Source organism: Macaca mulatta, chromosome 18 (genome assembly GCF_049350105.2).
Source record: "Macaca mulatta isolate MMU2019108-1 chromosome 18, T2T-MMU8v2.0, whole genome shotgun sequence".
NCBI classification, from domain to species: domain Eukaryota; kingdom Metazoa; phylum Chordata; class Mammalia; order Primates; family Cercopithecidae; genus Macaca; species Macaca mulatta.
In genome coordinates, this window is record NC_133423.1 from 6162287 (window position 1) to 6228930 (window position 66644).

General features: G+C 45.6%; 2 protein-coding genes across 4 annotated transcripts in view; one reads left to right on the top strand and one right to left on the bottom strand.

Annotated features, from left to right (window-relative positions):
• The window catches only part of LOC700283 (uncharacterized), a 12177-nt gene extending 10662 nt beyond the window's left edge, over positions 1–1515 (top strand). The window contains exon 4 of the mRNA XM_077975092.1: positions 1–1515. This exon is cut by the window's left edge and continues 4391 nt beyond it. The gene's annotated coding sequence lies outside the window, so the exon portion shown is untranslated.
• Positions 1516–9066: 7551 nt separating this feature from the next.
• On the bottom strand, positions 9067–57207 carry CNDP1 (carnosine dipeptidase 1). Of its 3 annotated transcripts, none has more exons than XM_001085457.5 (12): positions 57118–57207; positions 36284–36409; positions 33894–34043; positions 32335–32497; positions 31057–31145; positions 27694–27894; positions 23865–23949; positions 17676–17836; positions 16382–16546; positions 14505–14646; positions 11084–11231; positions 9067–10283 (listed from the first exon to the last, which is right to left on the bottom strand). In XM_001085457.5, the coding sequence occupies exons 1-12, from the start codon at positions 57139–57141 to the stop codon at positions 10217–10219; spliced, it is 1521 nt and encodes a 506-aa protein (XP_001085457.3). In that variant the 5' UTR covers positions 57142–57207; the 3' UTR covers positions 9067–10216. The 3 variants fall into 3 exon arrangements, with proteins under 3 accessions (XP_001085457.3, XP_077830909.1, XP_014977689.2); XM_077974783.1 differs by lacking the exon at positions 57118–57207 and adding an exon at positions 50680–50882; XM_015122203.3 differs by lacking the exon at positions 57118–57207 and adding an exon at positions 41570–41705.
• Between the last annotated feature and the right edge of the window lie 9437 nt (positions 57208–66644).

Below are 66644 nucleotides of genomic sequence, written 5' to 3' on the forward strand. Positions count from 1 at the left end.
AAATCTTAGTAGTTTATAATAACAAATGTGTATTGTTAATTCCCACTACAAATTTATCAAGACATTGCTGGGTGCTACACTCCATGTCTCTTTGTGGGACCCAGGCTCATGGGACTTCCATTATCTGTATTAGAGAGAAAGAGAAGTCAACAAAACTTGCACTGGTTCTTGAAGCTTTGGCCCAGAAGTAAAATATATCTTCTCTGTTCACATTGCATTGGGCCAAGGAAATTATCGTGGCCGCAAGTGACTTAAAAACGATGGGGAAGTGCAATCTTGGCATTGTCAGAAGAAATGAAAACATTTAGTGAAGAGCATTAATGACTGTCTTCACAGGAAAAAAACAGAATCAAATAGACATGATTTCTTGTTTCAGTTTCATCATTTCCTACTGTGTTACCTAAACTTTCTGAGCCTCAGTTTCTTATTACTAAAATAGAATCATGATAAAGATGATATTCACTTCAAGGACTTTGTGTTAACTATGGTAAAAAAAAAAAAAATTGAAAACTGTAGCAAGTTATGCAAATTAGAAATGTATAATATTACTGCTTTGAAAGTGATGGTGAAATGTAGAATAATTGAGAGGATAACGCAAAGCACTTATACCAGGAAGCTTTTAGCTGCAGATAATAGAAATGAACTTCCACTACTTTAATCAGTAAAAAAGTGTGTTGGCTCACAAATTTGTCATCCAGACATAAAGGAGGCTTCAGAATTTTTTGACTCAGGAGTTGAATGTTAGTATCGAGGACCTAGATTTTTCTCATCTGCACTTCAATTCTCAATGCCCGATTCAACATCAGGCTGTAGTAAGATGGCTAGAGTGATTCCAGGGATAACATCTAGAGAGAAAAAAGAGAACTCCTTTTCTTACGATTTTTCTCTTAAGAGAAAAGGAACTTCCCAAAAGCCCCCAGCAAGCATGCCTTCACATCCCATGGCCAGAAGTGGCTCACATACAGTACCCTGAGCTAAGCACTGCAAACAGGAATGGGATTGCCCGTAGGCCTCAGAGATCACCTGGATCTTGGGAAGGTGTCAGCTCTACCTGTGGCATTTGGCTGAGTGGGAAAGGGATGGAAACATGAATAAAGTAAGAATTAGGAAGGAAAAGGAGAAATGGATCCAGGGTAGGAAGCCAATAGTTGTAGTTATCTCAAATATGATTGATTTCATCTTTATAAATGTGATGACCTAATTTAATACATTCAATCAATGAAGTAAAAGAAAGTGCAAGGACAATATGACATCTGTCATTCTCTGTTGAGATTTGAGAGATAATACCAAGAACGTGTGGTGACCTGGGTCCTCACTGCTACTGTCTTTCTGTACCTGGACACTTCCTAGCAAGAGACTTCAACTTCAGAACAAAGAGGATCCCAACTTGTAACTGCATTATACACACCCCAGCCGCACACATAAGTTGCTTTCTAATTATTCCTCTTTAAGAAATTGTTTGTAGAATATCTATGTATAAATGGAAAAATAGAAAATTAAAATAACAAAAATAAGTAACACCATGTATTGAGTGTCTACTGCATGCTAGGTGCTGTGCTAAGTGTTCTACATATATTGCCATTGTGCTGCCAACGACTCTGCAATCAAGATGTTCCCATTCCTACTTTACAGCTAAGGAAACCAAGGCTCAGAGAAATAACATATTTTGCACAAGATTATCCAACTGGTAAAATCTGGAGTCCGAATTTGAACCAGAGTCCACTCAACACACTTTCACCTCTACACCAGTGCTTTCTGAGTTTGCTGCACATTAGAATCACCTCAGGAACTTAAAAAAAAAAATCCCAGGTGATACCCCATAGCAAGAAAAGTAGAAAGTCGGGCAGGGGAAGAGGAACCCAGGCATCAGTACTTCTTAAAGTCCCCAGGTAATTCCAATATGGAGGAAAGTTTGGGAACCATTGTGCTATATTATGTTGCCTCTTCAGCCAGGAATTTAAACCAGAATCTTTTCTTCCAAGGCCAAGAGCAGTGAATGATAGCTTAGGGGCTTATGGTGTATACTCTCATTCCCAAGTGATCCTCTTTCTCAGGAGTTCTGCTTTAGAGTAACTAATTTCAAGTTTCCCTTTCACTGCATTTCTCACCCATCCAAAGCTAAAAATATTACAGGAGACTTTTGTCAACAGGAAGAATGGACACCTGAACCATCTCAGAAGAACTTTTGAATTCATGATCAATGGCATGTTTTACCTAATTAGGATCAATGATCAATGGTGTGTTTTCCCTAATTAGGATAAAAAAGCCAGAAAAAATATTAAGTTTAATTTTCTTCTTACAAAGTAATCACTTAGACTCACCTGGAATTTAGAGAGCATTTAATTTCTGGCCTCATTTTTTTTTTTTTTTTGCTTTGTAATTTTTATTTTAATATAATTTTGGACTTACTATAAAACTTATTAAAAGGACAAAGAACTTCCATATACCCCTCACCCCGATTCTATAATTATTCACATTTTACCATATTTTATGGTTTATGCATATTTTTTGTGAACCACCACAATGCAATTATCAAAATCAAGTTATAATACTTCTCCCTAATAATCAGACCTTACTCATGTTTTTGCACACATTTTTTTGTCTTGTTCCCCTATATTTTTTACGTATAACCTCCAAAAAGGTTTATAGCTGAAAGTTATAGATAAAGCATAAAGTGAATAGTAAAATGAGAAGCCTTAATTCAACTGTTATTAATGATATTAAATGTTAGTGACCAAGCATTCCATTTAAAAGGAAGAGATTACCAGAATGGATTAAGAGGCAAATCTTAGCCATCTGACATCTATAAGATGTTTGTTAAATTAAAAGATATATTTAAATGTCTTCTGGCCTCTATTTGCTTCTGATAAGCAATTAGAGGCCATTCAGATCTTTGTTTGCCTTTATGTTTCCTTATATGTCATTTGTCATTTTTGCTGTCTGCCTTAAAGAATTTCTCTTTATTTTTGGTTTTCCATAATTTGTGATATGACTAGACACGATTTTCATCTGATTTTTCCTGCTCAGCACTTTCTGACCTTTAGAAATCTGTAAGTATATGTCTTTCACAAAATTTGGGAAGTTTGGGACCATTATTTCTCCAAATAATTTTATTTTACTCTGTTTCTCTTGGTTTCCAATTAAATATGTCACACCTTTTGATATTATATGCAGCTAACCAAACCTCTGTCCTCCTTTTCCATTATTTTTTCTCTGACCTTCAGGTTGATAAGTTCTGTTGATCTATCTCCCATGTTCCCTGATTCCTTCTTCTGTCACATCCACCCTTCTGTTAAAATCATCTCATGATTTATTTCAGATATTATATTTTTAAGTTCTCAAATTTTATTTTTTTCCTTATAATTTCTGTTTCTGATGAGATTTCCTATTTGCTTATTTATTACAGATGCATTTTCCTTTATGTCTTTAAGCACAGTTATAATAGCTACTTTGAAATTTTGTCTGCTGATTTGAATATCTGGAGTATCTTGATGTTAATTCTCATTAATTTTCCCATTTATTTTTATTATGACTCATGTTTTCTTATTTCTTAAATGTCTAGCAATCTTGTGGTTGTATCCTAGACATTTGAGAAATATAGTGCAGAGATTCCTGATTCTATTATGTTCCTCTGACAAGCATTAGAGGGTTTTTTGTTTCTTTGTTTTGTTTTAACAGGTAGTTCCTTTGGCTGTATTCATACTCCAAACATTTTCTCTCCTTTCATGGGGAGCAACTAAAATCTCATATAGTTCTTTAGCCTTTGCTGAAAGGATTGAATCTGCCTCACACATGCATAGTTCAGAGATCAACCAGTGATTTAGGCAGAGTATGCTGAATTTGTTGCTTTTTCTCTGTTGATCTCTCCTTTTCAGAGCCCTCTCCCCTTACTTTTACCTGCCAAAGTATCCCTGAACTCTGCCTTCTGGGACTGAAAGTGGGATTTTAAATAAACTATAGATGGCTTCCTTTATTTGGTTATTATTATTTAAAATTTGAAGGAAGCGATGGTCATTTTTGGTGACTAGTCATTTTTGATGACTAATTTAAGTGTCACTTAAAGTTTCATTTCCTTTAAATTAACATTTTTTGTCATTCCATTCAAGTGCCTACTCACAATGGCAATAAGAATATGCTATGAACACTTAACCTCCCACACTAGAATTTTAAATCTGAGTTCTTTTCCAATGCTGTTTTGGTGAATTTCAGTGTGGGAGGTGAGATGATTTAAAGCTTTAGATTTTCTGTTATAGTCAAAGGCATAATTTATCTGACATCTTTGTTCATCCTGCATAAGGAATAACACTAGAATAATGTTTTTAAATAACATGTGTCCACATAATGACATTTTTTTCTTTTCAATTCTATCCAAACTAAAATAGCTCCGAAGTGTTTACTTATCATAACTATTAAGAAATTATACTTGCCAGGCGTGGTGGCTTATGCCTGCAATTCCAGCACTTCGGGAGGTCGAGATGGGTGACCTCCACTTGAGGTCAGGAGTTTGTGACCAGCCTGGCCAGCATGGTAAAACCCCATCTTTACTAAAAATACAAAAAAGTAGCTGGGTGTGGTGGTGGGCGCCTGTAATCCCAGCTACTCGGGAGGCTGAGCCAGGAGAATCACTTGAACCTGGGAGGTGGAGGTTGAAGTGAACCAAGATCACACCATTGCTCTCCAACCTGGGCAACAAGAATGAAACTCAAGAAAGAAAGAGAGAAAGAGAGAGACAGAGAGGAAGGAAGGAAAAGGAAAGGAAGAGGAGGAGGAAGGGGAAGAAGAAGAAAAGAAGAGAAGATAAATTATACTTATTACACCTGCTATCACTTCTCTTCTACATCATGCTGGGAATTAAAAAGAATGCATCATTTTGTTGCTTCAGAAAATCTCCTGCATTCTTGTCTTTGTGTTTTATCAATTTATTAGGACTTTGGACAGCTGAGCAAAGTATAGAACATATCCAACCCAACCTCTGCCTTACAAGAACATACTTCTTAAAGAAGAAAGTTTTCTCAACATGGTAAAGAGGAAGATGAGCTTTCTTACTTGTTAAGTGCTCTGCAATATAGAATGTAGATGTTATATAGTTGGTCAGTGGAAGAGCAGAAGGAATATGTGCTACTGTTAGGACTTGGTTTAAGTTTTTCTGCGTTATGAAAGGCAATAGTATTACAGATCATTATCATAGTTATGCTAGATCTAACCATTGTACATTAAGATAGAAACAAGTATTTTATTTTGTCTTGTATAATCAAGACCTCAAATCATGATTTTTTAGCCATTACATATACAATTAATATTCAAACTTGATGTGAAAAATAATATTAAAAATGACAGATAACACTGAATTCATTTTAAAGTAGACATTTAAAATAGTATAGTACACTTTTTCTTTTTTTAAGAGACAGGATCTCCCTATGTTGCCCAGGCTGGTCTCAAAACTGGGATCCTCCTGCCTCTGCTTCCCAAAGTGCTAAGATTACAGGCATGATCCACCATGCCCTGTCATTAAAATAGTATAGTATACTGTCTACTAAACTAGATTGTGTTTAAAAGTCATTTGGCCCTCTCATGAAATTTGTTTGGGAATTTGTTTTTAAGTGAAGACAGATATCTGTAGAAGTGAGAAGCCAGATAAAATAGCATTTGTTTTCTTTGGTGAGCTTTCTCCTTACTCTGCTTCTTCTAAGAACTTTGTTGAGCATGCCTTAAGGGTCAGGTGCTAGGCTTCGTAATCTCCTCAGCTTAACTTCTTGTCACCTGCAGGAATGGCAGAGTAGTGTCATCTAACTCCGTCTTCTGATTGCTCAAGAGGAATCGTGTGTGTGTGTGTGTGTGTGTGTGTGTGTGTGTGTGTGTGTGTGTGTGACACATTCCAGTTTGGGAATGTTGGCTTCCCATTCAAAAGTGCTTAGGCCATCGTGAAAGCCACATCAGCGGGGGTGAGGGAGCCAGTGCAGGGCTCCTGGGCTTCTGGTTTGTGGCCTCTCAATGAAGGTGTGGCCCCTGGTAAGATACAAGCACTGCTGGGAAGCCTAACACATTGAACATTATTAGCTATTGATACCTCTGCATGGCTTGTTTTCTGTGCTTCTCCCCAGCACTAGCTGCTCCAAGAAAGTTTCAAACTAGGAACAACGTGAAGTGGAGAGCATAAAGACAAGTGAAGTCCAGGAAAGGTATAGCACACCTGGTAGGGAAGACCCCAAAAATCACAGCTGCAGAGTCAAGAGGAAGATGTTAGCAATCATACTGATCACCTAATGTGTGCAGCACACGCCACTGGATGCCTGAAATGCAGAGATTAGTAGGACATGGTCTCTGATATTATAGAGCTTGAAGTTTAATAGGAGGGAGAGAGATGCACAGAAATCATGAATGTGCATTGCAGCATGAGAATGGATGATATAAATGTTGAAATCATTCATTTCAGTGTTTAAAATGTTTCCTGATGACATGCAGTATGCCTGGAACTTTCAAGACACCATGATAGACAAAACAGACATAATCTCTGCCTGTAAAGATGTTACAGTCTAGCAGGAGAGCTGGCAGTTTTTAAATTGTAGAAATACAATCATACATCACTTAATAGGGATACTGAGAAATGTGTCCCTGGACATCTTCAACCACCCTAGAGTGTACGCACACAAGCCTAGGTGGCATAGCCTACTACACGCCTAGGCGGTATGATGTGGCCTATTGTTCCTAGGCTGTAAACCTGTGCAGTGTGTTCCTGTACTGAATGTTATAGGCAGTTACAACACAGTAGTAAGTATCTATGTGTGTAAACACAGAAAAAGGTACAGTAACAATATGGTATTGTAATCTTATGGGACCACTGTCATATATGTTTGTTGTTGGCCAAATTGTCAGTATGTGGTACATGACTATGTATTTAACGACAATGATAATAAATGCTACAAAGAACTATGGAGACTATGGTAGCGTAATAGGGACACCTCACTTACTCATGAGGAATAAGAAAAACCTCCCCTGAAAAATTACAACTAAACCAAGATTTGAAGAATTATGTGGAGGGAGGGGTATTAGCGAGACCAAGGGGGTTGTAAGGGTGTTGCCGGAGGAGGGAGAGACTGAGAAGGCTCTGAGGCAGGGAAGCTCTTAGATGTTTGCGAAACTGGGAGAATTTGAAGGATGGGGTTGTCAGGGCATAGCTAGTGACAGCAGAGCAAGCCAGAAGAGTAAGCAGACAGCAAGTTGTGCGGGACTTGTAGACCTTCTTGGGATGTCAACAGACCATGTCGCCAGTTGAGAGCTTTAAGCAGGGTGAGAGGGACAAGCCGGCTGCAGCATGGCGCATCCAGTGAGAGGGGCTGTCGCGTAAGCAGAGACTGGTTAGGGCTTCTGCAATAACCCAGCAAAACTTAAGAGCGTTGGCTTATGAGCTATGCGAGGTGACAGTAGAACTAGAAGGAAGTGGTGGCTTTTGAGAAAGGGGCTGGACTGGCCTTGATACTGAATTGGATTGGAAAGAGAGGGAAGTGTGGAAGACGGTGCAGGGCTCTGCTATCAACTAGCCGATGGTCCACTTACCAAGGTAGGGAGCACCAGAGGGGAAACGGGCTCGGGGAAGGGATGGAAGTTTTCGTACTAGGTGAGTAGTTTCAGATGTGAAATGGGCAGGAAGATGGGTGGGCCTGGTTCTTAGAAGAGGGGGCTGGGCTGGGAGTCATGGGCATCTGGCAAGTACAAAGGCCAAGGAGTTCCCAGCATGAGTGTGAACAGTGAGAAGTGGCCGGGAGCAAGCCCTCAGGAGAGCCCTCGCTCACTCCCTTCTCCCAGCAGCAAGTAAGTGCAAAGCACAGTGTCACTGACCAGGGCTCTCGTGCTGTCTGGCGCACAATCACCAAAGTTTCCAGGCCAGTACGTTTTATTTTTATTAATACAACAGAAAGCCAGAAACATTCCCAGCTTCATTGTTTTCCCGAAGAGCACCTACTAAACCCAAATAATATTCCTAACCCCTAAACCTCATCACAATAGTTACCCTTTAATACACTACATCTACTAACAAAGCTGGATACATTGCCCTCCTCCATTACAATAAGGTCCCCCCCGAAGGGCATGTCACAATGTACCCCCAACTATACTGGGTGATCGTTTTTGTCCATGTGCATATATTTCGTCATTAAAATGTTAAAAAACAAATATTTCGATTTCTGTCTGCCTTAACTTTTTTGCCTCCGTATAATTGGTTAATATGTCTGAATAACAACTGAGTAGCTTTCTCTTATCCCTTTGAGTATAAGGAACTTGGAATATACTCCTTTCTGACTCCCACATCAGGGTAGGTTAACCACAGGGCTCAGAATTGAGTGGAAAACCAGGAGGGAAGAGCTGGGGAGACTCATGCTGACCCTGGGTGACAGAAAAACGTGGACTCTGAACTCTGGCAATCCAGGTTTGGAATATCCTAGATTTTACAACCTCCACAACTATTCATTCTCCTCCCCTTCTCTCCTGGCAGCAACGTAATAATTAACTGAGACACTGCTGGTCTCAGAAAGATTCAGCAGGAATGAAGATCAGCAAATACATCTTGTTGTTCGGTGACTTCTTAAATCTGATGGTACATTAGTCAGAAATGCTTACAGTGTATTTTATAATAAACTTTTGTTAATGGACTAACATGACGACTCTAAATCTCTCGCACTGTTAGTCCTTAGCTGCAATGCCAAATACATCAGGTAGGTTCAACAGAATCGAGAAACACCACGAAACCCTGCATAATTAGATGAGCACAAACTACGCTTAATAGCACAAAATACCAAACACCTGCCACCGTTCTGTAACGAGAGCTTGATATTCTATAGAATTGGAGATGTGGTGGCTTGAAGCCTCCTGCTTCCAAAGCAAACACTAACTGGAATCCTTCACAAATACCCACAACTAGGTTGAGCCCTCAGTTGGGTCCACTTCTGTGACTAGAATCAAGGTGAACGGAATCACTGACTGCCTGCTCCAGTCCTTTTAAAGGTGGTACAGCACGTTTTTAAACTGACATCTCAAGAACCAACAGAGTGATGGAAAAAAGTTGGACACAAATGTGTTTTGCTTTGTTTTTATTTGGAGTCATAATAGAAAAATGTTAATAAGCCCCTAAATTATTCTCCATTAATGTGATTTAAATCGTAAACTCATATTGATTTGTTTATATACACTCAACTGTAGAAAAATGACTTTGTTTTTTTTTTTGTTGTTTATACCATCAAATCCAATCAAGCCAAACAAGATGGTTAACTAAAATGATTAATGAATGCAGCATTAGCTGATGGCTTTAAATTTAGCATGTGTTACTGATGTCAGGGTTGATTAGTTCTCTATCTAAAACTGATGCTATTAAAAGCTTTGAGCAATTTAGATGTTGTCATTGAGTAAAATTTCAATGCGGTGAGAGAAATTCTATCAGGATTAATTCTGCTATGGTGCAGCATGTGCACAGATGTTGGATAGAGAGAGAGTGGGCCTTTTCTGATGGGACAGGAAGAAGGAACGGGAGGCAGAGAAGCTGACAAGGTGGCATCAATCTCAGGAAAGGTAAAGAAGCTTGGAATGAAAAAAAAATACTCATCTTTGCACAAGGACTCCCAAATGGCATACGGGTATGAATATTGATCATTTCAGCTTCAGAACTTTTCAAGAAGTGGGAAAAAATAAATGAAGGGAAGGCAAGAGGTTAATATAGTACCATGCTTTAGTAACTCCTCTGAAAATGAATCCACGGGGAAATCATTGTAGTCAGTGGTGGAGACCAACATTTTTATTAATAAGATAAAAGGAAAGAGTGGTAAAGCAAAGGCGATCATTGGATGGAATGATTATGTGTCATGAGCACTTGAGGACCTAGAAAGCAAACCGGAGTGATTATGCCAATCAAATTGCAAGGTCAGAGACATGCTAAAAGATTAGAAGGAATCCAATCCTGGGGCTATTGCACGGAACTTGGGGAAATCAAGTTGCTGCAAGTCGCTGTGACTTGAGGAAGGTGTGCAGTGGGGGACCTTAAACCATTTCCAACATCTGTGCCTTTGAAATATTTTATTATTGATCCAGATATCCCAAGACATTTTAAATGGAAGGGAAAATGTACTATACTAGACCCAAATTCTCTGGATATTTAGATTCCATCCCTGTCTAGGGATGTGGGGGAGGTGAATCTGTCAGTGGATCACATCAGACTAGAAGGTTCTTGTGATTAATGCAGCTGGGCCATCTCTAAGAAAAAGGCAGCAAATAATTTGGTTCCCTCTATGTAGTTCCACCTAAGAAGAGGAAAAACAGAGAAATGTTGTTACAATTTCCATTCAAATGAAGGAGGAAAAATATTCTGTCATTTAGACAGGAAGATTTGATGTTATAAATTCCATCTAAATTATTTAACATACTTCTGAGATCCCAGTATGAAAGGCACTTAGTAAGTTCCATGTGAAAAATGCATTATTATTATTAAGAAGATGAGAATCAGTCCTAGACTCAAATCTAAAAGTCAGTTTTCCTTGATTTCTTATCACCAACATGACATGGATATCAGGGTCGAACAATTTCTTGTTTCTCACTAGTCCGGGAGGCTAAAGAGATCTTGTAGTATCTACCAGTAGTGCATAAAGCAAACATTCCTAAATGGCCTTTTTTGTTATGCACTTCACATTTGTGTTTCCTCGAAGTTCGGTGTTGAAGCCCTAACCCCTCAGTGTGTCTGTATTTGGAGACAGGGCCTGGAGGAGATGATAAAGGTTAAATGAGGTCAAAATGGGGGTCCTAATCCAGTGGGGCTGGTGCCCCTATAAAAAGGGAATGAGACACCAGGGCCACCTAACCCCACCATGTGAGCACAGGGACAGCCAGGAAGACAGCCGGCACCCACCAGGAACCAAATGGGCTGGCACCCGATCTAGGGCATCCAGGCTTCAGAACTGTGAGGAATCAATGTCTGTTGTTTAAGCCCCCAGTCTGTACAATTTTCCATTCTCACATAAATTGAACAGGAGGTCACCCATGTGTAGACCCGTGTGTGTGCAGTAAAGGAAGAAGAGAGAGGCACATTGCACAGGCACCAGCTGACCTGTTGATTTTCTCATTCTGTGAGTGTTCTCCATCATCAACAGCTCCCAGCGGAATTAGCACCACGCTCTTGTGGACAATCTCCTGGAACATTTTGGCAATTGGAATGGTGGATCCATCCCGGATCATATCTGGTTCTGTTCCAAACACTGAAACAGGAAAAGAAGGCATTTGAATAGGGTAAGGACAAGACCACCCCCAGTAAGCTCCTCAAGGGCAGTGCCTCCTTTACCTTCCTCTTTCTTTTTCCTTGTTAATCTTTCTTTGTTTTTACCATTAGATTTGGTGCCTGGGGTAAGGAAACCCCTTGATATCATGCAATTATATTCTAATATAGACACTAGAGTCAAGAAGAAAACTATGGATGTCTTCTTCACAATTACCTACTTCAAAAAAGATTTTAGAGCCAGGTGTGGTGGCTTACGCCTGTAATCCCAGCACTTTGGGAAGCTGAGGTGTGTGGATCACTTGAGGTCAGGAGTTTGAGACCAGCCTGGCCAACATGGTGAAACCCTGTCTCTACTAAAAATACAAAAATTAGTCGGGCATGCTGGCACATGCCTGTAATCCCAGCTACTCGGGAGGCTGAGGCAGGAGAATCGCTTGAACGTGGGACATGGAGGTTGCAATGAGCCGAGATCTTGCAACTGCACTCAGGCCCGGGTGACAGAGTGAGACTCTGTCTCTAAATAAATAAATAAAATTGTAAATAAAAATTTTATTTTGAACTAATTTTAGAAAAGTTTAGCATTTAGAAAAGTTTAGCATTTAGAAAAGTTGCAAAAATAGTACAGAGAGAGCTCCCATCTATCTCTTACTCTGCTTTCCCTAATGTAAACGTCTTATGCAACTATTGCAAAATGATCAAAACAAGGAAACTGACAATGGTTCAATGTTGTTAACTCCACTCCAGACTTTCGATTTCACCAGTCTTTCCCTTTTTCCATTCCAGGATCTGATCCAGAATCCACACTGCTTTTTTATTATTGCTTCTTAGTTTCTTGTATGCTGTGGACGTTTCTCACTATTTCCTTGTCTTTCATGACCTTGACCATCTTGAAGCTTATCAGTTGGTAGTTTTGTAAAATATCACTCATTCTGGGTTTGTCTGATGTTATCTTGTGATTGCAAGAGGTCATGCATGTTTGGCACAACACAAGACAATGTGCCTACCTTTATTGTTTCTTCATGCATTAAATATTATGAAGTGGGACTTCTTTGGATTTTTTGGTGACAGATATGCCAATAGCTGTACTATCACTCAAATATCACAATGTTTCTGGCAATTTTCAAAGTATTGCACAAAATAGTTTTAACTGCTATCCTAGGTTTTAGAAAGAGATTATTTCAAACCTTCTAGCTTAGAGGACATGCTGCCAGTGATGCAGTGGGATGAAAAATGAAACAAAGAAACCAGAGAGAACATGTCACCTCTTCTTTACTCTTCTTTACACAGCAAGATGTGATGGATGTGAATCGAAGTAATGTATCTTGTTAGTAGAACCAGTTTAGCACACAAACAGACCGAAAGGTGTCTTATACATTCCTGAAAGGCTATTTCAGATTTATTTATTGTTGTCAACTGGGGTATTTCAAACGCACACCTCTCTTCAGCTGCCATTACATTTCTTCAATCCTAAAGTTTACTGGCAAAATACCTGCTAAGGTTGGGGGCAGCAGGAATGGTGATGGAAAGAAGCATGGCTCCCTGTCATGGACTTGTTCCCTAGTTTTCCGTGTCTGTGTCCGTTGTACTGATAAGCCCGAGAGAGAGTTAGTGCTTCAAGGAGATCTAGGCTTCCCTTTCCGGCTTTGCCACCATTAGCCAATGTGGCCTCAGGTATCATCTGTAATAGGATGCCATAGGTCTACCAAAATGCATGCCACTGCTTTTCCACCTAGCTTTTGGAGAGACCTAGAACTCCCTGCTTTGGGAAGAGCCCCCATTCTGCTATTGTTGGCAGGGTCCCCCTCCTGGTGCAGAAGCCAAAGAGACTGGGTGTCCCTGCTCCCTGATGCACAACCAGCACCCAAGTACACGCCCTCTGCTCAGCCCAGCACATGGCTCTACCCAGGACCTTGAAATGCATGGAATTAAAACAGGCACCACCAAAGAAGTTCGAAATAGAGCTGTGCTGCCTTCTGGGGAAGCGACGTGGCATTGTGAAGAGACCACCGGCTTTAGGGTCAGACACACTGGAATTGGGTTTCTCGTGTGTTTTGCAATTGTATACAGCGAGCTCATCTCCAGGAGGCTCCTGTGGAATCTCCTTGGCCTGCCTGGGGCTGTGTCCTCCCGGGTAATGCCGTGCTTGCATCAGCAGGCAGTCCAGCCATGGCACTAGTGAGAACCAGACCATGCACTAGCTAAAAATTAAACACCCAAACCCACAGGAGCAAGGGTCCATGGTTAAAAATTCTCAGGGGAGACCTTGTGTCCATCCAACGTCCACGCAAAGGCAGTCAAGCTTACACACGCAGGATAGGTGTGGCTTTCCGGGGATGCCCTGCCTGCGTATAGTGGGTCTCCTTTTCAACTTCCTGCCTCACTCTGGCCCAAGGCCATTAAAGTTCCAGTCTCTTTGTGACCAGGAAGAGCAGATCCCTGCAGGCCAGCCCAGGGTCTGCTTATTCACTCCCCTAGAGTTTAGCTTCTTCATTTTCAATCCTAAAGGATTCCCTCTGATGTCGTACAAGCTAAGCTGTGTTTTTTTGTTTTTCGTTTTTGAGACAGGGTCTCACTCTGTCCCCTAGGCTGGAGTGCAGTGGCATGATCACAGTTTGCTGCAGCCTTAACCTCCTGGGCTCAAGCCATCCTTCTGCCTCAGCCTCCTGAGTAGCTGGCATTACAGGCGCATGCTACCACACCCAGCTAATTTCTATATTTTTTGTAGAGATGGGGGGGGTCTCACCATATTGCCCAGGCTGGTCTCGAACTCCTGAGCTCAAGTGATCCTCCTGCCTCTGCCTCCCAAACTGCTGGGATTATAAGATTGAGCCATCACACCTGGCCTAATCTGTGTTTTCAAAGGATGTTTTTACATGTTGGCCAACATTTCTATGAGTTTTGTATCAGGGGGTTTGAAGGTTTTCTAGTGCATCATTTTCCCCAAAATTCAGGTCTCCAGACTTCAATTTGAGCACAGGTTTTGCCACTTGTGAGCTGGGCACCCTTTGGCAAAATACTTCATGTCTGTAAACCTGCATTTATTCCTCTGTTAGATGGGGAAGGCCACTGGGAGGATGACTTGAGATGGCGTGTATAGCGTGCCCTGCACATGACATGCATTCAACAATGTCCTCTATATTAAAAGGAGAGTTGATTTCTGAGTTTTAAAAGTGTCTGCTTTACCCACGGTCCCACAGGTACCACCCCTGAGTCCCAGTGCAGATTGGCCAGTCAGAAGATCTTAAGGTCCCACCTGTTCTGATGGCTCTTTTTGCTGCGAGATACTGGGTGTCGTTAACATTTGCGATCCATGGGTGTAGTCCTAGAGTCATGGAAACAACCATCTTGTTGGAACTATTTCTTTTGGAGAACACATCTTCAAGATGCCGTGTCACCTAAAAGGTGATGTTTTCAATAATAAGAGAAAGTGTCAGGTTATTCTCTCATACAGTTAATATAGTCTTCCATCAAGAAACTGATTAATACAGTTAATATAGTCTCTTCCATCAGGAAACCGAAGGCCCTAACCTGACACATGCAAGTGTTGTGATTTTTCCTTCACTCTGCCAAGGGGCGAAAGTGAGATCCTTCTTCAGTGCTGAGAGCAGGAAACCCTGGGCTGCACCCAGAGGGAGATTCTCCTCTATCCTCCTCCCCACAATCCTGGCCCCAGCCCACCCCCTTCCAACCACAGCGTCTCACACACGGAGGTGCTGGAGCATTGCCTGTTGAAAGTGATGAAACCTAACACAGCAGGACTTCTCTTTTGAATCGTCCTCTTTTAGGACTCCTCAGTACCCTCTGAGTGATTTGGGAGCATTAAGCATTTGGAAATTTCCAAGACGTGGGAGCAACTCCGGGCTCAACTATGGAGGAGGCTCATTTCAGCCTCATTCTCTCCCCTCCTGCTCTTTTCTCATTGTTACTGTGGAGAGCCTCCCGGGAAGGTGCCATACTCAAACTTCTTCCATTAATTACCTCAACACACATTTACAGAACATGTGTCATGTCCCAGAGACTGTTCTAGGTGCTGCGGATACAGCTGTGAACAAGACAAGGAAGGCCCTGCCCTCATGGAGTTTATATTTCATGAGAAAAAGGGGTAGCACCTCCAAAAAGAAGGAAGGGGAAGGAGGAAGGAGGGAAAGAGAAAAGGAAAGGGAAGGGAGGGAGAGGGGATAGAGAGGGAAGGGGATTGGGGAAAGGAGAAGGAAGGATGGAAGGAGGGCAGGAGGAAGGAACAGGAGGGAAGAAAAAGGAAAGGGGAGGAGAGGGAAGGGAAGGGAAGGGAAAAGGGAGGAAGGAGAGAGGGCAGGAGAGAGGCAGGGAAGGAAGGAAGGAGGGAGGGAGGGAAGGGAGGAGGGGAGGAGGCAGGGAGGGAGAAAGAGAGACTATTTTAGAATGTAATTAGTGCTAACAAGACAATAAAGAGGGATAATGGAATGGAGAAAGATGGTTGGGATGAGGTATTTCTTCAGTTCATTCATTCAAGAGTCTACTTTCTATTAAACAAACTTGAGGCAAATTGATGATTGGTTGGTAATTTGGACACGTAACTCCTTCCAGAAAACATTTTCCTTAAAATGGCTGCATCCAAAGTGTTAATTTCAGACATCATGAAGATCTAATGACTGAAGCCTGAGACCTTCTGCTTCTGTCCAAGCATAGGCAGGTCCCTACTCCATCTATGTGTAAACCAATTTTGCTTTTATATCTACCATCTAACTTTCAAATTTTCCTAGCATTCTAGCTTCAAATGGTTATTTACCTGACTGCTGTAGTTGCATATACTTGAGGAAAAAGATTGGGTTCTTTTTGTTTGTTTTTTTTAAGAGACAGTGTCTCGCTCTGTCACCCAGGCTGGAGTGCAGTGGTGCAATCATAGCTCACTGCAGCCTTGAATTCCTGAGCTCAAGGGATCCTCTAGCCTTGGCCTCTCAAATCCCTTGGCCAGGATTACAGGCACAAGTCACTGAAGTAGGCAATATTGGTTTCTTGACGTTTGTTCCACTCCTCTTGTATTAGAAAAAAATGATACTCCAATGGTAGCAACCTCACTGCTCACTAAGCAGTGATAAGCAGGATTAAGAAACCATGTTACTACGCAGAATGACAATAAGCATTTGTTACCTGTTTTTCCACCACAGACACATTCATGTGAGGGACTAGCCGGATGGAAAATTTTCCTATAACTTGGCCAGGTATGACTGTTTTAGCTCCAGGCTCATCAAACGCGCCCTCGATCCCATGAATAGAAAGAGACGGGTACCTCCAGAGGTGCATTAGAATCTCCTCCTATATTAAAATAAAATTACCCAAAGCATGCTTAATTAGACCCCAGTGGAGCTGGGTTGCTTGTGTTACCACTGTCTGTCTCTCTGAGACACCATTCAGGACACGTTAACTGTCACCTTACTCAGCTGTGTCTGACGCAAGGACTTTTCCCTCAGGACACAAACTCTGCTGTCTTCAGATGCCTTCACGTACCCAAGATGCTCCCCACTGATGAGTGCCCCTCTTTGCCCAAGATTTGCAGTTTTCAGTGAACAAATGGCAAAGGGGTCCTTTCAGACGAGATCGGGCACGTTCAGGATGGAATGGCCATAGACAAACGGGCCCCTTCAGAAATGTGGGCTCAATTATAAATTTCTAACCTCAGTCATTACAATAATAACTTATGTAATGAAAGCATTTTCTTATTCAGAAGACATCAAAGAACTCTCCACATGTTTGAGCCAGTTTTCTTTCTTCTTCTGGCCATCCTCGAGCTGGTCTGCAGGAAGACACCTGCTTCATAATAATTCACTCTACTGCTTCTTTTCAGCTTGCTTTTCCCTGTCGTGGCCCCTTCCCCAGGAACCGGCCCTGCTACCAAACACCTTGTCAGGCAAACATGCTGCCCAGAAAGAGGAGGAGGAGAAAAGCAAAACAATTCTAAATTTGCCAGTAAGGAATGTTTTTGGCTTTGTGTTTACTTAGTCCACTGAGGCAGTGATGTATTCACTTACAGATTAGACCCTAAGGCTCTTGGTTTTGTCTGGAAGAATGAACAGTTACAGGTCTTGGAGCTGGAATCATCTCAGACTTTTCTTGGTCTTTGAAAAGGTAAGAAGTCCAGCTCACCGGCTGAAGGCTGGCGTGGGATTTAGGTTAATAAACAGCTTTGGAAAACATGGCTGGGAAATGGGTAACTGCTTGTAGTTAAATGCCAGAAGCCAGTGCCCATTAGACACCAGTGAAAAAGGACTGGTTGATCCAGCCCACAGGGAAGTGGCTGTGGACATCAAAAATCTGCCTAGGAATTCACATCTGCTTTGGATTCTAAGATATGCAGATTAGCACCAGACAACGATTTAGACAGCGGGCAAATATGATCTACTAGCCTCATGCCTCTTCCAGCTTATCCATTAGTCTGTGGTCATACCTTAGTATCGAACAGAAATTTCTCAACCCGGCTGCTATTCCGGTATTCTTCCAGGTCTAGATGGATGGCTTTGTATGTATTTATTTCCTCTTCTGTAAGAGGAGCCACTTCATCATAGATTCCAGGGACCAGGATATGACCCGATGAGTCTACCAGGCTACCTACAAAACATACACAGCAAACAAAGCCAGGTAGAAAGGGGTGTGCCCATGATGTGGTCCTGGAGCCACAGACTGTGGGAGGACTCTTCAGGGCTGCAGCAGGCCTCGTGACTCTCTGGGTCCCCATGGCCAAAGCCATTGGCAGCAACTCCATCCAAGAAGTGACTGTCAGAGAAAGGAGCTGGTCACCAGGTTCACGCAGCTGGAATCAGCCCTGCTTTAGTGTTCACCTTGTCAAAGGTGAGGCTGAAAACACCTGGGCCCACAACCAGTGAGTCTGGAGCGAGTTACCTCCATCACGTTCACGTTCTCAGCTATGCCTTTTATACATAAACAAGGTTTGTTTTTTAGTTTTACCTTATGCTGATTTAAAAAGTAATACGTGTTCACTATGAAACATTTAAAATACATGCTGGGTGCGGTGGCTCACATCTGTACTCCCACCACTTTGGAAGGTCAAAGCAAGTGGATTGCTTGAGCCCAGGAGTTCCCAACCAGCCTGGGCAACATGGCGAGACCCCGTCTCTACAAAAAATACAAAAACTAGTGGGGCATGGTGGCACATGCCTGTGGTCCCAGCTACTTGGGAAGCTAAGGTGGGAGGATCACTTGAGCCCAGGAAGTTGAGGGTGCAGTGAGTAATGATCACATCACTGCACTCCAGCCTGGGAGATAAAGTCAGACCCTATCTCAAAAAAGAAATAATATGGCTGGGAGCGGTGGCTCACACCTGTAATCCCAGCACTTTGGGAGCCCGAGGCGGGCAGATCACAAGGTCAGGAGATCAAAACCATTCTGGCTAACATGGTGAAACCCTGTTTCTACTAAAAATACAGAAAATTAGCAGGGCATTGTGGCACGCACCTGTAGTTCCAGCTACTGGGGAGGCTAAGGCAGGAGAATCACTTGAACCCAGGAGGCGGAGGTTGCAGTAAGCCCAGATCACACCACTGCACTCCCGCCTGGGTGACAGAGTGAGACGCCATCTCAAAACACACACACACACACACACACACATACATGTATACACACCTACGTACATACATACCTGACAAACCAAAAATTGTTGTCATTTCTTCTCAACTTCTCTTCCCCTACACGCATGCACACACACACACACACACACACACACAAAATATAATAAACACTCATTTTTAATTAAAAGCTTTATACCCTTCAGGTCTACTCTATGAGATACCATCATGACCACAAAATCCTCTATATACACTAGTATGCTCTTCATGAAACAGTTTAGGGATCAATACAAGTGGAAAAAACCATCACTAAATACCCAGAAGAGCAGCAGATGTTGAAGTTCAGTAAATGCTGCCCACTCTCTGGAGAAAGTGCTTATCAAAGGCAAAATGCAGCCAGGAAGTAGACCGATATACATGACACAAAAATGTCTCCAGGGCAGCTCAGTGAGTCCCCACTGATAATGCATTCATGAGATCTTCCCTTGAGGGTATGTCCCTAAACTTCTGCTGACAGTCGTGTAAGGACAGAGTTGCAGAGTCGTGCTTTCTAAGCACGCCTGTACCTCACTAGTAAAACAATCCAAGCCTCTGTTCTTGGCATCATTTTAAATTACAACTTTATTCTCTTAGCATACAAGTAGCCTTCCCTACTGCTGGACTGGGAGAAGGAAGAGTAAGAGGATTTCCTTATTTACTTTTTCTTTCCTTCCTTCCTTCCTTCCTTCCTTCCTTCCTTCCTTCTCTTTCTCTTTCTTTCTTTCTTCCTTCCTTCCTTGTGTAAACACAAGCATCCCCTTAGCAGTTCCTTCCTTCTTCCTTTCTCTTTTTTTTTCTTTTTTCTTTCTTTCTTTCTTTCTTTCTTTCTTTCTTTCTTTCTTTCTTTCTTCTTCCTTCCTTCCTTCTTCTTTCCTTTCCTTTCATTCCTTCTTTCCTTCCTTTCCTTTTCCTTCCTTCCTTCTTTCCTTTCTTTGTTCTTTCCCTCCCTCCCTCCCTCCCTCCCTTTCCTTCCCTTCTTTTCCTTCTTTTCTTCCTTTTCTTTCTCTTTCTTTCTTTCCTTTTTTTGAGACAGAGCTTGCTCTGCCACCCAGGCTGGAGTGCAGTGGCATGATCATGGCCACTGTACCTGGCCTTCCTTTCCCTTTTACTTTGCTTGCAGAGAATTCTGATTAGAGAGCTGTGGATGGCCGGGCGTGGTGGCTCAAGCCTGTAATCCTAGCACTTTGGGAGGCCGAGACGGGCGGATCACGAGGTCAGGAGATCGAGACCATCCTGGCGAACACGGTGAAACCCCGTCTCTACTAAAAAATACAAAAAACTAGCCGGGTGAGGCGGCGGGCGCCTGTAGTCCCAGCTACTCGGGAGGCTGAGGCAGGAGAATGGCCTGAACCCGGGAGGCGGAGCTTGCAGTGAGCTGAGATCCGGCCACTGCGCTCCAGCCTGGGGGACAGAGCAAGACTCCGTCTCAAAAAAAAAAAAAAAAAAAAAGAGAGCTGTGGAGTGCGGCTCAGTCACTTTGGCCCTGGCTGAAACACCATCACAGGGAAAGGGGAGCCATTGATATCTGTGCTACTCAGAAATAATGCTGCTTCACAGATCCCATTTTCCATATTTCTTTGCCCTAGTTCTTTAATATTGAAAGCATTTGAATGAAAATATTATGCTTAAGAGCGTGTTCCCTCCCATCCTGTTCATTTTCCTCTTGCAATCATGACGTGATGTCATTTCTGCAGTTACCACAGCCGTCTTGGCAAGTGCAGGGAAGGCAGAAAGTGCCTTTGAAAACTGCCCACAGGAAACAGAATCCTGCATGCCCACCCAGCAGCCATCTTGGATTTGAACATTTTAAATAACATCATTTGGTGCTTATAAAAATGCCTTTGGTGCAATGGCCTTTTCTGTTTTATGGCTTTTAGGGAAATGCAAAGAGTAGGAAAGTGTCTGCAAAGGGAAACCACAGAAGGTTAGAGTTCCATTTGTAAACACAAGTATCCTCTTAGCAGCTTCTGCGTCCCCTGAACACTAAGCCCCTTTTCAGACAGGGAACTAACTTGGTTTTGCTTTGTACCCTAGTGGAGGTTGTCACGCACTAGTGTTTATTGTCTGTTCATGATCACAGCACAGACAGAGAGGTTAGGAGGCTTGCATGAGGCAAGGGCTGCCCATGGATTCCCACATCCTGACTAGTGTGTATGGCTGATTGTCAGCCTGCAGGAGTGGACAGAGCAGAGCCGACTCTCACTTGACATCAGGGGGCCCTGGGAGTCCGGGCATCTCCACTACAGCCCAGCCTGTGGGCAAGCAAAATTCCTGCTTGTCATCTGATAAACACTAAAGCTCAACACTATGTCCTTATGTTTTTGTGCAAAACATATGAAAACCACATAGAGGACACAATCCAGAAATTACTGTGCTGTGGATTGATTATTTGATTTGTATCAAAAACTAAAGAAAGGCAAATCACGTTTTAAATTTCATTCATGACCCTGAGCCGACTCTTCCTTAGCAGAGCAATGTGCATTTGTGGGGCTGAATGGAATCCTATGCCTGGCTGAAGCCACACAGCCTGGAGACGCCATGCAGCAGTCATGCTTGTGGGAAAAGCAAAATGTGCTGCTAAAGATTTCAGATGCAGTTCCTAGGGAGAAAACATTCATTCTGGTAAAACAGAAATTAACCTCCACTCCCCAAAATCGTGAGTTGTGTACTATCTGATTCTTCTGGAAACCATTTAAACTCTTTAAAGGAAAATGGCTGGGTGTATTCTGTCTGAATTGTCAAGCATGGGAAATATCATCCAAGAGCTATATTTCAGGAAAACTAGAAGGCCATAGAAGAATAGATAGATAGATAGATAGATAGATAGATAGATAGATAGATAGATAGTTGGATGGATGGATGAATGGATGGATGGATGGATAGATGATAGATAATGGATGAATGGATAGATGGATGGATGGATAGATAGATAATAGATGGATGGATGGATAGATGGATGGATGGATAGAAAGATGATAGATGGATAAATGGATGAATGGATGGATGGATGGATAGAAAAATGATAGATGGATAGATAATAAATGGATGGATGGATAGATAGATAGTTGGGTAGATGGACAGATAGATGATAGGTAGATGGATAGATAGATAATGGATGGACAGATGGATAGAAAGATGATAGATGGATAGATAATGGATGGATGGATGGATGGATGGATGGATGGATGGATGGATGGATAGTTGGATGGATGGATAGAAAGATGATAGATTGATAGATAATAGACGGATGGATGGATAGCTAGATAGATGGTAGAAATATAGGTAAATTTCATTATTCACTTTGGGAGAATGAAAGAGAAAGCTGTGCAACTAAAAATGATGCTGAAGACCTTAAGAAGATTCTCCCAACACCTGGGCCATCTGGGCTGATTGTACCATGGCCTGGACTACTGAGGCCAAGGGAGTAAATGCTTTCTGGCAATTTGTCTGCTCAAAAGGGGCACATTATTAAACTTTTTTTTTTTTTTTGCTTTTTCTATTTCTTTCTTTTTTTGATAAAGGGTCTCGTTCTGTCACCCAGGCTGCAGTACAGTGGCATGATTATCTCAGCTCACTGCAGCCTCCACCTCCTGGGCTCAAGCAATCTTCCTGCCTCAGTCCCTTAAGTAGCTGGGACTACAGGCCTACACCACCATGCCTGGCTAATTTTTGTATTTTTTGTACAGACAGGGTTTCACCATGTTGCCCAGGCTGGTCTTGAAGTCCTGAGTTCAAGCAATCCACCCACTTTGGCCTCCCAAAGTGCTGGGATTGCAGGCATGAGCCACCATGCCTGGCCATGTTATGAAATTTGCATAAAGGAGCTATACCTGTCAAGTGGAGCACAGCGAGGTTTTGCAGAGTCTAAAGCATAGGTAATGTGTGAACCTCTTTTTTAAAAGGACACCGAATTATGAATATAAAATGATGAGTGTCCCTGCCAGGACTGTGGAAGGAGCTCCGTAAGTGAGGCCCCTGGAGTTTAAACTTCCTTAGCTTCCCTGGGAACCCACCATGGGCAGCCCTGATGCCTAGAAGAGCTGTAGGTGAATTGAGCCTGGGCAAACAGGCTCCCCGAGAAAAACACACAACTCCCTACTGCACACACCAGCAATCCATGGGAAATCAAGGACAGCACCAGGACAATCGGGGAACTCGTCAGTGTTGCTGTGCCACTCAGGGCCACAGCAACCTTGGAAAATGAAGCCAAGTGGTGCTGACGTATTTGACACCATTTCTGGAGTCAGGCCAGGGCAGGCCATTACTCACTGAAGGACATGCTGCATTCCAGCCACCATGACAAGTGCTCTGCACACATCACCTTTTTGCATCCTAAAAGCAATACTAGGTAAATAGAAGATTGTGCCCCTTTACAAATGAGAAACCGAAGACTAGAGAACTCAAGTAACTCGCCAAGGTCACGCAGGTGGTCTGTGGCAGAGCGAGGACACAACTAGTCATCCACACGCAGAACCCACATGCTACAAGGTGTGGGCTGGTCTGCGGAAGGGCCAGTCTGTCGTGAAAAACGAGATGCTCTTGAGAAAGTGGGGGAAGGGCCTCATCTGGTGTGTCGCTTAGTTCCTTTTCCTTTTGATCATCCCTTTGTTGATTTATCTTCAGTCAAAAAGTCATGCCAGGTCTACCGAAGTTGAACTTGTGGTTCAACTGACTTGGGAATACCACACCCAACCCGGCCCAGCATTCTAGGAGCAGCAGTAAGGGAGTCAGGGTGGCCTCTTAGTCTTTTGTATCCTTTGAGTCTCTGCCCTCTTGTCCTTGAGTATGGCTGGATGTGTCACAATGTCCAATAAAAGAAAACGGAGGAACTGAAGAAGAGTTTTGCAGACTTACTTAAAAGAGGAGGGAACAGTTAGCCAAGGGGAGGAAAATCTAAGCATCTACACGCTTGTTCAGAGCTGGTTCAGAAAGCAAGGAGAGGCACATAGAATCAAGTAGAACTGTCTTTTAGTTGATCCCTGATGCTTAAAAAGTGAAACAAAACAAGGCATTACCGAGAAGAGCAACCAGATCAGCCATTGGTTCATGAAGGATGCCACCAAAGGTTCCCGAGTGAAAATCCTGGTCTCTGCATTTCACCTGTAGAGTAGATAAAAGGCAAGAGATATACTTCCTGCCTTGGTTGCTTTAGTGGAAGCATTTCACGTGGTGAAATACATATCTGCATGTGTCCCTCAGAACTCAGGTAGGTGACCTCCAGACCTGACTTCACTTTCCGTGTTTCTCAGTCATGGGGACTGGAGTTCCTACCCGCTGTCCATTGCTTCATTCCCACCATCTCCTGAATACCCTGAAGCTGACTCATTCCCCAGCTTTTCCACCAACTTTATTCTAGCCAAGATCACGAGGCTCTCCTTGGCCAAATGATTGACGTTTACACAGCTGTCTTCCTTTTGGTTTCATCCAATATTGTTGATCACTCCTTTTTCTGGAAAAATTCTCTTGCCTTGGTTTCTGAGAAGCTTTCTTCTCTTTCTTCTTTTCTTGCCTGCAGGACAATTCTATTGATATCTCCTGTAATAACATCTTTTCTTCCTCCCACCTCTGAAGCTTAATACTTGGCTCATCCTTCCTCTACATGAGCTTCAAGAGCTCACAGGATAGCATTTATGTATACAGCACCCTTGACATAAGAGTGACTCCACCTTAGAAAAAGACTCCATCTTACATTTCCTAAGGCACTTTGCCAACAGGGACTAGGTGTTCTGCCTGATCAATAAAGACTGCATCCAGCTGGATAAGGATATAACCAAACACGTTCTTCCACTATTGGTTCTCATCAGAGGACTTGGCAGTCATAAAACAACCAGGACGTCAGCAGTTCAAAACTTAACAGACACGGTCCTGCTGTCACTTGTGCTAAGAACCCAGCATCTGCCACCAAAGGTTCTGCCCAAATCAAAGGCTCTTCCTTACAAGACCACTGGACCACCTGAGCCAGGCCAGGATTTCTTTTTGTCTATGTCACACTCCCTGGACTGGTTCATTAACCTGTTTTCCTATCCCTTTTCTTTTCTTTTATTAAATTATTTATTATTTATTTTTTTTTTTTTTTTGAGACAGAGTCTTGTTCTGTGACCCAGGCAGGAGTGCAGTGACACAATCTCAGCTCACTGCAACCTCCGCCTCCCAGCTTCAAGTGATTCTTCTGCCTCAGCCTCCCGAGTAGGTGGGACTACAGGTGCACGCCACCATGCCCAGTTAATTTTTTTGTAATTTTTTAGTAGAGACAGGGTTTCACCATGTTGGGCAGGCTGGTCTTGAACTGCTGACCTCAGATGATCCACCTTCCTCAGCCTCGCAAAGTGCTAGGATTACAGGCGTGAGCCACTGTGCCCAGCTCCTTCTCTCTTGATGGTAAATGTTACTTTGTTTGTTATGGAATATTCAGTCTATAACATTCACATATTGGCTAGGTATATAACGATGTATGCTTTACAATATCGACTGCCTTGTGGAGTAGCTTGGGCCTGTGTGCCTGCAGCTCTGACTCCTGAGTGAATGGGAGGCACTAAGGAGAATTGCCTCCTTGGAAACTGCATGGAGCCTGTGGCTTTTATTATTGAGATAGCATCAGTAAAAGCCTGACATTGTGGAAAGACACAAACATGTGTGGAACTGGTTATCTCTGACCATGCGGTGCTCACGATAATTTAAGGGCAGGGATACTATTAACACCTCCATGCCCTTAAATGTTCATCCCTGGAGGTCTGACCTACTACATAAACACCAGACCTAAAACTCTGGGGTGCTTACAGTGCATTCCACTCGAGCATGCTTCCAGTTTCTGAAACTCAGGAGATCTAGACCCGAACTCAACCACTTCTGCTATTACTTCCTACCAGCATGATTTCTCCTATGTACGCCATATCCAATCAATTACCAATTTCTACAGGTTGGGCTTTTTTGAAGTTGATTCTTCAGTTCATTCCCTCCCATCCTTCCAGCCCAGCTGGTCTTTATGGTGTTCCACTCCATCTTCAATGTAGTAACAGAGCAATCTTTGGTTTATTCACTTTAGCATTAAGACTTTCAGTTCACTAGGCAATAATGCTAGCTAAATTACTCTGGAGTATGAACGGTCTTACTTCGAAACCTTGAGCTGGCTGTCTCACATCCTGATGACAGCTCTCCTCCTCCTCTCTTGTAACTTTGCTGTACCACCTGTTCTCGGTCTTCATCAAGACGTCAGTCCCTTGACCCTTCCAAGATGTTCCACGTTGCCCTCCTGCATTTGTTTTTTCTCCTGTTCAACCTGAATACCACCATTGATCACCTCAGCCCTTCTGCTCAACACCTTGACGAGCTCTTCCTTACTTTCTCCACCACAACCCTCTGGAGTAACCTCAACCCCAGGGCCAGTCTGCCCCTGCGAGGCCTTCTCTGTCCCTAGCCACTGAGCATGCTGCAGAAGCCATCAATTTGCATGGATAGATGACTCCAGACCCTAACATTGCCTGGCCCTTCTTCATCCTCCCATCCCTTCTCTTCCCCCTGTCCCAAAGTGACCACTTCAAGCCATCACTTCACTGCAGATACACTCACTTCCTGCTAAACAGAAAAAAATTGAGGCTAAGAGGGAAGAAACGCTAGGACTTGGAGCTCTCTACCTACTCAAGGCCCTCACAAAAGAGGTTACTTCCCTCCCATGGGTCTGGAGCTCGCCCCCTCCCACCTCCTCAGAGCCTTTGTTCTCAAAAATCCTCCCCCTCCCTCCCAGGTCTCCAACTGCTGTCTCTGTCGATTGCCTCCCAAGGATTTCCTCCAGCCATCATCCCAGCTCTGTCCCACTTTTCACAGCCATGTTTCCTGAAAGCGGGTTCTAGAGAACAGTCCCTGCTTCCTGTTTTCTCTGTCACTCCCACATCTCTTTAGTATCTGTATCTCACTAGGAGTAAACTTCCTGAGGGCAGAGACTATTTTATTCAGTTCTGTACCCCTGGGACTTAGCATCCTCCTATCTGACAAATAGAAGGCACTCACTGTTTTTCAAATGCATAGCCATGTGTTTCCGTGTATGTGCTCACATCTGAATCTCAAAACTGCCTAGGGATTGGATAGAGCATGGATTATCAGCCTACACATTGCTATATGAGAAAACAGACTGAAATGATGAAATAATTAGCTATTTACCCGGGAGGGACTTTCTAAGTCTTACGCATTATCACAGGTTGCCTGTATTACTAGAAAAAGAGAAAAGGGGAAGGAAACTGACTATGCATCAAACCTGAACTAAAGGCTGCATGTAATGACACAGCCATCCTGGGAGGGGGCGTTATTGTGCCATCTTTCAAGGTGGGAAACCAAGGCTCAAGGTGAAGCCACCTGCACAAGGCTGGGCACGGTAGAAGCTAGGATTCAGATACTGGCCTCGGGCGACACCAATGCTCCTTCTCCTTCCCTGTAACCACAGCACTTAGATTTCCTGCCACTGCGGCCAGCAGGCCCACGCCGGGAGCAGGACACAGCAGTTGCCCCTGCATTGATCAGGCAGTCTGCTTACCTCCCTGTGGCTGCCATACCTGCCTGCAAATCCCATGGCCAGAGTTTCCAAGCTTTGCTTTGTGAGTCACAAACCCCTGTGAATCCCCTCTCCAGAACAAGGTACATAGCCACATCCACTCCAAGTGTCAGGGGGTTCATGACCTCCCCAAACCCCAAGACCTCTGCACCCATCCCACCTCCCCTAAGGCTGTGTGTCCCAAGTAAGGCCTCTGCCCTCAGGAAAGCTTTCTTTCTTCCTCTCCAAGATCCCAGAATGGACTGGCGCTCCCATTCACAACCCCCACAGGCCTCCATCCACGCACTGCTCTCTGTGGATACCTCCACCGTGAAGTAGCTGTTCCCCCGGGTTCCGTAAGTGATTGCTGGCTTCCTTTGGCTGATCCACAGGTTATCTGAAATTACGATGTAGTCCACACCAGAGAAGAATCGGTTCTTTTCTTTTTCCACAAGTTCCTCCAGGGCAACAGAGCCAGCCTCTTCCATCCCCTCAATGATGAATTTGATATTCACAGGAAGATCCTAAGTAACAACAGAAGAAAAAAATCGCACAAGTTGCCTGCTGTGGTTTGGCTGTGTCTCCACCAAGTCTCAACTTGAATTGTATCTCCCAGAATTCCCACATGTTGTGGAGGGACTCAGGGGGACGTAATTGGATCATGGGGGCCAGTCTTTCCTGTGCTATTCTCATGATAGTAAGTCTCACGAGATCTGATGGGTTTATCAGGCATTTCAGCTTTTGCTTCTTCCTCATTTTCTCTTGCTGCCGCCATGTAAGAAATGACCTTCACCTCCCGCCATGATTCTGAGGCGTCCCCAGCCATGTGGAACTGTAAGTCCAATTAAACCTTCCCACTCTCAGGTATGTCTTTATCAGCAGCGTGAAAACAGACTACTACATTGCCCATTCACCTTTGAAGATCCACTATTTGTTTGCATATAACATAAACACATGAAACTATTATTTACATTCAATGTATGAATGTGCATTCCCCACAGTTGTGTTACAGCAATGGAGTCGTAATTATGGTTGTGAAGGAGAATTCAAGGTAACGCCTGGTGCGTGCCCTCCAACATGTCCTGCCAATTTAATGCTATGATCAAGAATTGGGGAAAGGGGCATCTACAGGAAAGCACATTCTATACTACAGAGCTTTCCCGTGTGGCCGCAGAGGGAGGCATTTTTCTCCTTCTCCCCAAAAGGAATTTTTCAAGAAAGGTTAGGCAATTACAAATGGCTTTTCTGTCCTCATAATTCTGAACATGAAAAAGGAGAAATTTCTCCTTTGAAAGATTGTTAAGCCTCAGGTTAATTTTTACTTCCAGTATCTGTTATTTTTCAGCTGTGACTTCAATCTGCCTTTTAACTTATTCGAAGGCTTTGATCTCGCAGCAAAATGGAACTTGAGGTTTTTTTTTTTAGTTAATATTAGGGCAAGGAATAGCTCCTTTAAAATTTTTACAACATGCTTCTTCCCCCATTTGCTTTTGATCTTTTTGTATCTTTATAATTTATAACTTCATATCTTTGAGAACCACATTAAGAGGAGAGGTCAAAGTCTTTTCCTAGAGCACAGGATGCGTGCAGAACTCTAAAAGTGATTACAGGCAGATAAACAGCATGCACACACTATAATCAGTTCTAATAAGTGGGCTTGACTCACCACAGATTAACAAATGCAACATGAGCACAGGATTATGGATGAGAAAATAATAAGTTACGTAGTAATTAAAATGAGAAAATTAGAAAATCAGTCATTCAGTTGGAGAAGAGCTTTTGGGGGACAGTGATTTATTCATATGTACCCCTTGTGTTTCTGTGTGTCTTAGGAAGTCCATCTGAAGTTCTGAAATCTTAATATCTGAAGGTTCTGTGTGAACACTGAACTAGCAAACAATTGCTGAAGAGTAGTTGGAAATCCTAAGAATTTTCTGGCAAGTCACTTTTAATAAAATACAAACCCATAGCACTCAGCATGCAGGCCGCATACATTAGCAGCTGGGTTTGCCAAGCCTCCCCTTGGCAGCTCACTGCTCTACCTGTGAAATATGGATATTAGTACTCACTCTGCCTCCTAGAAAATAACCCAGGGAGGGAATGTGTCCTAAGAGCTCTGTAGGCAAGGCGGGCAGAGGAGAAGAAGGGAGGGAGGGAGGAAGAAGGGGACACTCTCGAAGGACCTCACACACCACCCCCAGTGCAGATATTTCTTCACTGAATCCCTGTAAGCCTGTGAGGTAGAAACTGCCATTCCCACTTTGATCACAGACGAGGAAAGTGAGGCTCAGAGATGAACTGACGTGTCCAGGGCAGTGAATATTTCTTCTGTTTTCTTTGTGATTGTGTAATTTTCAGAGTTGAAATTTATAAAGGAAAACAGATTTTGGCCTTTTTATTGGAACAATCTTATAAATATTGCTATCCCTTAGAAGGAGAGAGAGAGAGGAAGAAAGAGAAAGAAAGGAGAGAAGGAAAAACAGGGAGGGAGACAGAGAAAGAAACCAAAGCCACACGGAATGCTCAGGGCATGGGTGGTGTGAGCTTCATGGATAAGAAGACACCTTTGCAGTGGTCTGCAGGACACCGCCGAGACCTGTGCTGATTTCCTGAGCGTGTCTTCTGTGAGATTCAGGAGTGGAGTCAGAGTACTTAAGTCCCCTCCATCTGCTTATGTCTCAGGAGAAAATAAACTTCTGAGGGAAGCCCCCGGCACCTAATGAAATGATCTTCAGGAAAAGACACCTCAGAAGCCCGGGTCTTCTCTGCAGGACAGGGTGCCAGGGAGGCCCCTCAGCCCTCAGGGCCTTGCAGCCTTGGACAGGGCTGAGGCGGTGCCCAGGACAGAGCAGATGGAACCATACCCCAAGGTTGACCTGATTCTGTTCCACAGAACAGAATCCGAGGCCCAGAGAGGTCAAGTCACTTGCCCAAGTTCACAGAGCTAGATCCAGTCCTCTGCTGGTGTCTAAGTACATTCGCCAGGAGCGGGAGAAGAGTGCCTTGAGATAAGACCATCCTTGTGTTGAAACATGAGATAGTTAAAGGCACAAACCTGGGTCCACCAACAATGTCCTCTGGAGGCCGGAAAGAGGGGACCCACCTCCTCAAATCTGTACCCCTGCCTCTGCTCCAGAGCCCTTATTTGGACATCTAAAGAGAACCACTGTGCTCTCAGGGAAGAGATCCAAGGATTCCTGCGGAATGTCATGGAGATTCCTATCTTGATCATTTGCAAAGCAGCCGATACATTTAAAAAATGTGTGTTTGTCTCTGCTAACAAATCATACTTTGTGATAAGAAGAAAAAGAAGATTAAAAAAGACAAGATAAGATAAAATAAGGATTAAACAAAAAAAGACAAGTCCCATCAGATAGCAGCTTGGCCACAGGCTTGTTGTGTCTTTGGCTGTGTCTTGTTTTTTAACGTGGTTAAAAGTGCAGGCTGGAATCCATCCTCAAAGTATCAGCCTTGCCACCAGCTGCACTGCTCTGGGTAAGTTCTCTGACCTTCCCGAGCCTTTCTGTCCTTATCTGTGAAATGGATACAATTGTCCACACACCTCCAAAGACTGTTGGAGTGAATAAGTGACCTAAGGCACTTTGCTCCGAACACAGCAAACAACTCAAAGTAAGTTGTAGTTACCATCCTCCTCCTCCTCCCTCCCGAACACAGCTGTCACCTACTTGTTCCAGGGCTCTGAAGGCGCTCACAGCATTGATCCAAGCCAAGACAGGACCTTTGTTGTCGGTTGCGCCTCGTCCATAAAGTTTCCCTTTACAAAGGGAAGAAGAATGTTCAGAGAAGTGTGGACACCTCTGCCACGTGAGTTAAAAACCAGTGTTGTTTCATGGGTACTAATGTTAACAGTGCTTTCTATAATAATATTCCAGGCACAAATCTTGCTATGAAATTGCAAAGTATGATTTCTTATGTACAAAGAAGACCGTGCACAAGAGATCCTGGATCTCTTCCCTGACAAATAGTACAGTCGTCAGCTAGTCAGATGAGACAAGTAAATTTGCAATAGACAGATCCCACTGTCCTTAACAATAATTAGCTATTTTGTCCAAGTTCACTGAAGAGACCCACCGGGGATTTGTTGCGGAGTGCCATGTGGCAGAGCCTCTCATTTTGGGATTTTACAATTAGTAGAAGAATGAAAAAAATATGTGTGTATATCTCTATTAACCTTTCTTCTTTTTCTTTATAAAATGCGAATTACATTTGATACTGTTCAAAAGGAAAGTGTGTGGCCTCGACAACTGTTTTCCTCACAACTCAAGAACCTCCGTCCAGGGGCACAAAAGTGTGTTGTTTTTTTCACAAATGAAAGAAAACCAGCCTCAGTGAACCAATCAGTAGGCTATGAGAGCCGCCTCTCTATGCATTCTTCTTTTTTTTTTTTTTAGATGGAGTCTCACTCTGTCATCCAGGCAGAATGGAGTGCAATGGCGCCATCTCAGCTCACTGCAACCTCTGCCTCCCAGGTTCAAGTGATTCTCCTGCCTCAGCCTCCTAAGTAACTGGGATTACAAGCATGTGCCAGCATGCCAGGCTTTTTTTTTTTTTTTTTTTTCCCAGACAGAGTCTCGCTCTGTCACCCAGGCTAGAGAGCAATGGTGTGATCTCAACCTCCACCTCCCAGGTTCAAGCAATTCTGCCTTGGTCTCCCAAGTAGCTGTGATTACAGGCGCCCACCACCATGCCCAGCTATTTTTTCGTATTTTTAGTAGAAACGGGGTTTTGCATGTTGGCCAGGCTGGTCTTGAACTCTTGACCTCAAGTGATCCAACCACCTTGGCTTCCCAAAGTGCTGGGATTACAGGCATGAGCCACCGCACCGGGCCTGTGCATTCTTAATGACAGGGAGAGACCCGAAATCCAGGGACAGAGCCACATCTTCACCCCTTCAATCTTGCAAGCACAGCAGCTCCGCACTGTAGCCCGGGTACCTCACTGACCGTCCACCTCCGTCAGCACGTAAGGGTCCGTGAGCCACCCATCGCCCTGGTCAGCAGGCTGCACGTCCAAGTGGCCGTAGAAGCACACGGTGCCTTTCGTGGGATCGTTCCCCAGTTCGGCCAGGATGACGGGAGGTATTGGAAGACTCTGACCATCGGGCAGCTGCAAAATGATCAGGAATCACATTTTTAAAAACGCTGTGTTGTTCTTCCAGAAAATTCAAAGACATGATATTGGGAGTCCTGGCCAGGCTATCCCTGGGTCCTTGGAGAGCCCATGTCATTTTTCTGAACATCAGTTTCTCCATCTCTAAAATGAGTCCCATGAAACACTTTTTTTTCTTTTGGAGACAGGTCTCAGTCCTGGCGCCCAGGCTGGAGTGCAGTGGCGCACTCGCAGGCTTATGTGATTCTCCTACCTCGGCCTCCTCACAGTAGCTGAGACTCCAGACGTGCGCCACCACGTCTGGCTACCTTTTTGTATTTTTGGTAGAGACAGGTTTTGCCATGTTGCCCAGGCTGGTCTCAAACCCTCAGGCTCAAGTAATCCGCCCGCCGTAGCCTCCCAAAGTGCTAGGATTTCAAGTGTGAGACACTGCACCCAGCCAAGACGCTTTTAATTAAGATATAAAACCTAATTAAAAGTAAAGCGCTTCTTTAGATCCACATTGACAATTAGCAGCATTAGCTGAATGTGCTCTTGAGTAAGAATGCAGATGGGCCGGGAACGGTGGCTCATGCCTGTAATCCCAGCACTTTGGGAGGCCAAGGCGGGCAAATCATGAGGTCAGGAGTTGAAGACCAGCCTGGCCAACATGGTGAAACCCTGTCTCTAATAAAAATACAATAAAAATTAGCTGGGCGTAGTGGTGCACGCCTGAAATCCCAGCTACTTAGGAGGCTGAGGCAAGAGAATTGCTTGAACCGGGACTTTGGAGGTGGAACTTGCGGTGAGCTGAGATCGCACCACTGCACTCCAGCCTGGGCTACAGAGCGAGACTCTGTCTCAAAACAAACGAACAGAAAAAGAATGCAGATGACAACTGGCTTAAATTAGGTGGACAAATCCTAGAAAATGTGGATGATCCCAAGGTTCCTCAGTGCTAAAATAAGCACAGCAGGTGCTTAGATTTAAGACATTCATGATGGAGTAGAGTTCTAAGAGACGGTTCTGATGAAAAAAAAACAGCTCCAGATACAATGCCTTTGAGAAAGATGCATACGAATTTAAAGAAAAGGACAATTTCCTTTTCCGTAAAGAAGAAATTGGAACCTGTGTCCAGGAAGTGAAGAGTACAAGGGGGTCCTTTCCATAATAAAGGGACCTTCACTTGTCATCTGCACTGGCTTCTAAGAGCCCGTCCCAGCCCTGGAGTCCTGATAGGACTGGAAAGCAGTAACACGGCTTCGTTCGAGACCAAGGGAATACTTCATCTTCATTAGGAATTGGGGGGGTTTTGGTTGAGGATCAGGGTGAGCCTCTCCCTTGCCACCCCCGGGAAGGCACAATTGACATCTAGAAGTAGCTGCTCCCTTGGTGGGCGGGAACACCACAGCACCTGCTGAGAACCCATGTCCACCGAGGTCACACGGGCCCCCAGGCGCTGCAGTGTGTCCGTGGCCACAGCCATCATTCTGAAGAGCTCTTGTCTGAAGCGAGGCACGGGCTGGACAGAGTCGCTCTCGATGGCCACCCACTCCTTCAGCGTCTAGGAGGAAGAGTAAGCAGGCCATTAGCATGGGGGTCCCACATCTGCTCTGGGGGCAGCGAGGGGAGGACAGGAGATGGCGAGTCCCCAGGTGCTATTCTGTTGATTGAGGACCTGAGGACCTATGACAGTGCCAGTGAACACTGTGACATTCAAGAGTAACAGACAGAATAGCTGGGGTTTTAATCAGGAACCCGGAGGCCAGAGATGCCTGGTTAGTACAGAAGGTCAGGCAGGGTGGGCTGGGAGAAAGATAATGGTCTGGGTCCTCGCTGGGTTCCCCAGGGCTGTCAAGAAGGGCAAGTCCCCACCCACTGTTTCTAATTATTAAGAACTGAAGAGCTGGTGGGCTCTCAGCTTTCTCCAGGACTCCTTGCTTCCCACACCTGGCCCTGGAAGCCTCCGGGCCATGACTGAACCCCACAGTGACCTCCGCGGGGCTGCAGGTCCCTTCTGACATGCTCTGCACTTAGATTCCCCGGCCCGCCCCTCCCTGCGCTCCTAGGATCCCACAGGCACTGTGACGTCGGGCTTAAACTCAGCCTGTCATAGCTGTGTGACTTTGGGTGTATTCCTTAACCTCCCTTAGCCTGAGTGTTCTCATCTGCACAAGAAAGTAACGCTCCCTAACGATAGGGTGATGGTGAGGACCACTGAGGTAACGTGTGCACAAGCCTCAGCCTGGTGCCGGGCACCTGGCGGCCACTCCAGCAGTGCTGGCTGATATGAATGACTGATAAGAACCATTCACACACCGGTGTTGGAACCTGAGTGGCTCATACTGAGACAGTCAGCATTTTTATGAAAAACTACACAGATTTACTGATCTTGGACTTCTCTTCCTGACTCATTTGAGTTTGATCTCTCTATCCTGGTTGTAGAGCTTTCATTTTTATTACGAAGGCATTTATCTAATCCTAATGAATATTATGTTTTACATTTTTAAACTGGAATTTACGGAACAGAGACTGCTGGCTTCTCCCTAAGTTCAGTAGATTTGGGTATGTTTGAGGGACTTAGGGGGCTTGGGGTACAAAGTTCAGGGAGACCTCAAGGAGCTCCCAGTCTGGTGAGCACAGACAACACCACATCAGTGTGCACATGTGTGGGGGTGTGTGGGGATGGAACCAGTCGGCCACAGAGGGGACAAGAGAGCTTAGGAGAGCGGGGCTGGGGAGGAGCTGGTGAATCTGTGGGCTCCAGCAAGCTCCTGCCTTCCCACTCCTCGTCCTGTCTCCTCCTGCTCCCCAGGCCTCCCTCTTTTTGCCGTTCCACCTCACCCTCCCTCTACTTTACCCCACTCCCACCCCGTACATGTACAGACCCTGTATGGTGAACTAGGGGTGAAGCAGAGGATTATAAACTTGGGAGGCTGAGGCAGAAGGATCACTTAAACCCAGGAGGTCGAGGCTGCAGTGAGCTGTGTTTGTGCCACTGCACTCCAGCCTGGGCGACAGAGCAAGACCCTGTCTCAAAAAATAATAACAACAACAACAAAAAAGGGTCAGGCGTGGTGGCTCATGCCTGCAATCCCAGCACTTTGGGAGGCCGAGGAGGGCAGATCACTTGAGGTCAGGAGTTCAAAATCAGCCTGCCCAACATGGGGAAATCCTATCTCTACTGAAAAAACACAAAAATTAGCTGGGCATGTTGGCAGGTGCCTGTAATCCCAGCTACTTGGGAAGTTGAGGCTGAGGCAGGAAAATCACCTGAACCTGGGAGGTTGTGGTGAGCTGGGGTTTCACCACTGCACTCCAGCCTGGGCAACAGAGCGAGACTCTGTCTCAAAACAAATAAATAAATGAATGAACGAATGGAGGAGATAAAATGCCTATTGCACACATACTACAAAATAAAAAACGTTGCTGTTGAACTTTGCAGAGCTCCCTGGCTCCCCAGCTCTGCCTAGGCCTTACAATAACGTCAGGTGGCATTAGGAATGGGCGACCTGATGGACCAGGGCAGACTCGAGCTCAGTGGAGGTGCTGGTCGTCTCTGCGTGGACATCCCTGGATCAAGTGTGCTGGATATGAAGAGACAGTGCCCTTTGCAGGAGGAATGGCTAGGAGGGATCTCTTCCATCCATCTAATAAATACTGAAGATTTTTAACCCAATGAGCAGTCACAGGCATTTTAAATGGAATTAGGCAAAAATATCCACATCTCCAAGCAAATAATTGTCTCACCCAAATACCAAAGGAGGTAATCTATGCATTCTGTGTGCAGTTTCCTTCTCCTACCTGCACAAATTCATCCTGATGGAGGTCAATGTACTGGAAGACTTTCTCTAACAGCGCCGGGGGCAGGGAGTGTGAAGAGAACATGCCTCCCTCCAGCAGCAGCAGCAGGGCCAGCAGGGACGCAGCCTGGAAGGGTTTGACACAGGAGGAACGAATGAAAATCAGCACCGGTCGCTGGACTTTGGACCTTCCAAATTCCTCAAGAAGGGTTGTTATCTCACACAGCTGCCTCCAGTCAGTCAGAATAAAATAACACAAGGCGGTAGAACCAAACATGTTATTTTTTGTTACGTCTTTCCCCAAACACTTTATTTCCAATGCTAAAGAATTTTAATAAGACAAAAATCGAGTTAACAAGCTCATCTTTAAATAACATCATTCCGTTTATTCCTAGGATAAGGTGTTTCCTCCTGGCCCCTTGGGGAGGCCAGTTCTGCTGCCCAGGAGTGAAGGACGATCTTTACAAGACAGAAAAGAGCAAGGTAGAACCGAAAACAAACACGCAAAAATCTTCCATGTGTGATGAACTACTGCACTAGACAAAGGAATTTCTGAGCAATGCCTAAAATCCAGTGTTGTGGGGTTTCTTTCCACTGGCTCCTGAAATCACAGTACTTTAACAAGAAAGGAAGAGAAAGGTCTGAGGTGGTGGTTCCTGCCTGTAATCCCAGTATTTTGGGAGGTCGAGGTGGGCGGATCACTTGAGGTCAGGAATCGAAGACCAGTCTGGTCAACATGGTGAAACCCCGTCTCTGAGAGACCCATCCACAACCTTGCCTCCTCCCTCCTTTCCCCTCCCTGACCCCTGCTCAGTCTCCCCAGCCCATCCACAGCTGGAATGACTCCACCTGGGAGTCCTCGAGAGCCTGAGAGCCAGCATTCCTCCTTGACGCCCGACAGGAAGGTCCTGTGGCAAAGTGGGCAAGGGTCACCCCTTCACAGAGGCCCCCCAGAGCCCTGTCTGGAGTGGGAGCTGCCGGCATCAGGCCCAGGGGCCACCTGCACATCTGGAGGGGCCATTAGCAACATCTCCCCCAGTGCAGCCCCAGCCACCAGAGGCTGGAGAAGAGGAGGGAGGGAGTGAGGGATGGGAAGGGCCAAGGGGGCTGCAGCCCTTGGTCAGACCCCTGACGCCAGGTTCTTAGCTAGGAAAGCCACCCGCTATCCCCAGGAGACCAGCTGGGCTCCACTTCAGAAGCCAAACCCACCCTCCTGCAGCAGGAGGAAGGAGGGGCGAGTTTAACCCAGCCTGTCTCTGTTAGTTTTGTCTCTGGAATCTCATCTTTTATCGTTTTAAATGTTTGAGATGTTTTACACTATAAAGTTATAATTGTTTAATCTATGATTCTTTAAATGCCCACCTTTCCATAGGTGGAGGTGAGCAGGGGTTAGAGGGAAAACAAAGGGAACTAGGCTGGTGAAGTCTCAGTGCCATCCCCGAGACCTTGAGAGACAGGTGTGCTCACAACGAGAGGACGCTCATTACGGATGTGGCCCCGCCAATGCTGCTTATTTTACAATGGAGCATCTGCAAGGCTGTTTGAAAAGCAGTTGGTTGAATATTTTTCTTTTCATTCTGTCATTTTCATGGCTTCCTCTAATCCACTCTCCACAAAGCAGCCTGGGTGATCTTTTTAAAGGCAGGGCAGATCGCAAGACTCCCTGTTTTAGCTCTTCCAAGAGGTCCCATTGCCTTTGTGGTAAAGAAAATATCCCCATGGCCCCCAGGACTTACATGGTGGATCCCACCTGCTTCTCCAACCAGACCTCCTCCCTTGTTGGGGTACCATGCAGGGCTCCTCCATCACTTTCCACCTGTTCCCAAATGCATTGCCGAATCTTCCTCCATGCCCCTGCCCATCCCTTGGCCTCAAGCCCCCATGGAGCAAAGGTGAGCTGGGGAGCATCCAAACTGATGAGCCCCCCAACACATGGCACAGGCATCTGAAATGAAATTGTGCACAGGGAGCTGTGTTCTGTCTTTTCTAGGAATTCACTTCCAACAAAACATCTAGTCCTACTGAAAATGTCCCAGATGGCAAGAAAGAGTGCATCTCCCTAACCAGAGTGTCACTTAGCACCTGGGGTCAATCCATCCCATGCCCAAAAGGACAGTCACTCCCAGGCTGTTCTACCTCCTGTCAGATCATCACTGAAATGCTACAGGGATGTTCAGGCTTCAAGAACTTTTCAGCTAGGATTCAGCTGGCACAAAATCTGAGCGACCACAGAGAACCTGTGTTCACAAAACAAGGCAGCAGAGTGAGAGTCAATGCTGGGTGAGGGCATGTGGATAAAGCAGTGCAGTCGGGGTGGCATCACAGGGAGACCACAGGCCTAACAGTCAGGAAGGCCAGCACCAAGTTCAGCCCTGCCAGATCCCAGTTGTGCTCCTTTGGGTACCTCTCTGAGCCTGAATTCCCTCAACGGTCATCAGGGACTGGAAGCCTCACAGTGGTTGAGGACCCAACCAAAGAGCTATAGAAAAATGTGTGGCTCCGAGCAGACAGAGAGCTCACCAGCTGCCAGGAAAGCAGTCAGACATGCTGTGAAATGCAGACCATGTCCCATCATGGGGTGGGGGTGGTCAACAGCAGCGTCTGGGAGGAAACTGGTGCTGAACACTGACGGGGAAGAAGGGTAAGTTTGGGGAAGGGCAGGCATTCGGGGCAGAAGTTTTAACCTCTGGAAGTTTCCTCTTTTTGAAGCAGGAGAATGTATCAAAACGTTCTCATAAGAGTCTGAATTTTGCTGGAGAATAATCGAGAGGAAATTGTAAAGTTTAAGAATAGTTATAAATATTCTGGAGAGTGAACTGGCTTAAGGACACACATATATATCAATCAAATACAACTGAAAACCCAGAAATAAATCCTCACATTTACGATCAACTGATTTTCATCAAGGGTGCAGAGATCATTCAATGGGGGAAAAATAGTCTTTTCAATAAATAATGCTGGGAGAATTGGATATCCACATGCAAATGTTAAAGTTTCACCCCCTTCCTCACACCATATATAAGAACTAACCCAAAATGATCAAAGACCTAAATGAAAGTACTAAAACCATAAAACTCTTAAAAACAAACAAACAAACAAACAAACAAACAAACAAACATAGCTGTAAATCTTCCTACCTTTGGATGAGGTGATGGTTTCTTAGATATGACACCAAAAGACAAGATGGATAAATTGGACTTCATAAAAAATAAAAACATTTGTCCATCAAAGAACATCATTAAGAAAATGAAAAGACAACACATAGAATGTGTGTGTGCATGGGGGGGGCGGGGATTACAAATCATATATCTGATAAAGGACTTATGTTGAGAATATAAATAACAATTACAGTTCAATAATAAAAGAAAGCCAAATTTAAAATGTGCAAAGGATTTGAATAAATGTTTCCTCAAAGACAATATACAAATGGCCAATAAACACATGGAAAGTTTAGGCTTAGCATGATTAGCCATCAGGAAAACACAAATCAAACCACATGAGACACCACTTCCTACCCACTAGGATGGCTAGAATTAAAAAGCCAGACACTAACAAGTTTTGACAAAGATGTAGAGAAACTGGAACATTCATGTACTGCTGATGGGAAGTCAAAAGCCTGCAGTCACTGTGGAAAACAGTCTGAAAGTTCCTTAATCTATTAAACATAGAGTCACCATATGACCCAGCAATTCTACTCCTGAGTACATATCCAAGACAAGTGAAAACATATGTCCACACAAAAACTGGTACATGATGTTTATAACGGCATTATTCATAGTAGCCAAAAGGCAGAAACAAGACATGTTCATTAATGAATGAATGGATAAATAAAATCTATATTTCACTGAAATATTATTTGGCTATACAAAATGATTTTCATCTTACATAAAAAGGAATGAAGTACTGGCACATGCTACAATGCAGACAAACTTTGAATACATTGTGCTAAGTGAAATGAGCCAGACACAACGGCCACGTATTGTGATTCCATTTACATAACAGTCTAGAGTAGGCAACTTCATAGAGACAGAAAGTAGTAGATTGGTGGTTACCCAGTGGGAAAATAGGAAGGGAATGCTAATGAATAGGGGTGCCTTTGGGGTGATAAAAATGTTATAAAATCGATTGTGCAATGGTTGTACAATTCTGAATATACTAAAAACCGTTAAAATTGCACACTTTAAATGGGTCAATTGTAAGGTATAAGAATTATATCACAATACAGTCATTATACAAATAATCATAGCTATAGCCACTCATTTCACAATACAAACACATTATGGAGTATGAAAACTGTAGATAGAGGAAGCTATGCATTGGTTAAAAGCAAGGTCAAGGTGAGCAATGCTCATTCATGAGCTGATTAAGAACTGCGTCCAGTAGGTGGTGCTGATGAGCCGCTCATGATCTCCCTGGCTGCCCTGCACTCAGAAGGCTGAAGCCGGATCCAGCCCAGCTCTGAGGGACTTAGCCAGGAGCCAGGGTCGGCAGATAGTCTGTGGGAGAAACTCCTCTGGCCCTCCAGTAGCCAGAGAGGGAGCTCAGGTGCGAGGAAGGCTTCAATAAAGGCTCTTGGAGGCAACAGTGGCTACTTCTTTTTTTTTTTTTTTGCAATCAATCCATCTACATTAACATTTGAGCTTTTATTTTTCCTTCAGACAAGTTCCATTAAAAAAAATTTGGTGTTCCTCTCCAGTGAAAAATAAAAAAGGAAAGTTGGAAGAAGGAAATAAGCTGCAGGAAAAAAAAAAAAATGAAAACAGTGATTATTGTAAGGACAGAATAGTTCAGATTCAGCAGGAGCCTCCTCCTCCTCTGGCCCTGGGAGAGCAACTTAGCCCTGGTCTCAAATAAAAGACTGACCTGATGCCCTGACCTGACGACTGGCCGTGACAGCAGGGATCTGACAAGGGGAATGCATTATTTCATCCTCCCTCCCTTTTCCACAGAGCAGGGCAGACTGCTATCCAGGTTCATGGACGCTGACTTTGGGCATGAATCCCCCCTTCACCATCTGAGTGGGATCGGAGACTCCATCCATTTTCCTCCTGTTCCTCCACGCCTCTGTTTGTGTTTTTGTTTTTGTTTGTGTGTGTGTGTGTGTGTGTGTGTGTGTGTGTGTGTTCAGTTGTGCTTGACCTTGAACTAGTTACCTGTATTAGGCTGTTCTTATTGTATTGCTATAAAGAAATGCCTGTGGCGGGTAATTTACTTTAAAAAAAAATAGGGTTAATTGGCTCACAGTTCTGCAGGCTGTACAGGAAGCATGGTGCCAGGATCAGCTCACCTTGTGAGGAGGCCTCAAGGAATTTTTACTCATAGCAGAAGGTGAAGCAGGAACAGGCAGGTCATGCGGTCACAGCAGGTGCAAGAGGGATCAGGGGAGGTGCCACACATTTTAAACAACTGGATCTTGCATAAACTCACTATTGCAAGGACAGCGCCCAAATACCTCCCACCAGGCTCCACCTCCAACATTGAGGATTACATTTCAACATGAGTTTTGGGCGGGTACACATATCCAAACTGATCATTCTGCTGCTGGCCCCTCAAATCTCATGTCTTTCTCAGATTGGAAAATACAATAATGGGCCGGGCATGGTGGCTCATGTCTGTAATCCCAGCACTTTGGGAGGCCAAGGCAGGCAGATCATGAGGTCAGGAGATCGAGACCATCCTGGCTAACACAGTGAAAACCCATCTCTACTAAAAATACAAAAAAAAAAAAAAAATTAGCCAGGCATGGTGGTGGGTGCCTGTAGTCCCAGCTACTCCAGAGGCTGAGGGAGGAGAATGGTGTGAACCCGGGAGGCGGAGCTTGCAGTGAGCAGAGATCATGCCACTGCACTCCAGCCTGGGCAACAGAGCAAGACTCCATCTCAAAAAAAAAAAAAATTAAAAAAAAACAATAATGCCTTTCGAATAGTCCCCCAGTCTTCACTCATTCCAGCATTAACTCCAAACTCCCAAGTCCAAAATCTCATCTGGAGATGAGTTCCTTTCACCTATGAGCCTGTAAAATCAAAACAAGTTATTTACTTCCAAGATACAATCAGGGTAGAGACATTGGGTAAATGCTCCCACTCCAAAAGGGAGACATCAGTCAAAAGAAAGGGGCTCCAGTCCCCATGCAAGTCTAAACCCCAGCAGAGGTGTCATTAAATCTTAAAGCTCCAAAATAATCTCCTTTGGCTCCATGTCCCACATCCAGGGCACACTGCTGCAAGGGGTGGGCTCCCAAGGCCTTGGGAAGCTCCACTGCTATGGCTTTTCCAAGGTTAGGATGCAAGGTGCCAGTGGATCTACCATTCTGGGGTCTGGAGTATGATGGCCCCCTTCTCACAGCTTCATTAGGTAGTGCCCCATGGGGACTCTATGTGGGGACTCCAACCCCATATTTTCCTTTTGAACTGTCCTAGTAGAGGCTCTCTGTGAGGGCTCCACCCCTCCACCCCTAGGTTCTTTCTAGGCACTGAGGCTTTCTCATATATTCTCTGAAATCTAGGTGGAGGCTGGTAAGCCTCCCTCACTCTTGCACTCTGTGTGCCTGTAGGCTTAACACCATGTGGAATCTGCCAAGGCTTACAGCTTGCGAGTTCTGAAGCAGTGGACTGAGCTGTATCTGGGGCCCTTTGAGCCACAGCTGGAGCTAGAGCAGTGGGGATGTGGTGAGCAGCCTTCTGAGGCTGTACAGAGCAGTGCTGTCCCAGGTCTGGCCCATGGAACCATTTAGTCCTCTGAGGCCTCTGGGCCTGTGGTGAGAGGGGCTGCCTCAAAGGTCTCTGAAATGCCATCAAGACCATGTTCTTATTTTTTTTGGCTTTTAACACTAGGCTACCTTTTAGTTATGCAAGTCTCTCTAGCAAGCGGTTGCTCTGCAACTTGTTCAAATTCCTCTCCTGGTAATGATTTTTCTTTCTCTGCCACATGGCCAAGCTGAAAATTTCCCAAGCTTTATGCTCTGCTTTCCTTTTAATCTTTTTCCCATTTAGAGAAAAAAAAAAAAAAGTGCAGCTCATTGCCAGCGCTCATTTAATTTTACATAAACTCACTTTTTGAGGTTGAAGCAAATCTGACTGATTTTCAATGTGAAAATAAAATATAAAAACTGTTCATGGAGTTCTTTCTAAACAGAACATCAGAATCAACTAAATCATCAGAATCATCTATTTCAGATTCATCAAATGAATCTTTGACCCACAATTGTTCAAGAACAATGTTAACATCACATGCAGGAATGCTACATTTTCTAGGATTTGACATTTTCAGCAGTTGAAAATTACTACATTTTGTAAATGGAAATACCACTAACAAAAACCAGAATGCCCTAAATAGAATGATGTCTGTTGTTTCCAAAGTCAATATACTAGAGTGATGTGAAAATAATAATAAAAGCAAGATAGTTTATGGCAAAGTTATCTCAGGGTAAATGCTGCAGCCACAAGTGCCACTGGTGAATATTTGTGGGGCAACCAAGAAAAGGGTTAAATATAAATTCCAACTTTAAGCCATTTCTTCACTTCCACATCTGAACATAACTTGTTAGAAATAGCCAGGTCACATCTTGAACACTTTGCTACTTAGAAATTTCTTCTGGCCGGGCGCGGTGGCTCAAGCCTGTAATCCCAGCACTTTGGGAGGCCGAGACAGGCGGATCACGAGGTCAGGAGATCGAGACCATCCTGGCTAACACGGTGAAACCCCATCTCTATTAAGAAATACAAAAAACGAGCCGGGCGAGGTGGCGGGCGCCTGTAGTCCCAGCTACTCGGGAGGCTGAGGCCGGAGAATGGCGTGAACCCGGGAGGCGGAGCTTGCAGTGAGCTGAGATCCGGCCACTGCACTCCAGCCTGGGCGACAGAGCGAGACTCCGTCTCAAAAAAAAAAAAAAAAAAGAAATTTCTTCTGCCAGATACCCTAAGTCATCACTCTTAAGTTCAAATTCCACAGACCCTTAGGGCATGAACACAATGCAGCCAAGCTCTTTGCTGAGGCATAACATGGGTGAGCTTTGCTCCAGTTCCCAATCAGTTTTTCTTTGCCATCTGAGACCACGTCAGCCTGGACTTTACTGCACAAATCACTATCAGCATTTTGGTTACAACCATTAACCAGTCTATAAGAAGCTGCAAACTATTTCCCTCATCTTCCTGTTTTCTTCTGAGCTCTCCAAACTCTTCCAACCTCTGGCCATTACCCAGTTCCAAAGTTGCCTACACATTTTCAGGTATCTTTATAGCAATTCCCCAGTCCTCAGTACTACTTTTCTGTGTTAGACTGTTCTTGCAGTGCTATAAAGAAATACCTGAGGCTGAGTAGTTTATAAAGAAAAGAGGTGTAATTGGCTCATGTTCTGAAGGCTGTGTAAGTATGGTGCCGGCATCTGCTCAGCTTCTGGGGAGGCCTCAAGGAACTTTCACCCATGGTGTAAGGTGAAGCGGGAGCAGGATCCTCACATGGCAAGGACGTTAGCAAGAGTGGGAGGCACCACACACTTTTAAACAACCAGATCTTGCAAGAATGCACTCACTATTGTGAGGACAGCACCAAGCCAGGAGGGATCCACTCCCATGACCCAAATACCTCCCCTCAAGCCCCAACTCCAACATTGGGGATCACATCTCAACATGAGATTTGGCAGTGACACAGATCCAAACTCTCATCACCCAGTGAAAATCCAGGGATGCAGAAAGGTTATTCCTGGCTTTTGACCTTGCAAAAAGAAGAAAGAGGAGCTGCAGAACAGGAAGCTGCACTTGCGGGGGGCTGGGGTTAGGGATGCGCAGGGTGAGTCCTGGACTGAGAGAGTCTTTTCGAATGGCCGGGGTGGGCAGTTGTCTAGCTGAGGGTGCTAAGCTCCCACTGGCTATGGGACCCTGAGGGGAACCCCATTTGCTGCAGAGGCTTGTGTTTATCCCAGCTGGTTGTCCTTAGGTTTTTAGATTTGGAACAAAAGTTCCAAGTGCCCCTGTGCTGAGCCTTCTTTCTAAATACTGTAACTCTTAGGGGAGGTTTACATCCTCTGCTGTGTTACCATCACAACCTGCCCTTCCCCAAAGTGAGAGGTCCCGGGGCACTTCCTGAGTCTTCTTAATGTCTTCGCATATCATTCTTCTCTTTCTCCTCCCACAGCTTGGCATTGGCTTCACCTCTACCTCTCTCCTAGCTCTCACTAACAACTGGAGAGTTGGATGCCCTGTGGGCTTAGCTGATCGAGGCCTTGACAGTGGCCCAAGATACTTTAACGTGGACACTTCTGTCTCCTGCCAGGAGAGGAGCAGGTACCCCTAAAGGAGGATGGAGTAGGGGTGCTGTGGGAAAACCCCACTTTTGCACTGGTTGTTTTTGTTTATTTGGGGTGTTGAACAGAAGAAAGAATAGAAAATGAAAGAAAGCACTCTTGCCTCCACCTCCCACAAAGCCTCAAGCCAAGGGCGGGTCCTTGGTGTCCACACAATGGCCAATCAGCCAGACCCTTGTTCAGGGGAAGAAACCTCAGTGCCGGTCAGTCATCCCGGATACCAAGAATTCTATTGACCTCCTAGTCAAGAGTCCTTGTGAGATTGTTTTATAGAAGTTGCTCTGTCCTGGGTCTGCTCTGATGAATTTGTCATAACACAGAAAAGAATGTTTTAGTAGCCTAGTTTATCTCACCATCACAGGATTTTTAATAAAGAACAAAAACAGGCTTTCCTGGATTCTGTTGGTTTCCTGTGGGCACAGAGCTGAGCCAACGTGGCTTCTGCAGATTGATTAACTCACCCTGGCAGCAAGACCCCATGGGGGAATCAGCAAGGGCGTGGTTTCCTTCAGTCAGCAGCCTGGACAAACTCCAGGGAGCACAATTCCCCAGAAAATCCCAAGAACTGTGAGTCCCTCCATCATCCTCTAGTCTGGCCTAACCTGTGAGTCTGACCCCGGAGAAGAACATTGGTTGAGGCCAAGTTCAGTTTAGACTCATTCCCAGAATGTGAGGCCACACACCACGTGAAATGGCTGGAACTAACAAAGTTTACTCAGTTTGCTAGGATCCTCACAGAGCTGCTCCTTGAACGCTGAGCAGAGCTGCAAGAAGTCAGAGACCACCGAAGCCAGGGGATGGAGGAGGAACTGAGTGCCAGTCACGGGGTGGTTGTTTTCGTGGTTTGCAGGGAGAGCTGGCCTAAAGCTCAGGGGCTAGCACTTAGGAACTGACTGGCTCAGGACACAGGCTCTGAAGCAGGGACAGTGGGACCTACTATGTGCCCTCAGGGTGGGTGGCACGAGAGAATACGGCATGTGGCACCTACGAAGCACCTTCGGGGGGTGGCACAAGACGATACCACATCTGGCACATCACAGCCCAAGGCACTGTATGATGTCTTCACTCCTGGGCAGCAGATGGCTAGTCCAGCAGCCAAGCTGCCCAGGTGGGCCCTCGGTGCTCCCACCTGTGTCTGGGGTCCTCATGGGTAGGCAGTGGGGAAAAGAAAGCTCACATTGTCAGGGTGTGAGGCTGGTGTGATGCTAACGGGAACAATGTCCCTTCAGACACTTTTACTCCCCACAGTCTGGACGGGGATCTGAGTCTCGTCAGACATCAGCCAGAGAGACAGCACAGCACCACTCTGCACCACTTCCAGAACCTTCCGTCATCTAGAAACATAACAGCGGCTTGTAGCACAATGACACAGCCAGCCAAACAACAATGACAAAAAAGAGTGAATGAAATAACCAGTGATTTCAGTTATTTCTCCAACAGGCCAGAATCTCATGACAGTTAAATCGATACATTGAAGTATACTCTACCAGGGACAGTGGCGTCATCAGATAAGGCTGGGCTGTGAGTTCCTCAGAGGCAAGAGTGTGTTTCCAATGGGGGAGCAGGACATGGCTCTCGGTTTTGAGGGGTGAAAGGTGTAAATCCTAAGGGATCCACGAGGCTGTGCCTGATGCTGGAGCCAAAACCCAAGGCGAAAATCGCCTTTGGAGATCTCATAGCTGTGGCCACACCAGACCCACTGGCTCTTCTTCCTTTAAATCTCATTTGAGTGATTTCTGTGTAAAAGTGTTGATAGGATATTTACAGAATACCTGCAGGGGAGACTGTACAATCTCAGGGGGCAGCACGTGAAATTGAGATGTGCCGGCTGCAGAATAGCGGAGAGGAGGAGGAGGGTCTGAGGGAACCGGGAGTTGAGACGCGGACTGGGGACAGAGGAGGGGTGGCGAGGAAGAGAGCAGAGATTTCTCACAGGGTCAGGAGAAGAGAGCCTGGCAGGGTTTTGGTGGGACCGTGGGCCAGGGTGGAGACACCAAAATGCAGACGGCACCAAAGAACACGTTTCTTTTCTAGAAACCTGCAATTATGTACACAGCCTTTAAAGTGTTATCTTACACATTCAACTCACAGCAAAATTACTTTGACTTCAAAGTGCAGGACTTGAGGCATCCCTGATGCCTGTGAACCAAGGTCCCTGGTTAAAGGCGGGGGTGGACTCCAGGGCTTGGCCACCTCTGGCAATGGCATCTCAGGCCACCTTTTGGCTTTAAATAAAAGATCAACAAATGTAAAGTTGAGAACAAGGGCCGATTCGAGGAGAGGGTGGGGCTTTCCCATGGGTCTCCACTAGCTTCCTCAGGCTGCTGGAACAAAGCACCCCAAAGCGGGGGTCTAACACCAAGGCTTTCCCCCCCCCGCAGTTCTACAGACCAGAAACCTAAATCACGTGTTGGCGGGCCCGGGCTCCCTCTGCAGGTTCCAGGGGAGGTCCTTCCTGCCCCTTCAGCTTCTGGTGTTGGCGGCAGACCCTGGCGCTCCTTGCGGTGGCGGTGTCCTTCCGGTGTCTGCCTGTGTGTGCACAGTCAGCCTCTTTCTGTGTCGCTCTGTGTCCTGTCATCTTCGGAGGACACTGGGTTTTGGATTTGGGGCCCATTCTTTTCCAGAATGACCTCTTTTTAACTAATTACATCTGTAAAGACCCTGTTTCCAAATAAGGCCACGTTCTGAGGTTCGAGGCGGACAGGCATTTTTGGAGGAGCGTTATTTAACCCAGTACACCCTGGGTATTATTTTCTTACCACTATATAATATCCTTTTGTTTTGTTTTGTTTTGAGACAGAACCTTGCTCTGTCACCCAGGCTGGAGTGCAGTGATGCAATCTTGGCTCACTGCAACCTCCTTCTCCCGGGTTCAAGCGATTTTCTTGCCTCAGCCTCCCACGTAGCTGGGATTACAGGCATCTCCCACCATGCCCAGCTAATTTTTTGTATTTTTAATAGAGATGGGATTTCATCATGTTGGCCAGGCTGCTCTCGAACTCCTGGGTTCAAGTGATCTGCCTGCCTCGTCCTCCCAAAGTGATGGGATTACAGGCATGAGCTAGCATGCCCGGCCCCCATCTGCTCCTGATTCATAGGTGCCCGCTTACGTTTTGTATTTTCTCATTCATTAATGTGGGTGTTAGTCTTTCATTTGTCTCTTGAAGAATTTAAACATACTTCATTTGTATCCGTTTTAAACATATTCTACTCTGTATGTCAGTCTTGGTAAACCCATTTTCTAACACATTGCAAGAGCTGTTTTTCTTGAGGCTTACACACTTCAGAACTTTGGCTTGCAGCCTCGACTTGAATGATAGTCATTTTATTCTCCTTCTCTGTTATGAGTTCTGCCTAAAACACAATGGTTGCCTCCACCTGGTGCTTTAAGATGCCCATTCCAGGTCCAGGTCTTAAATTGGTGGCTTACAGTTCTCAGACAGTGTTCAGTGGCACACACCTGTAATCCCAGCATTTTTGGAAGCCAAGGTAGGAGGACCACTTGAGCCCAGGAGTTCAAGACCAGCCTGGGCAACACAGAAACTGTCTCTATATAAATTAAGTTCGATTTTAAAACTTAGCCAGGCAAGGTGGTGCACACCTGTAGTCCCAGTAACTCAGGAGGCTTGAGGCGGGAGGATCACAGAGTAAGACCTTGTCTCAAAAAAAAAAAAAATTCCTGAAGTATATGTAATTGCTTTGCTTGAAGTGGAGGGGGAGTTTTAAGGGTGAACTCATACTGTGCGTTGATCGGGACTGCCTGACAATGATTTCACTCCCTGGGAGGCAGTGTCCCCACAGCCTGGCTCAGTGCCAGGCTCAGCGCCGGGAACGCAACCCGGTGCAAACTTTCCCAAACTGGAGGAGAGCAAGATTTGGGCGAAGATAAAAAGGGTCCACTTCAAAGCTCACAAACTCTGTTCAGTTTGTATCCTGGATAACCTTAAAAGGCATAAATGTTTGTATCCTGGATAACCTCAGCCTCCAGGAATTAGCAAAGAAGAACTAATAACTTAGGCCTTGACAGCAGGAGCTCAACAAGCAAACCTCACCCTGTCAGCAGGGACAGGGCCTCTGGGATGGCTCCAGGGCAGTGCTCCCGCCCACACCTCTGGCCTGCAGTACAAGGTGCAACGTTGGGTAACAAGACTGCCCCAGGCAAACTGTGAAGCTGAAACATGCAAAGGCGTTTCGCCCTGACCACCATGCACTCTGGGATCCCAGGGCACTGGAGCTGTCCTAGAAGGCGCAGGGGATGCCTCCTCGTCTGCAGTCTTTGGGGAGTTCCATTTGTGCGTGCCTTGTCTTAGCACTGTTTCTCTCCCTTTCACAATGCGCCCCATTCCTTCTGGAGTCGGGAGGGGACAGCGCCCCGACTTTATGTGCTGTGGTGCCGGAAGCTGAGTCATGTGTACCATGAAAGGTACCTTTGTCCCAAACACAGTGCTTCTGAAGAAGTAGTGGATTGTAACTGCTGGAAAGAGCAACTGAGGCTTGGAACACTGGGGCATTGTGGGGCCTGCAGAGAGGTGCTCTGGGGACAGAAAGCCCCTACCTCCTCATTAGGGCGGGGACAATGGGGCTGGGGAGGACCTCAGGGCTCAGGTCCCCTGCCCCAGCCTTGCTGCTGCCTGCCCTGTGACGGTGAGACCAACCGTGCAACAGCCCGCCCAGGCTCCCTCCCATAAACCAACGGCAGGTGCGTATTTCCTCCAGGGCAGGAGCTCTGCGCTGGGACCAGGAGGATGGTGGCTGGGCCCACCCACCCCTTCTCCTTCTGTGACTCCTCCAGGAGCTGGCTCTCAGCTCCAGCCAACAAATGCCACCCACCCTCCAGATGCCATCAGCTCCTGAACCTGCCAGGGTCCCAAGCCAGCAGAGTGGCAGTCACCAGGGCAGCGTCTCTCTCTGGTGAGCCACAGATGACAACCTCCTGAGAAGCTAGGACAGCTGCCCTAGACAGTGCATGCTCAGGGGAGGATCCCATCGCTGCGCCTTTCCTGGCAGCTCCTGTGGCAGCTAAACAGTGCCTCTGCACGCCTCCCGTCTCCTTCCCCAGGTGCCTCAGCAGAGCCCATGACTGGGGCTGTGCTCACTGTGAGCCTCCAGCGGGTGATGGCTCCCGACCGCAGCCCCATTCCCCGTTCCACTTTCAGATACAAGTTTCCATTGTGAACCACAGAAAAGTGTATTCCAGTACCCAACAACTCACAGGGCTGTCCCAGAACGCTGCTAGTGGGTGTCTGGAACTAACATTTAACTGTCTATAGCAGTCTGTGCTAAACCACCTATGATACAAGAAAATCGGCATCACTTCATTAGAAGCCAGATCTGAAATGTGATGTTTGCAATGTTCCTCAGATTCTAGTGCTGGAGTGAGTTAGGGATTCCACACATCATGTGATTTGTTGATTAATAGAAGTCGTGTCCATTTGCAGTAAGGTCACATTTACATTTTTATTGCGTCTTCACACGCATGGAGCCGAGCACTTCGTGGCCACGACATCATCAATCACTCTGAAAATCCAGTGAGGCAGAGCCACTGTGGTTCCATTTCACAGACGAGTGACCTGAAGCACTAGAGGGATCAAGAGACTGCCTGGGATCACACAGCCAGGATGAGTAGGTTACACCCCCACGTGTCTCAACACGGCTCTCCTTTCTCGACTTGCCCTCCAATCCTCACCGAGGTTCCCCAAGAGAGCTGCTGCTGTTCCCTCTTATGTCATGTACAGGGGGCCAGGCTGAGGCAGGGTGCCCATTCCAGGCACTCAAGGTCAGATTAGACAGGACAGAGGCCAGGCGCAGTGGCTCATGCCTGTAATCCCAACACTTTGGGAGGATGAGGCAGGTGGATCACCTGAGGTCAGGAGTTCGAGACCAGCCCGGCCAACATGGTGAAACCCCTGCCTCTACTAAAATATACAAAAATTAGTCAGATGCAGTGGTGGGCGCCTGTAATCCCAGCTAAAAGGAGGCAGAGGTTGCAGCGAGCTGAGATTGCACCATTGCACTCTAGCCTGGGCAAGAGAGCGAGATTCTGTCTCAAAAAGCAAACAAACAAACAAACAAAAAAAACAGATTTATACCAAACAAATGTAAAGTGTAGATCCTATTTAGATTCTGATTCGAAAGACCAATGGTAAAAATATTTTTAGGGGACAACATGGTAAAGTTGACCACAGGTTGTAGGTTGTATATTTGTTGATCTTAAGGAATTATTGCTAGTTTATAGTGTGTTAACGGTATTGTTGATATACACACGTGCTCGCCTTCAAGATATGTGCTGAACAACCTACAGAAGCAATAATGCAATGTCTGGACTTTGCTGTAGGATTATCTGGATGCTGAGAGTGAGGGTCCTGCGAGGGGCTCTCCTGAAACAAGATGGGCCACGTGTTGGTAATTGTTGGAACTGGCCGATAGACACACAGGGACTCACTATCCTCATCTGTCTATATTTGTGCTTGTTTGAAACTTCCCATTAAAACGAGAGAGCAGGGTTGGGGCAGGCTGAGCCTTGGCAAGCAGGCAGTGCCCTGGGCCAACGTGAGTTCATGGCCACCGCGCCTGTGGTCACGCCACTGATCCCAGGAACCTCTTGCTGCTCAGGAGCAGCTGGTTGTGCTTGGGGGTCCATCTGCACCAACAACGCTAACAAGGCATTTGGTCGGAGGAATCCTGCAGGTGGGGGAACTCCCTGGCTGCGGATGAGCAGCTGGCCAAGGAAGGATCGAATGCCTCAAGGCAGGATGGCTCCCTCTGGCATCTGCGGGCACTGGGAATAAGAGGTAAGGAAGCCTCTGGGAGCTGGAAAAGAGCTCACCTGGCAGTCCTGCATCCTCAGGCCCTTTATGAGACAGTGCGCAGGAGAAGTGGGTGGCGGAAAATTAGCACACGCCTACTTAGAAATCCAGGCTCTGGGAAAAGCCTGCATCCTTCCGTCATGAGTTGGGAGTCTATTAACGTAAAGAACTAAAAGCTGGTGGGAACAAACAGGTATAGATCTCCTTAGTCCAATCCCTGCTGGAGAGGGAAGGCTTTTTTCTTTTTTTCTGAAGGGGGAGAAAGCTTGTTGTAGGAAGACAGTGTTTGCAGCGAATGTCCAGGTATTTTCTGGCCATAATCTCTCCCTGGTTAGCTTTAACAGGTTGCTTGAGAGAGAATGCCAGTTCCTATCTTGTGCAAATCAACAGCAGAACTGATTAATTAGAAATCAGCTGAACGCTAGATTAAATAAGAGCTGGGCTTAGGTTCAGAACCTTGGAGCAAGAGATACGCCCTGAAAAAGCCAAGAAAAATCTAGGGAGACTCTTTATACTTGAAGTCGAAAATGTTCTCAAAGGCGATAGGTGGAACGCCTCTGTCAGAATCCCCTGACTAGGGTGAGGTGGAGGGTCACTGTTAAAATGGTAGATCTTTTGGCCAAGAAGTGAGAGAAAAAATGTTCAGTATCATTAGGCATTGGGAAATGCAGATCAAACCACAACCAGACACCACTTCCCACCCAGGAGGATGCCGGCAATCACAAAGTCAGATAACAAGTGTTTTGAGGATGTGGAGAAATTGGGGCCCTCGTACACTGCTCGTGAGGATACAAAAGGGTGCAGCCAGGGTGGAAAGCAGTCTGGCAGTTCCTCAGACACTGATCCATGGAGCTACCGTATCCACCAGCAATTCCACTCCCAGGTACACACCCCGGAGAAATGAAAATACATATCCACACAAAAACTGGGACACAAATGTTTATAGCAGCATTATTCATAACAGCCAAATGATGGGAACAACCCAAATCTCCACTCACAAACAAAGGATAAATACAAAATGTGGCATATTCACACAGTGGAATATTATTTGGCCACAAAAAGGGATGCAGTCCTGATACATGCTATGACACGAATGGACCTTGAAAACATTACATTAAGTGAAAGAAGCCAGTCACAAAAGGCCACATATTGTATGATACCATTAATATGAAAGTCCAGAATAGGGAAATCTATAGAGACAGAAAACAGGTTCGTAGTTGTTTAGGGATAAGGGGAGGGAGGGGGAATGGGAGGGTCAGATGAGGACAGTGTTGTGAAATGGACTGTGGTGATGGTTGCGCACATTAGTGAATATACTAAACGCCATTGGATGATGCTCTTTAAAGTGCTGATTCCTGGGCCTCTGCCCTAAAACTGCTCACACTAAAGTTTGAGAGAAAAAAAACAAAAAAAACCCTGAGTTTGGGATTTAGTGAAAAAGGCAGTAAATAGTACGTGGATGGGTAACTTCTCACCTTCGTCTAAATTGTACTTTGCCTTTTGTAATCAACAGTTAGAAGTTCTACTCTATGGTTTTAACAAGAATGCTGCTTTTTGTGGAAAGAAACAAGGAGTGTGGACAAAGTGTAGTGATGTATGACCTCGTTCATTCCCCCCAGAGAAGCTTCCTGGTCCCAGAGTCCATATCCCTGGTACCACTGTTTGCCCAGAGTGACTGGGCCCAGGCACTAGAGCACACAGGAGGCACATCACACATGCTGATTGCACGTGCCCCATCCGAAGTGCGAGTGCTCACAGCATAGAGCCCCCTCTGCATCTTGTGGTCCAGCTCCCCAAACCTCATCCAGTCCCCCGGGCCACAACCAGGGATCCACCCTGGCTGTTGGTGGGCATTTGATCTGTGCCACAGTAAAAGAAAGCGTTTGCCCAATCTTGGGCTCAAGATCCCAAGAACAGAATTGATGACTTTCTTTTCTCTCTCAGTATTAGAAAAAGGTGATGGTAATAAGTCAGCAATAGCGACAAAAACAAGCAATGGGAAAGGACTCCCTATTCAATAAATAATGCTCGGTTAACTGGCTAGCCATATGCAGAAGATTGAAACTGGACCCCCTCCTTACATCATATACAAAAATCAACTCAAGATGGATTAAGGACTTAAAGGTAAAACCCCAGACCTAAAAACCCTGGAAGGTAACCTAGGCAGTACCATCCTGGACATAGGAACAGGCAAAGATTTCATGACAAAGACACCAAAAGCAATTGCAACAAAAGCAAAAATTGACAAATAGAATCTAATTAAATTTAAGAGCTTCTGCACAGTAAAATAAACTATCGACAGAGTAAATGGACAACCTACAGAATGGGAAAAAATATTTGCAAACTATGCATCTGACAATGGTCTAATATCCAGCATTGAGGAACTTCAACAAATTTACAAGAAAAAACAAGCCCGTTAAAAAGTGGGCAAAGGACATGAAGAGACACTTTTCAAAAGAAGACATACATGTGGCCAAAAAGCATACGAAAAAAAGCTCAATATCACTGATCATTAGAGAAATGCAAACCAAAAACCACAATGAGATACCATCTCACATCAGTCAAATAAGTGTATTAAAAAGTCAAAAAATAACAGATGCTGGCAAGGTTGCAGAGAAAAGGGAACACTTACATATTGTTGGTAGGAGTATAAAATAGTTCAATTATTGTGGAAAGCAGTGCGGCAATTCCCAAGCAGCTAAAAACAAAATAACCATTTGACCCGGTAATCCCATTACTAGGTTATATACTCAGAGGAATATAAATCATTCTACTATAAAGACACACGCATGAGAATGTTAACTGCAGCACTATTCACAATAGCAAAGACGTGGAATCAACCTAAATGTCCATCAATGACAGACTGTGTAAAGAAAATGTAGTACATCTACACCATGGGGAATTCTATGCAGCCATAAAAAAGAATGAGATCATGTCCTTTGCAGGAACATGGATAGAGCTGGAGGCCATCATCCTTAGCACACTAACGCAGGAACAGAAAACCAGATACCGCATGTTCTCATTTGTAAGTGGGAGCTAAATGATGAGAACACACGGACGCATAGAGGAGAACAACACACAGGGGCCTATGGGAGGGTGGAAGAAGGGAGGAGGGAGAGGATCAGCAAAAATAACTAATGAGTACTAGGCTTAATACCTGGGTGATGAAATAATCTGTACAACAAATTTCCATGACACAAATTTACCTTTGTAACAAACCTGCACATGTGCCCCTAAACCTAAAACAAAAGTTAAAAAAAGTAAAAGAATAGCAAAGGGGAAAATACATATTACAATCTCTTCCTCTCTTTCATATCAAAGGGTATTATATTCAGTCCAAAATAAATAATAACCTTTCTTTTTTGAGACAGGGTCTTACTCTGCCTCGCAGGCTGGAATGCAGTGGCATGATCATGGCTCACTGCAGCTGCGACCTCCCAGGTTCAAGCCATCCTCCCACCTTGGTCTCCTGAGTAGCTGAGACCACAGGCATGCTCCGCCCTGCCTGGCTACTTTTAAAGTTGTAGAGTCAGGGTCTCACTATGCTGCCCAGGCCAGTCTTGAACTCCTGGGCTCAGGCGACCCTCCCGCTTTGGCCTCCTGAAGTGTTGGAATTGCAGGCATAAGCCACCGTGCCCAGCCAGGGAAATTATTTTCTTTCATATTGCTTTTAACGTTCATGTTTTGAATAGATACTATCATGACACAGTTTAAAACTTTTTAAAAGACGGACAGTATTCAGTGAAATGTCCTCTTCTAACCCTCACCCCAGTGCCCTGGCCAGTCATGGGTTCTTTAAAAAAAAAAAAAAAAAGTCAGCAATGGAAAGCATGGCCAAGCCACAGGGTGAGGTTCTTTCTCTCAGAACAGTGATTTTGCAGCGTGGTCTGGGAGTCTCGTGGTCTTGCAGGTGGGCAAAGACCACTTCTAGAATCAGTGGTCAGGATTCTAGGTCAGGTCGCCGCCTGCCTTCTCACTGTGTCTCTAGCCTCGCATTTGCATGTATTTGTTTCAGTATGTCTTTTGAGGGTCCTTTGAGAGTCTTCTACGTATCAACCTTCCACAAAATTCTGAAAATTTCTCTGTGTGTGTATGTGTGTGTTTGCAATGGAAATAAAAGGGTCCATGAATTTTATCTTTCCAAGTAGTCTGGGACACAACCCCACAAAACCTCACAGCCAAAGACACCTGCCTGCTTGTTTTCCTAGAGAGAAGCCTTCCTGCCACACCCACACTCAGGTCTGCACCTGAGCCGTGGAAACCTCCCCGAGAAAGGCCTCGGGTGATTTAGCCCGGCGATTTAGCTCTCTTTAGCTCTCGTACGCTAGCCCTTAAGCCGGGAAACTGGGACCAGGACAAACAGCACACTGTTACCATTATTTAGGCAAATTCTTCCAGGAGCAAACTCATTTTTTTAAAAGAAAAAGTACAGAAAAAAACTGATTTAAGAAGACTGAGTTCATGAACAATTTGAATATGAACTACTTGACAATAATGCCATTTAATTATTGTTAAGAACACACAACCATCCAAAAGCATTACTGATAAAATATAATTCCAAACACCACATTCCTCGGCCAAGACAGCACCTGAGAACACCATGAGGAGCAGCATCTGGGGCCACACTGGGTGCCCGACCTACCCACCTGGGCTTAACACACGTGCTCCTGGGACAAATGGAAGTGTGGCGCCCAGTGCACAGACTCTGAGGGTGGAGGTCCTACTCACCATTCTCCCGAGTTTGGGATCCATTCGGCTGGAGTTCTGAAGCCTCTAGCAACTTTCCCAACCTCCAAAAGATGTGGCAGAGTTAGTCCCGTCAAAGCCCCGAGAGGGTGACATTAAATATCTCTCTGGGCCCTGACCCACGTTGTCCCCCGGAAGGAAGACGAGGCTGGTATAGTGGAGCTATTCACATGTGGAGAACAAAGCGGCTTCGGAGGTATTCATTCAGCTCAACTGCAGAGGAAGAGACAATGCATCTCATATGCACAGATACAGGATGAGGCAGTGGCCCCAAAGTCATGTGATGTCACTGGAAGCCAGCAGCCTGGCTCAGCCTGCGACTCCCCGGGTTCTTCTTTGCGGGTATGAGTGTATCATCTCTGAGACGGAGTGGGCCCTGGCCAGCAGGCAGAGCCGAGCCAGCGGCACAGCCCCCTCAGGTGACAGCCCCCTCACGTGACGGGCCCCCACACGCTGTGGCTGTGGGCCCTCGTGATGGAATGTTATGGCTGAGGATTAGCTTCCTAGGGCTGTGTAGGGGCCGAGGGGAGCGTTTACCCCGCTCTCTGAAGGTTCGCTGAAAAATCTTGCAAAAGGCAGTTGAATTGGAGAAAAGGCATACAGATTGATTTGATCCTAGTTTTACGTGACATGGGAGCCTTCAGAATGAAGGACCAATACCCAATGGGGCTGGGAAGCTGAGACACCTTCCTGAGGTTCCACAAGGAGTGGCGGCTTGGATGCTGGCGAAACAGGTGACGGGAGGAGAAAAGAGGACTTCAGCTGAGGACAATCAATGCTCACTAGGGAAGATTAGGTGGGCTTGATGAGTACACCACAGTCTTCGGCCAAGTCCGCTGGGCCCCAGAGCAGACTGGTCTTGACAAGTCTGTCCGGCGTGTTCGGTGTCAGCCTTCCTTCCTGAGATAGGGGTTCAGTTAACGGGAACTCAGGGAAGGGGCCACCTTTCTTCTTTGGTGGGTTAGACTTGAAGGAGATAAGGACACTTCAGGATCTCTGGGAGAGACGGTGGGGGTGGGGGAGCGAGAGGCCTTGAATCTCCTTTTCAGTTCAATTGGCACAAAGCACCATATTTTGGGGTATTGGCTTCTGAGCCCCACTCTCTGCTCTAAAAAGCACCCTACACTGGTGGCTTACGCGACAGAAATTGGTCTCAGTTCTGGAGACTGGAAGTCGGAGATGAAGGTGTGGGCAGGGCAGGTTTCTCCTGAGGCTGGGTGGGAAGGGCATGTTCCAGGCCTCAACCTGCGTGGCTGCTGGCCGTCCTTGGCATCCCTTGTCTTGTAGAAGCATCACCCGATCTCTGCCCTCATCTTCATGTGACTTTCTCCGTGTGTGTGTGTGTGTGTCCAGATTTTCCCTTCCCATAAGGACACAGTTATCAGGGGTCCACCCTATGCCCATGTGACCTTACCTAAAGGTAAGTAATTTGATCTGCAATGACCCTATCGCCATAGAAGGTCACATTCTGAGGTCCTGGGGGTTATGACATCAACATATAAATTTTGGTGGGAAGGTCAGGGGACAGGAGAGAAAAGGAGGCACCAGGGCACAGGCCAGAGTCCTGGGATGAGGGGTCCCGGGACTTTTCTGGGGGATTGGGATTCTTTTGCATCATTTCTCTCTTAATAACTCTTGCAGGGATTGGCACACTGGAGAGTTACTCTGTAACTTTTTGCTGAATGAAAGGACAAATATCAAATAATTTTTGCCAACAAAGAAGCCTCTGGAAAGGCAGAGCTGGAACTCATTACCTCAGCGAGTTGAGGCTAGTGTGGCTCTCAGGGCTGGTCCCCTCTCCCTTGCAGAGGCACAGCATCTCCACCAGCTGCACCTCCTCCCCATCCTCTCACCTTTTCCCCAACACTTGCTGGGCCGGGCTCCTTGAGCTCCAGGCCTAGCACAGCGGCTCCCGGGAAGTGGGCCTGGCCCTTCTCCCGAAGGCCAAGTTGCTGGGATCATACTCAGAATTCCAAGGGCTGGAAAGGAAGGAGAGGATGAGGTGGGGCCCAGGTGTGGACTGTGACCCTAGGAGGGTGGGGGCCCTGCTGCCTGCAGCCATCAGTGCAAAACCTTGTCCCTGCCCAGTCAAGGTCACCTTTGGCAAGAGCATAGCCCAGGGGCAAGTCCAGGGTTTCAAAAGTCCACGTAATTCAGATCAGAGAATTCCACTTTCCCAGCCTCTGTCAAATGCACTTTACTCTTTCCTTGCAGAAAATATGTGAGATATGAGTGTTCCTCACAATAAGTTTTTTTTCTAGAAAACAGGAAAGAGGAAAACAGAGCTGGTTCAAATGTTTTGTTAGAATCCTAGCACTTTGGGAGGCTGAGGCAGGAGGATTCCTTGCCAGGAGTTGGAGACAAACCTAGGCAACAGAGTGAGTCCCCTTCTTTATAAAAATTAAAAATGAATAAATAAAAATTTTTAAAATGTTTGCTAGCTGATTACAATAGAAGACATTTGATTCTATTACTAATATAGTTTGGAAGGAGGGAAGGAAAGACTCCAATGGATATTAGCAAGAACAGAAGCCAAACACAAGTCCAGGCGAAAGTGCTCCTACAAGAATTCCAATTATTTTGCCTTCTCAGTCTTTCATCTTCAAACATCTTCATCTCAGTGCCAGTTAAATCTGGGAGACAGTGGAGAGAAGAGAGGGGAGAAAGGGAGAGAGGAGAGAGAGATGGTGGTGGAGAGAGAGATGGTGGTGGAGAGAGAGATGGTGGTGGAGAGAGAGGGGAAAAGACAGAGAGGGAGAGAGAGAGACCAAGAAGCTGCTCTGGGTTCCCTACTCCTAACACATGTGAACCTAAGCTAGGCTGTGCTTTTCAGCTTCCCAGGTTTCCATTGGAGAGTATGAGGGGCAATGCCTGGCACTAGTATTTCCTCTGACTTTGCTGGGTCAGAGGCCACCACCTGTGTGTGTCGGCAGAATATGATGTACACCATGTCGGCAGACAGAAATACATCCTAAGTCTGTGCCTGGTAAATAAGCTCTGTGCCAATGACATGCCCCGTTGACAGACCTCGCTTGGTCAAAATCCTATCATGATTCTTCAGCCAGATTCCCCGGCACCTTCCATGCCCTTCATAAGGCATCATCACTCCCCAGGTGGCACTGCACTCCCTTACAAGCCGTCTTCTCTCTTGATAACTGTTACAGGGATTCGCACACTGGAAGCTACTCTGTAACTGTTGAATGAAAGGACACATACTTTTTACCAATGAAGAAACCTCTGGGGTGGCAGAGTTGGAACTCCTTATCCCAGCTAGCTGGGGCTCATGAAGGCCTCCTGAGCATGCCTGGGGCCCTCTTCCCTGCAGTGTGGCATCTTTCTGTATCTGGGGTAGCACAAACACGTGGCGCCATCCAGTCACACCCAGTGGAGAGAGAAATGGGCCTCAGGAGCCTGTACTCCCAGGAGGGAGAGAAAGATCTGCTCCCTCAGCGGTGTTCACCAGCTTCCGCTTTCTCCTCTTCCTCAACCATCCGCACCAAGCTACTGCCACCAAGGATCTGGGTAATGACGCACCACGATGCCCATCACTGAATCCCGCAGCACTGGAAACGCCAAGCTTTGGTCCGCAAAGAGTCCTCCCTGACTCCGGACTCTAAACAGAGCCGGTGGAGTCACCTCTCCAAGTCTCCCATTTACTTCCCTGGAAAGAGGAGGAAGGAACCGACCTTCTCCGGGTTCAATGAGGCAAAGCTGGTGATGGTTATGATTAGAGATGAAAGCAGACCTTTTGCCCCGTCTTGGGACACTAAAACATGTCCAAGAGGGCTCTTTAGAGATGAAGTTGACGGTAACAGCTTCCATTCAAGTTCTGGGAAGATAAATCTCCGCACACGCGCTCCTGTCTGTCCCTCCAACTCTTTTTAACCCCACAGAAATCCAGCTTTTGCCTCTCTCTGGAAGCCTTCCCAGAGGAGGAAGCCCAGGTGTGGGCTGTACCCTGTGACCTTCTTGCCCTCTGGGGGCACGGGTTTCCTGTCCGGGCAGTGGCAACGGTGTGTATCACACTCAGCGCAGGGCTGAGTACGCAGTACGTACACAGTGGGTGCACAATGAGCGGGAGCTGACATGATTCCAGCTCACCCCAGACGCCCCCAGGCCTTGCCCACCTAGTGAGATTTCACAAGCGTGTCTTGGGTGCTGCCCTGCGTTGGGAACAATGGCTGAGCAAGTGCCCGAGCCCTGCCTTCAAGGAGACAGGACAAATGTATGAAACGGCCCAGCGGCTGCAGCTAACGGCTAAGTGGATCACGTGGACAGAAGTCTTGGGTTTGAACGTGGAAGAGGATGCTTTGGGCAGACGCTGGGGCAGGCATGGAGCTGGAGGAGGTGAGCCTTCCTGGAGGGCAGGTGGGACTGGAGAGGTCAGGCCCTCCAGCAGGCAGCATGCTAGAATCACCTGGGAGCTTAAAAAAGGCCAGCGGCAAGGCCCACTTCCAGAGAAATCATCTGATTTGGGATGGGCAGATGAGAAATAGGGATAGGCAGAGGAAGTGGGGGCCTCCGGGTGGGGATGGGGCTGCGACAAGGGCAGCAGGAAAGCCGTCTTCTCAGAAGGGGTGCCCATTAGCAGACAACAAAATTCAAGATCCAAGGATTGGATGGGGCTTCGGATCTCCCGGTCTTTTCCACTCCGTAGGAGTCCAGGCCCTGACTTCCTCCTGCGTGGCTCCAGCAGCCTCACCCTGGCTGGTCGCCTGGACCCCAGGGGTTCAGGCCACAGGACCATCTCAAGCGAACATCTCAGCGAAAGCCCCCTCTGCGCCCTTTTGGGTGGGGTTTGGTCATGACGATCTGTTCTTCTGAGGAACTTCTGCTGTGACTAAACCACTGTTTCTTTTACGTTGGCAGCTGTCTGTTGAACCAGCCTCCTATCAAAGGCCATTTGAGGAAACTCAGACTGACGGAATTCTGCGTGAGTGAGTGAAAGCTCCTCTCTCTTACCATGTAGAGTAAGTAGTAACAGATTCTACTACACACAGGTGTCTTATGACACTGAAGAGTCACCAACGACGAACCGCCCGCCCAGGGGGCTCTGCGAGCCCAAGAGGGTCCACAGTTGCCTCCTGATTGTGCAGTGGTGAAAGGAACAGGAGGGCGTGAGCACCATTTACCAGGACCGCCTTCTCCCCTCATGCTGCTTGCTTCCCAAAGCTTCAGGGCTGATGCGAACGGTGAGTTTTCTTCGAAAAATTGATAACAAAGTGTGTTCCATGAGTCTTTCTTCTATGTGTTATATATACTTTAAAACATTTAGTTGACAAATAAAGATTGTATATATTCAAGGTGTCAAATGTAATCATTTGATATATGTATACATTGTGTAATGATTATCCCAATCAAATGAATGAACACACCATCACGACCGCTCCTGTACAGTAAATCCCAGCACTTCTTTACCTTGTAACTGAAAGTTCTCTGTACCCTCTGCTCACCATCTCATTCCCACACCCTCCAGCCTCTGGCGACCACCATCCTAGTCTGTTTCTATGAGTTTGACTTTCGAGTCTGCATGGAAGTAAGATTTAACAGCATTGTATTTTTGTGTCTGGCTTAATTTAACTTAGCCTAAAGTCTCCAAGATCATCTGTGCTGTCACAAACAACAGGATTCCCTTGTTTCTATCTGGCTGCAAAGTGGTCCATTGTGTATATAGACTACGATTTCTTTATCCATTCATCTGCCGATGGACGTTTAGTTGTTTCCCTATCTTAGCTATTGTGACTAATGCTGCAATGAACATGAGGGTGCAGACATCTCTTCGACATATTGATTTCATTTCTTTTGGATAAATACACAGAAGTGACATGGCTGGATCATATGGTAGTTCTGGTTTCAGTGTTTTGAGAAATCTTTATAATGGCTGCATTAATTTATATTCCCACCAACAGTGTACAACAGTGTGCAACAGTGTCACCTCCAGCACCTATTATCTCTTGTCTTTGCCAGAGTAACAGGTGTGAGGTGACACCTCATTGTGGTTTGGATTTGCACTTCTCTGATGATTAGCGATGTTGAGTATTTTTTTATATGCTTGTTAGCCATTTGCATATCTTCTTTGGAAAAAATGTCTATTCAGGTCCTTTGTCCATTTTCAAAGTTGGGTTACTTTTGTTTGTTTCTGGTTTTTTTTGCTACTGAGTTGTATGAGTTCCTTATATATTTTGCAGGTTAACCCCCTTATCAGATATGTGCAAATATTTTCTCCCATTCCATAGATTGCCTTCTCATTTTGTTGTTTCTTTTGCTGAGCAGAAAATTTGTAGTTTAATGAAATCCCAATTGTTTATTGTTTTCTTTTGTTGCCTATGCATTTGGTGTCACAGGCAAAAAATCATTGCCAGGACCAATGCCATGAAGCTTTTCTTCTGTGTTCTAAGAGTCTTATGGTTTCGAATCTTACACTTAAGTCTTCAATCCATTTTGAGTTGATTTTTGTGTATGGTGTGAGATAAAGGTCCAGTTCCATTCTTCTGCATATGGATATCTAGTTTTCCCATTGTTATTTATTGAAGAGACTGTCCTTTCCCATTTGTTCTTGGCACCTTTGTTGAAAGTCAATTGGCTATAAGTGTGTGAATTGATTTCTGGGCTTTCCATTCTGTTCCATTGGTCTAAACGTCTGTTTTTATGCCAGTACCCTATTTTGGTTACTATAGTTTTATAGTATATTTTGAAGTCAGGTAGTATGATGCCACCAGCTTTGTTCCTCTTTTTCAAGGTTGCTTTTGCTATTTGGGGTCTTCTGTGATTCTATATAAATTTTAGGATTTTTTTTCTATCTGTGAAAAATGCCATTGATATTTTGATAGGAATTACACTGAATCTGTAGATCACCTCGGGTACTATGGATACTGTAAAAATATTAATTCTTTCAATCCATGAACGTGGGATAACTTTACATTTGTATCTTCCTTTCCATCAATGTCTTACAGTTTTTGGTATATAGATCTTTCATCTCCTTGGTTAAATGTATTCCTAAGTATTTTATTCTTTTTGATGCTATTGTAAATAAAATCATTTTAATTTCTTATTGGGTAATTTATTTTTGGTGTATAGGAGTGCAACTAATTATTATGTGTTGATTTTGTATTCAAAATCTTTACTGAGTTCATTTAGTAAGTGAACTATTCATTAGTTCTGAGAGTATTTTGGTGGAGTTCTTTTGGGGTTTTCTATATGCAAGATCATGGCATTTGCAAACAGAAAATTTTGCTGTTTCCAAATTGGATGCCTTTTATTTCTTTCTTCCCTTTTTTTTTTTTTTTTTCTATTTGTTTTCCTTGGGGCAGATGTCATGGTATAATTGATGTAATAGAGGAACTTAAAGGTGGACATTCAGTGTGCAGAAAACTGATTATTGTTTTCCAACATCTGTTCTCCCTCTCCTACGTAGAATTTTTAGGTAGGCATATTTTCATCCTCTCATACATTTGGATGTGGCCACCTGACTGTTTTCTGTAGAGTAGAGGCAAGGGGTCGAAACGTTCAATCGTGGCTTGTGTCTTTAGATGGAGGGATCATGTCTTGCCCTCTCTTTTCCTCCTTCCCACTGGCTGCTCCAGCAGGAGCTGGTGCAGAGATCTTGGCCTATGAGATAAAACTAAAAGGAAGAGGCTCATAATGGAAGGAATCCAGGTCCCAAATGATACAGGAGCCCCCACACCAGCCCTGAACTTGCTGCTCAGACTTCTTTGTGAAGAACAAATGCGTAAACCTTCACCCTGTGGAAGCCTTGATCATTTTGGTCACAGTAGCTTAGACTTATCCTCACTAATTAATACACTGTTGATTAAGGATCCTGAACATTTCTAGCATGACTTATCTGGCCCAGACACCAAAAAAATAACAAGAAAAGAATGAACTTGACTTTCTCTAAGTCACATGGAGGAGTTAACTGTTCTTCAGGTTAGAAGGGCTCACTCAGCTGACCCTCTTCCAGGTTAAGAATGTGGCACAACAAGTTCTGTCTTTTTCTACATCAGACAAGGTTACGGTGTTTTTCCCACTGGCCAACTTCCTGCTGTGGCCTGAACTTGATACAGGCCTGGCTTTTGCTTTTGGCCATAGGGAAAAGGCTCCCAAAGCAGCATCTCCTGGAACTATTTGTTGACGAATGCAAAGACCCCTGAGGGAGATCTGGGTTACCCAAGCATGTGAAATGATTGCTATCAAATTGACTTTTTTTAGGATAAGCCTCCCTGAGAGGACTAGTTGTAGGGCTTAGGGAGGACTTGGGGGGTGGGAGCAGGAACAGGAGAACCTCTACTGCTGACCCCAGGGCAGGTGCCCGGGGAGCAGAGGTATTCCAATTTCTTCCCTCCTTTCTAGTAAGTGCTGGGCATGAGACGTCTGAGCAATGGCGCCTCTTTTTCCCATCCAAGTTCTGACCTATGAGTCAAAATAGTCAGCAAAGTGGACTGTAATTAATTAAGCTGATATTTTAAAGCACGGATTGTACGTGTAGGTAATCCTATGCTGATTCCCAGAATGAGGCAGCCTCCCACTGCAGCCCTGGAGGGACAAAGCAGAGTGCCCCCTCATGGACAGCTTCCTGCAGCCGGCCTGTGCTCATGGAAGCATGGTGGCCAGCAGCGTCCGGAAGCCAGCAGTTCCCTTGACGCCCTCCTGGGGAAGTCTCATCATGCAGTGCCTTCAGCAAGCCACCTCCCTGTGCACAACTTCCCTGGCACCCCTGGAAGGCATATTCCAGCAAGTTCTCCACAGGGACTTCTCTGCCGGGCACTGCGCCGGGGCCACGCTGTCTCCAACAAGGTCTGGACTTAGCCCTGAGGAGTAGCTCTTCCTCGGGCTCTCTGTCCCAGGAGTCTTGGCTGCTCCCTACGTTTGCCCTTCCAACTCTTGGATTCTACAGGTGTTTGACTATCAGTCTTATCTCTAACCTTCAGGATCTGGAAGCGACATCATTTTTGTATTGATTGGGTCCAGGGAGAAATGCTGAGATACCATGTCACACCCACTAGAATGGCACTATCAGAAAGATTACAGGTGTTGTTGAGGGTGTGGAGAAATCAGAATCCTGGTACACTGCTGGCGGGAATGTCAAATGGTACAGCTGCTTTGGACAACAGTCTAGCAGTTCCCCAAACAGCTACAATTGGAATTCCTGTATTGCCCAGCAATTCCCCTCCTAGGCATATACCCAAGAGAAATGAGGAGCTGTGTCCACACAAAAACTGGGACATGAATGTTCACAGCAGCATTATTCATAATAGACAGAGTAGAGACAATCCAAATGTCCACCAACTTATGGATGGATAAGCAAAATGTGGTCTATACTTAAAATCAACACTACTCAGCTATAAGAAGGAATGAAGTACTAACGCATGGGACACCATGGATGAACCTTGAAAACGTTCTTCTAAGTGAAGGAAGTCAGACACAAAGACCACATATTAGGCCAGGCATGGTAGCTTCGGAGAATTGCTTGAGGCCAGGAGTTTGAGACCAGCCTGGGTCATATAGCAAGA

Coding starts and splice junctions, on each gene's coding strand:
- CNDP1 (XM_077974783.1), bottom strand. CDS start 50,721: ATGGGGCTGCGGTCGGGAGCCATCACCCGCTGGAGGCTCACA. Junction 36,410..50,679: donor TCACCCGCTGGAGGCTCACA/GTGAGCACAGCC, acceptor AAACCCTTCCAG/GCTGCGTCCCTGCTGGCCCT. Junction 31,146..32,334: donor CGTGCTGACGGAGGTGGACG/GTCAGTGAGGTA, acceptor CCCTTTGTAAAG/GGAAACTTTATGGACGAGGC.